The sequence below is a fragment of the Trachurus japonicus genome, chromosome 16 (genome assembly GCF_045865225.1).
Source record: "Trachurus japonicus isolate A0001 chromosome 16, Traja_1.0".
NCBI lineage: Eukaryota > Metazoa > Chordata > Actinopteri > Carangiformes > Carangidae > Trachurus > Trachurus japonicus.
The window spans coordinates 33,362,941-33,435,029 of NC_140922.1; the positions used below are offsets into that span (position 1 = coordinate 33,362,941).

At 39.7% G+C, this 72,089-nt stretch overlaps 2 protein-coding genes across 2 annotated transcripts; both read left to right on the top strand.

Annotated features, from left to right (window-relative positions):
• Positions 1-2,014: 2,014 nt before the first annotated feature.
• nagpa (N-acetylglucosamine-1-phosphodiester alpha-N-acetylglucosaminidase) lies at positions 2,015-30,289 on the top strand. Its single transcript, XM_085803098.1, has 12 exons — positions 2,015-2,166; positions 8,285-8,490; positions 9,560-9,827; positions 14,908-15,047; positions 17,329-17,437; positions 17,614-17,742; positions 20,242-20,444; positions 21,391-21,438; positions 24,074-24,202; positions 25,537-25,668; positions 26,803-26,884; positions 29,953-30,289. Exons 1-12 carry the CDS (start codon positions 2,075-2,077, stop codon positions 30,251-30,253), a joined length of 1,839 nt encoding a protein of 612 aa, XP_085659224.1. The 5' UTR covers positions 2,015-2,074; the 3' UTR covers positions 30,254-30,289.
• Positions 30,290-50,925: 20,636 nt separating this feature from the next.
• tp53inp1 (tumor protein p53 inducible nuclear protein 1) lies at positions 50,926-69,998 on the top strand. Its single transcript, XM_085803143.1, has 4 exons — positions 50,926-51,196; positions 56,444-56,832; positions 63,505-64,078; positions 64,831-69,998. The coding sequence occupies exons 2-4, from the start codon at positions 56,700-56,702 to the stop codon at positions 65,057-65,059; spliced, it is 936 nt and encodes a 311-aa protein (XP_085659269.1). The 5' UTR covers positions 50,926-51,196; positions 56,444-56,699; the 3' UTR covers positions 65,060-69,998.
• The last annotated feature ends 2,091 nt before the right edge of the window (positions 69,999-72,089 follow it).

Sequence of the window (72,089 nt, forward strand, 5' to 3'; positions counted from 1 at the left end):
TACATAAATAATAATAAATAAAAACAAATGCACACACATATACACATACTTATGTACTTAAAGCTCCAAGTATTATTCAAAATTAGCGTTGTTACTGTGAACAATTGACAAATACAAGTCATAACTAAAACAATAAAAGGGAAAAATAAAAGTAATAAAAAGGAACTAATAATAATAATAATAATAATAAACTACATACATAACCAAAAAAAAGAAAGAGAAACACAGACCACCTGCATTTTTTATACCCCCTTGATCCCACCCCACCCCACAGATCCTTCTCCAAATATCAAATATTTAATTTGCATAGAAACGAACCATCTTAGAATTTTCTAATAAATTTAATACTTTTTAAGGCCTTAAAGCAGAAGTAAGCGATCCGGTCGTTTTGGCTAATGCTGCGTTCCAGGCAGGCTTTTGAAACCGTAAATTACAGCTTCAAGTCACAAATTACGACTTTGTAGCGTTCCAGACAACCCACTCGTGTTTTTCCGACCTGTTTTACCTGTGAAAGTCACTATAACGGCCACTCGTAACTTCTGACCGGTGAACTAGATCGAACTGGTACGACTTCACAGGTCGGAAAAACACGAGTTGCCTTGAACGCACCATAACAGTCCTCGTCCCTACGTCGCCACTGCATCCCTTGGCTGCACACACAGCCCTGCATGCCGTTCTCTCTCCTCATTGGATAAAAACTGTAGGATACGAGAAAAGTTTTCTCCTCGGCTCAGAGCAGAGCAGAGTGACTGACAGACCCGTGTTTCAGTCCAAACACTCTATAGAAGTGATTGCTGTCTGAAGATATAACTATTTAAGACTTATATTAACACAAATATATGAATGAATTAATTTCAATGTTTCGCCTGTTATTAAACGCAAATCTTGAATAGGTCTCCGCTGTTTTCACATTTAAAAAGGTCTTTGTTGTCTTTGTACAGAGACAATATGAGATTTGCTTGTAGCCACAGCACTTAAAAAACCCACTGTAACCTATTTTCATAGGCACACCAGCCTCGCTTTCAATAAAACACACACTCGCGTTCCATAATTGCGATCAGTGAAATATATGAAAACAATAAAATACAATTTAAAAATGAGAGAAAAAAAATCCAAATTCTTCGACATATTTAAACTTAAAAAAAAGAAAGAAAAAGTAACGCAATAGTTACTTTCCCTGGTAACTAGTTACTATTATAGTGAAGTAGTGTTAGTAGTTACTAACTCAGTTACTTTTGGGGAGAAGTAATTAGTAACTATAACTAATTACTTTTTAAAAGTAACGTTCCCAACACTGGTAAAGAACAACTAAGAAAACACTGATTATGTACATGTATATGTTATATAGGCTACATTATGCCTATTGCTATCAAGCTGTTAGCTCTAAGAGTCATCTGCTGTATGTATACTGAGTTTAATACATGTAAAGTAGGCTACATGTACAGTGAATTAGGCTTTTATTCAGTCTTTCTGCTTTTATTTTTGTCATAATATTTCTATATTGAAAATTACCAAAGTGACATACACCGATGTGAGGAAAAAACGTATACAATCTAAAGCTATTACACTATTATTATTATTATTATTATTATTATTATTACACACGACTGTTTATTCACATTAATGTCAGCAACGGTATTCAACAACAGGTGAAGTTGTTGTCTGTGGGAGCAAAAGGTCAAAAGTTTGCAATGAGACAGTCATGTGATGCACAGTGTCAAGGTGCAACATTTCGGCAAAACACACGGGAAAATGTTGGTAAGATTTTCAAAATAAAAGTATAACAAAGATAGACTATATTGTAAGGAAATGCTTTAAATATTCTTATTACAGTTTTCATCCAAATGTTTACTTTTGTTCGTGATATATTGCTTAAAAATCCATAAATAGACCCTATACTTCTTTAAACATTGAGAAAATGCATTATAAGCCGCTTTTATTTTTTTGTAAAGCAACCGGAAGTCGTACGTGTCGCTGTGTGTTAGCTTGATGCTAACTTAGCCGAGCTGCTGGGTGATGTGGGAACCAGGGGGAGGAGAGGAGGGAAGTCCTGCGGGGTAGTTGTCCTCTTCTTATGGCAGCAGCAGTGTCGGTGAAATGTTCCGGTGTGTGGCTGCTGCTGTGGCTCAGCGTCCGCCTGTCCGAGACCCACAACAACACCCGCCGGTAAGACCCAGACCGCTGCTGGTTCCCGGTTCGAGTCCAGTTAGCCTGCTAATCTTAGCTTAGCTTTAGCCGACAGATAGCTGCTACTTGTTGTTGTTACGGCTGAGGGAAGCCTGTTTAATGTTGTTTCTTATGTTTATAACTTCCTACCAAGTTAGTCAAAGCAGAGCTTGACATGTTTCTGACAAAATATAATTAATATGGCATTATTATTTTTAGTTTATCTGGAATAAACTCATGCTAACTGAACTTTCCAGCTGTTGAGCAACAGCTCCCAACGACTGACCGTTTGCGAAATAAAGTCACTTCCTGTTTAACGGAAAGACCCCAAACACACACACACACAAAAACATTTAATCTTCTTAAAACTAAACATTAAAACAAGTGTAAATGACATTAATGTGAATTAGCTGTGACTGGTTTTATCACAGTTGTCATATGACTTCATTGTGACACAGTAGCTTGTCGCCATGGTGATTAACTGTAGATAATAACGGTTGATCAGTCAGTCAACTGTCATATCAGGTCGAAACCTGTGATCGATATTCGTGTTTTTTTAGTTTCGGTCTTCAAACCAAAGTGACAGTTCCTCTTTCTCTTTTTTTTTAAACGTGGAGCTGCTGCAGTTCACCGCTCTGGACACAAGATGGCGCCGCTGTGTCAAAACAACCACAGCTGCTCTGACGTCATTAAAATAAGATAAAGAGAGGTCATCAATAAATTTTCAGCATCACAGCGACAAAATGGAGAGAAAGAAACAGACAAAAGGCAGAAGTAAAATATTGATAATATGAAATAAAGTAATTAGAAACATAAAAATAGAAATAGGTACAAATGCTTTCAATAAATCAACAAATAAAGCAACAAATTAATGGATAGAAAAAAAGAATCTACTAACTAAGTTATATGTTTTTCTCCATGCTCTTTACTTAATTTATTTGTTTATTTGTACAGGGACAGCACACAGTTTCAGTGGCATCATGAAAACGTGTGGGCACCCCCTGGTTTAAAAATGTCTGTCAATGTGAACAGTTCAGCAAGTGGAAGATGAAATGATCTCCAAAAGACATAAAGTTAAACATGAAACACTCTTTTGCAATATTTTTAATCAGCCCAAACCTTTGCAGAGGGCCCTTTTCCTTTTCTGTCAGTTTGAAAATGTAAAAGATGAAAAAACAAAATATAATTTATAATTTAAACTAAATGTGTTATCTGTAACTTTATGCCTTTTGGAGATCATTTCACCTTCCACTTGCTGAACCGTTCACATTAAAGCAGAAGTAAGCGATCCAGTCGTTTTGGCTAATGCTGCGTTCCAGGCAGGCTTTTGAAACTGTAAATTAGCCTACAGCTTCACGTCACGTCTTACGACTTTGTAGCGTTCCAGGCAACCCACTCGTGTTTTTCCGACCTGTTTTACCTGTGAAAGTCACTATAACGGCCACACGTAACTTCTGACCCGTGAACTCGTACCAGATCGAACTGGTACGACTTCACAGGTCGGAAAAACACGAGTTACGGGTTGCCTTGAACGCACCATAACAGTCCTCGTCCCTACGTCACCACATTCACAGCGTCCCTTGGCTGCACACACAGCCCTGCATGCCGTTCTCTCTCCTCATTGGATAAAAACTGTAGGATACAAGGAAAGTTTTCTCCTCGGCTCAGAGCAGAGCAGAGTGACTGACAGACCCGTGTTTCAGTCCAAACACTCTATATAAGTGATTGCTGTCGGAAGATATAACTATTTAAGACTTATATTAACACAAATATATCGCTTACTTCTGCTTTAATGGATAGAAAAAAAGAATCTACTTACTAAGTTATTTGTTTTTCTCAATGCACCCCTGGTCCAAATGTCTGTTAATGTGAACACAGTGGAAGATGAAACGATCTCCAAAAGACATGAAGTTAAACATGAAACACTCGTTTTTTTTTCAATATTTTTAATCAATATCAGTGTATTATTTTAGTTTTTTACAGTTTTAGGGTGAAAAATGGAAACAAAGCAGCAGCCTGCAAAAGAATGGGAAACCCAGGAGACTTGAGCTCTCAGATAACTTTGACCAAGGTATCAGACAAGATGTTTACTATTTAGCCAAAACACTGTGATAGTTAACTATGCAGGCGGCCCAGACCTTTGCTTAGGGACCTTTTCCTTTTCTGCCATTTTGAACATGTAAAAGATGAAAAAACAAAATTATATATCGTTTAAAATGTAAACCGAATGTGTCATCTGTAACTTTATGTCTTTTGGAGATCATTTCATCTTCCACTTGCTGAACCGTTCACATTAACAGACATTTTGTCCAGGGGTGCCCAAACTTTTGCACGACACTGTAATTGCACCAGAGTTGGGCAAATAGCTAATTAGCGTCTGTTGTCCTTGGATATGTAAACAAAGAATAGATAAATACAAGTCTGTTAGCGTAAACAAAATATATTAAAAGTTCATTTATGGACATTAAACACACAAAGTATGAACATACACAACATAAAACAGCGCCATAAAAACATGCGCCAATATTGAAAGTAGATTAAAAAGATATATGTGAGGTAATGATTGGTGCAAATATGAGAATTTGACTGATTTAATTATGAATATATGACAAACAGAATACTTTTTGCTTTTCGAACGCATTATTCAACAATTTCTGACATTTAATGGACAAAAAACAATTAAGAAAACAGTGACAATGTTTGTTGCAGCCTTCAAATGTCACATTTAATGAGTTGAATTATCGGTTTTACATCAACATTTGCTAATTACATTGATGTTTTTTTCTCCTGCATCCTGTTTCTGTGTCCACTCTAACTCAGACAAAGTGTCTTAATACCATTAGAAATGCTATAAAAATAAAGTAAAATTGTTATTTTTTTATGTTTTTAATAAGAAAAAACATCTGCACATTAATCTCTCTTTATTTCTTTGGAGCTTGTCCAGAAACATGCAGCTGCTTATCTCCAGAACATTAAGCATCAACACATTTATTATCTAAAGTTCATCAGGAGGAAACGTTGCATTTATCTGCTTTTCTTTGGCCTGTGGAGCATCGATCAGAAAGCAGATATTTATTGATGTTACCTCCGTTTCTTGGAAGTTGTTGAGGTTTTGTTTTTCAGTATAAACACAAATTCTAAGAAAAGAAATCGGATGGAAAACAACAAGCTTTCCAAAAGAAAGTATTCTTTCTTTCTCATATATTATTTTCCGTCGATTGCTCAACAAGTCGTCAGATGGAAAACTACAGAGTGAGGTCACGTCCCACCACGTCTGTTACATGTAGTTTGACCTTTAAATGACACAATTAAGTCTAATTAGTTTGTTACGTCTCATTAAACGCAGCTCGTTTATGTTAAATACTTTCAGAAAACATTATTTTTGACATTTTAAAGGTGTCAAACACACAAAAACACACACACACACACACACACAGAGAAAGTCAGGGAGGAAAGTCAACACTAACACAATACAGAGAGGGGAAGCAGATAGAGCACACACACACACACACACGCACACACACATTCCTGCATGTGGTGATGAAACGAGTCGACACAGGACAGGATTTATTCCTCAACATATTTTTTCATCATGTTTTCCTCCATCGTGTGTGTGTATGTGTGTGTGTGTGTCATTGTGGGAATGTTTTTCCTCTTCACGGTCACTCAGCTGATAAGACGCCTGATTTACTTCAGGATATTTTGATACCAGCTCGACCACGTCAGAGCTTTTTTTAATGATTTTTCCAAAACAAAATGAACATCAGTGGGCAACGATGTGCATTTAAAATAAATAATAAATGAATAAATAAAAGCTTCCAGTGCAGGGTTATAGGTATTTATAACTGTTAGATTATTATTATAATATCCACTTCATGCAACTTCAGGAAAACATAAAACTTTATTGACAAAGTGTGTTGATGTTTTTAATCCAGCAGGTTTCTGACTCTCTGTGTTTAAAGGCTTTTATTTTGTAAACTATTACAGCAACTTGTGAAAAAAAACACAAAAAAACAAAGCCCTTCAAAATAAAAGCCAGTTCTTCTTTCTCATGCACCTGAAGGGGACAGACTCTGTGAATCAGAGTATTTCATTTATTTTAACCTGTTCTTTGTCTTTATTTCCCTTTTCTCTTTTTGTATTCATCAAATCATTTTGAGGAGCTGCGCCCTTTTTAAAATTAGACTGGACTGACTGGATTGAAAATGTTACAACAGACAAGAAATAATGATAAAAAAAAAAGAATAAAATGAAAAATACCAGACAGTTAAAAGCATTAAGACAGAAATGTCCATGATGTAAATAAAGTTTATTATTCTAAGGTTCAACCCTGTCAGTGGTGCTTTCTTTCTTTCTTTCTTTCTTTCTTTCTTTCTTTCTTTCTTTCTTTCTTTCTTTCTTTCTTTCTTTCTTTCTTTCTTTTGTGGCAGTTCTCCCTGGGGTCCACTACAAACCACTCACACAACACACAATGGACACAATAGTTCAAAGTTCTCAGATACATCACACAGGAAAACATTATGTAAGAAAATACAAGTGAACAGTATTTCATTATGAAATAGAAAAGAAAAGAAAATGGTGTTTCATATCATTCTCAAATCATTTGGCCAAACCCAAACCAATCACAGTTCATAAAATAGGCTATTACAGGATACTTTATAACAGCTTTTAAACGTTTTGTACTGGCTTGAATAATACAATTGCTTTAAAGGGTTAGTTCGGGTCTTTTGATATGAATCTATATGGCATCCCCATCACCAGTTACGTGCTGTGACAGTGACTTTCCCCGGACTGTGTCCCATGAGCGGAGTTCCGGTCTGGTTTCGGTGCTGACGAATGTAGTCCGGCTAGTTGGCTGGGGTCACGAAAATAAAGCGTTTTTCTTCTCAAAACAATATGCGTTCAAAAGAGTGATATATTTGCATCACAAAACCGTTGTCCACGAAAAAGTCTGACCTCGCAATCGCTTGGCGCTATTTTCTCTCCCTCCGTATCACTGCGCGCTGCCGCCTGTAGACGGCTGTGCGCGTTTCCATCAGCTGTTTCACTGAGTTTACTGCTCGGATAGTTCACATAAACATATCTGATTATGACACAAGTGATGAAGCCATCCCTTGGCCTCTAAGTCCGAGGCCATGGTTCTCGACCGGAAAAAGGTGGCTTGCACCCTCCAGGTCGGGGGAGAGTTCCTGCCTCAGGTGGAGGAGTTTAAGTATCTTGGGGTCTTGTTCACGAGTGAGGGGAGAACGGAGCGCGAGATCGACAGGCGGATCGGTGCGGCGGCCGCAGTAATGCGGTCATTGTATCGGTCCGTCGTGGTGAAGAAGGAGCTGAGCCGAAAGGCAAAGCTCTCGATTTACCGGTCGATCTACGTTCCCACCCTCACCTATGGTCATGAACTCTGGGTCATGACCGAAAGAACGGGATCCCGGATACAAGCGGCCGAAATGAGTTCCTCCGCAGGGTGGCGGGGCGCTCCCTTAGAGATAGGGTGAGGAGCTCTGTCACCCGGGAGGAGCTCGGAGTAGAGCCGCTGCTCCTCCACATCCAGAGGAGCCAGCTGAGGTGGCTCGGGCACCTGTATAGGATGCCCCCTGGACGCCTCCCTCGTGAGGTGTTCCGGGCATGTCCCACCGGGAGGAGGCCCCGGGGAAGACCCAGGACACGCTGGAGTGACTACGTCACTCGGCTGGCCTGGGAACGCCTTGGGGTCCCCCCGGAAGAGCTGGAGGAAGTGTCCGGGGAGAGGGAAGTCTGGGGATCCCTGCTCCGACTGCTGCCCCCGCGACCCGGACTCGGATAATACGGCAGACGATGGATGGATGGATGGATGGATGGATAATTACAAAGCCTCAGCTCATTTTTTTCAAAATGGCACTTATCTGCTTTTGCAAATGAACTCTTCATATATAACTGTTTTCTGTATGATAGTAGCAGTGAAAACCTTCCTTCTAATGCATGTCTTGTATGAAACTCATGCAAACACACTCATGCACATCCATATGTTATTATATATACTGTATATAAATAAATATAGTTTCACACAGTTGTTTGCAGTTGTTCTTTCTCTCTCTCAGTCTAATAAAAACTCATTTTCTCTCTGTCTCGTCTCTTGTAGAGTCTCTTCGGACGATGACGTCCTGCTGCCGTACGCGGGCGCCCACGGCCCCTCCCACTCTCACCGCCACGTCAGAGACTGTCAGCCGACGGTCCACGGTAACACCACGCACCAGAGCTGGCCGGCCAGCAACCACAGCGGACTTCCTGTGGCCGAGTCCACCGTGTTCGTGACGGACGTGTCGGGACCGAGCAAACATGTTTACGGTCAGTGACGCCTTAGAAACTGATTTATCAGGGGGTTGCAAAGAGACACAGTTTCTGGCAAATTTCAAAAATATTCAAAATTGGAAAGTTTCCATGGGAATTACAGGAATTTATGGGAATTAACTGGAAATTGGGGGAAATTATGAACGTTTGGTTTTGTCATAAGCAGATATCCATGCAACATAAAACAATAAAATACACAAAAAACATGACATTTCAACAGATTTGCAAGGAGAACGTTAAAACTTTAATTCTTCTATTGAACAATCGTAAAAATCTATCCGTTTATTGTTCATCACTTGTCTAATTGCCTTTGATCATTTTTGATCAATATTGTTTTTAATTGTTTGAAGTTGAATTTCCCCTTGGGGATAAATAAAGTTTTTTGAAATTGAAACCTCTTTTGTATGAAAGACACTATAGACACTATATTATTATTACAGAAAAGCAAAACAACTGTCTGGTGTTGAAAGAAGATGAAGTCCTGAAAAAAGGAGCAAAAGCACAGACTGGAAAAAATATCACAGTATTATTGCAGTTACAGCTCTAAACTATGTTATTTTGAAATGTCTGGGTTTTAAAAAAGCAACTTTTCCATTTATCTTTAAACAACATACATTATTAAAATGTGTTTTAAGTTAAAGTAAATAGGTAATTGAATGATTGAACTCTTAAATAAAATTAAAGGGACAACGAGGAGTTTCTCCGTCGGCAGAACGAAAAATTCCACGACAATAAAAAAGTCTCATATTAATGTGGATGAACTTGTTATCATAACCCACACTTGTTATGATAAATGTATTGTTTTGCGGCGAGTCATGAGAATAACGCCGCCGAATCTCCGTTTATGGTGGGAACTACGACGGTATGTGATCGTCTTCCAACCTCTGACTTTAATTCTTGATGAATGAAAACATGAGTCTGTCTTGCGCCGGTCAAAGAATTTCACGGTGCGGAGGCTCATAAATGTAGTGTGAAAACACTTCGCTTTAACAAAACTCCTCGTTGTCCCTTTAAAGTGAGTATGGAGGTGAGACATAAAGAACAGGATGTGGTGTTTAACCCCCAGGTCACATGACGACGGTCCACGACCCCCTGAGGACGGTGTCGGTGCTGGAGCCGGGCGGGCCGGGCGGCTGCGGGATGAAGCAGCGAGCCACGGTGGAGGAGACGGCCGCCGCCGCCGGCTGCCTCTACGCCCAGAACGCCGGCTTCTTCGACACGCACCACGGCGCCTGTCACGGCAACATCGTGAGCGACGGGCGGACGGTGCAGGACAGCGGCGGCGTGCAGAACGCACAGTTTGGGATCAGACGGGACGGCACGCTGGTGTTCGGGTGAGAGAGACAGAGACGGTTTAATAAAACATCATCAGGCAACAAAACTTCCTGTAATCCAGCGATAACGATACTTTATTAATCAATTTTATTAAAATACAGGTGGTAGAAGCAGATAATAAATGCAAGAAAAACATATAATCAAAAGAAGAATTAAATAGTAGAATAAATACTTAAGCAATATATCACAACATCTAAGGGCATCTAAGGGGGTTGTTGTCCCTCTGCTTCGCGTTGGGCCGAACAACGCCCCTTAGCCGTGGTATAATGAGCATATACCACGGACTGGAGTGATATATTGCTTTTATAAAACAGTTACCAATAATGACAATATGAAAGAGGGATACGCAATCAATTTCATGTAGTTTTATTCAACCAGAAATACATATTATCCAGTAAAATAGCCGCACTGGGAAAAAACTAGTCCCACCTCTCCAGACGTTAGCTCCAAGTAGCTCTGCATCTGGTCTTTTCCTCTGTCACTGCTCAGTCCCCTCTACCATTGTTAACCCTCTGGAGGTGAAAGTTCACCTTCAACATGTCAATTACACTACTTTAGTCCATTTTTTAACATCGTAAAAACATCAGCTGTCTTTTGCTACGGACTGCAACAATCCGTTGTCATGGATACGTGACAACAACTTCCATTCATACCAGTCATACGTGCCTGACGCGGAGTGATAGCCTACGCTGTGATAAGGCTTTAGAATAGTAGCCGTGGTATATGCTCATTATACCACGGTTAACAACCAATCAGATCGCCGGATTTCACCTTTCCGTTTTATAAATAGTTATATACAAATGTTAAAAACACCACAGTTGTAAAAAGTGATTAATACAGGAACCAGGAAGAAGCTGTGAGGGCTTTTATTTTGATAAGGCACCAGAGTTCTTCCACTCAGAGCAGCAGGATCTGGTTCGGTCTGAAGGAAAAAACACATATTAGGGCTGTCCCGATTATCATATTTTAATAATCGAAGCTTCGCGGGGCGATCGTAGCGGAAATAATGAAAGTAAATGGCAAACAAACACTGCATATCTCCAAAATCAGGCAGGTGCCAAGTAGCCTACTCATTTCAATGTAACAATTGCCGATGAGAACCGTGTCAAAAAGGAAAAAAGGGGGGGAAAAAAACAACAATCGATCACGGACTTCATGATTGATTACCATGGCAACGAACGAAGCTTCGAAGCTTTGTTTTTTTTGGTCAGCCGGCCCTAGATTTAAGTGAGTTGAGGTGACTTCCTGTTCACACTGGGCTCATGACGTAACGAACAGTAGAAGATAAAAACAACAACACACAGATGTACAGTTCAGTTCATCAGACAGACAGACAAGGGTGTAATTTCAAAGATCAAATCCATATTCTGCTCAGAAACATAATGAAAAAAGCCACAAGGCCAATTAACAATTTAAAATAGTTGGTTCATCAGATAAAAGGATAAAATGAGCTGATCTGAGAACTGATTATTTTTTCTCTCTGAATTAGATTTGCTCTTTACATTGTATTAATAACAACAAGGTGTGGTGCTACTGTATATTTATAGTGTCCTAAATCACAGATTGTGTCACTAGTTCATCTGCCTGGTCAGAAATATCTACACAGTGACAAGTTGTGATATGATAAATTAATAATAAACATTAGTTCTGTTAGAATAAACGTGTTAATCACCAGAACTGATTAACAACAAAATAAAAAGCATTCAAAATAAAGGCAGTAATTGACTGAAACACCTTTAACTACTGTAATGGATATGGGAACGTCATAATAAAGAGTTAAATTAACCTTGTCCTTTATCAGAGGTCCTTATATGGGCAGAGATCTTCACCCCCCTCCCCCAGAGTTTAACGCCCTTGTAGACAGATGAATATATAAATAGAGTTCAATCGATATTTATTAGTCAGAAGGACAGAGCTGGTTTTATTCCACTGTGAGGTCAACACTTCACAAACACACACACACACACACACACACACACACTCACACACGTTGTCTATAAACCATGAAAACATCACTTTAACCCTCTGAGGTCCTGACTTCTGCTATATCTTTTTTGTTTTTTTCTAATTCACCAACATCTTGTGTCCAACTGGTTAAATCACAGTTTTCTGAACTGTTTAAGTATACATTTTAATCTTCTTTACGGCTTTAAAAAGACATTTTGGCTCAAAAGCTGAAAAAAAAATGAGCCTGTTTTTGGAAATTCTCCAAATTCCCTGTAAAAACAAATGTTTATTGACACAGAAAGAAGTTTCTCAGAGTCCAAGATTCATAAAAACTGTGTAATATATGAGAGAAAGTGTAGATAAGTGTATAATAAATGCCTAATATCGTCTAAATATGAGATGAAAAGTGTAGAATCAGCAGATTTTTTTACCATATTTGTGTTTTGTGTTTAATCTCAGTTATTAATAGAAACCTGTTGGAGCTCAGAGGGTTAAATGTGTTTGTGTGTGTGATACCAGGAATTTACTTATTTACTCCATGATTCAACTTCTCTGTGACCGATGGGGTCAAACACCCGCGGAGAATCAATGTCTGATAAAGAAGTAAAGCAAACACGGTGACACACACACACACACACACACACACACACAGTGTTAAACATGTTGTCCTGAACCTGTCGCTCGCTCCAACAACAAACCTCCTCCTCCTCAGTTTAAAATTAGAAAACATTGCTTCACTCCCACAGAAACCAGACTTGTGGTTCTGGTCCTGGTCCCGGTCCAGGTCTCGTTAGACCCGACCCGTTCACACGTGGCCGCAGAGTCAAACAAAGCAGAGATGTGTTCAGACCGAGCACGTGAAGGTTTAAATATCAGGCCGATGGTTTGAGGATTTCATCATTTCAGACCAGTTATTAATGTCACAGTGTGAAGAAATGAGCTCAGAGTGCAGGAAAACACCCAGAGCACTAGAGACCGCACACACCAGCACAGACACACAATCTACTCAATACAACACATGGAAAACATGTTGGAAATCAGGGAAAGGTTTAAAAAAGGAACAAATGTTTAATTAAAAGTGAATTCTTAAATGTTTTCAACACATTAAACATGAGGCTTGTTCTGTAAAGGCACCTGGAGGACACCGTAGAAACATAAATTAAATATATACCTTATACTCTGTTGTGAGAACTGATCAAGACCCTGTGGAAGACATAATGATGATAATAATTATGTATAATAACAATAATAATACTTAATTTAAATGGGACTTTTCATAACAGTTAAGAGTTTTACAAGAAAAGTAAAAATAGATGTAAAGAATCCAGAGTGAGGATCATAAAGAGAGTGGAAAAGCAGAATAAAAATATCTCAAATCACATTATACAAAGCAATCTATCAGTAATAAAATATATAAAAACAATAATAAAGGATAAAACATTATATTAAAACAGGACATGAGCAAGAGAAAAATGTTTGAACCAACGTCCAGCTGCAGATCTGGGGCCGTATTCACAAAGAATCTTAAGGTTAAAAGTAGCTCCTAAGGGCCGAATTTAGGAGCAACTCCTAAAAAAAGTGGGCGTGTCAGTCTTAAATTTAGGACTCCTAGTTTTTTAAAATAAGAGTAATTCACAAAGTATTTTAGGCCTAAAAGTAGCTCCTAAGTCTGGGAGAGCTTAAAAGTCCTCGTGAGGACTCCTAACTCAGTAAGACCTATTCACAAAGAATCGGAAATGGCTGCAGCCAGGCAAATGTATGGAGGACTGCGAATTGCTGCAGAGGGGGGAGCTGGAGCACCTGCCCCTTTGCCCTTTGATGCCCAAAGTGCCTTTTTGTCGGTGTTTATTTTTTATTTTTTTGTCATCACCAACATTTTCGCTATAAAACGGGAGGAGTGACGGTGACGAACTGTCCAATATAGGCATCACAACGGTCGGACCGAGGTAACTGCGACTGCTGCGATGCAGTCGTGCTGATGTGAGCCAAAAATATTTTTAAAAGGTTGGTGGGTGCGCTAAACACATGTTAGTAGTAATAGCTCATGTGATAAGGCGAGCCCCAATAAACTAAACTTATTGTCAGTCTGGGTTCAAATCCTGCTATAGGCCACAAATGTGGGTAATGCATTTTCTTTTCTCATCATTATTATGATCACCATATAATATTAGGGCTGTCAACGAATGTAAAAATTAATATTAAAATGTGGGAAGAAAAAAACCAGCGGCTGCTTTGCGAGTGGGCGCACTGACCCTCATAGAGTTGCATTTGCACAGCGTCACACTGCAGAAAGTGAGACGCGACAAAAACTGTAGCAGGAAGATGCAGATGGCAGAGAGAAAGACAGAAAGTTCAGAGCCCAACCTGGCAGCAGAGAGAGTGGTTTGGACTCGAAGCAATCTGAAAAGCCCAGTCGGACCTGACGGCAAAAAAAAAAAAAAAAAAAAAGTGTAGCGGAGCGGCGGCGGCGAGGAGGAGGAGGGAGGGGAGGGGAGGGGGGGCGCCGCCGGCACTCAACAACCAATCACCGTGTTGAGCGCCTCGAATTCGTGCACGAGAATTGACGTAATCCATAGCAACGGGGCGTCACCAGGGGCGTCACTCTTAGTTTGCTCTTAGTGATTTATCCTTAGTAAGAGTAGGTCTCAGCGGCTTTGTGAATAGCTTTTAAGAAAAAACTCCTACGTAAAAACTTTTAGTGCGAGTTAGGAGCACTCCTAGCGGTAAGATAAAAGGCTTTGTGAATACGGCCCCAGAACTCTTGGTTTGGTAGAAGCTACAGAGTTCATCAAAACTATATTTTTATATATTGTATATATTTAAAATGTGTATATTATGAATTTGATGGTTGTATAATTATATTTCACTGCAATAGTAGTTTATATGGACTTTTTATTTGCATCCTCCTCGAGCTGTGTCTCTAATTTCACAAACATCTGTAGAAATAAAGATCAGAAACTCAGACAGACGTTGAGTTCAGGTGGAAATCAAGTAGATATTTGAAAATGTGAAAGAAATTCAACTAAATAAAGTTATAAATCTGCACAAAATGTGATTAATAATAAATATGAGGCAGAGAAATGGAGGTTCTGGTCCTGATTGTGCGTCCTGTCCCTCTGTCTGTCGGTCCAGGTATCTGTCCCAGGAGGAAGTCCTGGACCAGTCCAACCCGCTGGTCCAGCTGGTCAGCGGCGTGGTGTGGCTGCTGAGGAACGGAGAGGTTTACATCAACCAGAGTCTGGAGGCCGAGTGCGACAAGACCCAGGAGACCGGTACGTACATGTCCCAGCAGCTCCACAGCTCAGATACATGGACACAAGTCTGTCACCTCCACTCTCAAGTCTGTTTTCTTTTATATACACTACTCACAAAAAATTAGAGATATTTGGCTTTCGGGTGAAGTTTATGGACAATGTGAGAAGTTCAGGCTACAGTGATATTATATCATGAAAGTAGAGCATTTCAGTAGATGCATGCACTACTGGTTGTTTCCTCATCTCAAACTATTTATTGAAACAAAAGCCAACAACAGTGTGGGTAAAAATGACTGAAACATTGAACAGTTGGACATGTGCATTCAAAGGTTTAGAGAAGGTAGCTTCACCCTGAAATTTCACCTAAAAGCCCAATATCCATAACTTTTTGTGAGTAGTGTATATATCGGTATATATTTATTTTGAACATGTAAAACAAAATAAGGCCCAATTTCAGTTGTTTCTTCATCTGTAAATCAGTTGAAGAACCAAAACAACAAGAAACACAAAAGCAGAATCATACATATTTGAAAAGGAGTGAGAAGAATCTGTTCTTATTGAATCCCTCCCCCTTTCCACTAATTATAAATAGATGGATTCCTTGTCCCACTTCATTAATTACCCTTCAATCCATTGTTAGAAAAAGAGAGAAAATGAAAAAAGATGAAGTAAAGGCTTTCTTTTAAACTTGACTTGTATTCATGTAAAGCTACTTTACATCTGACATGAGGTTTCTCCATCTTTTTCCCTGTTTAAAGAGTTTTCTATGGAGTTTCTCCTCAGTGGATGTGTCTAAGGACAGAGGATGTTGTTATGATGCCATGTAAAGACCTTTGAGACAAACTGTTTGTAAAATACAGTACAAATACAATACAATACTGTGAATTCAGCCTCACCTGGTCCAGGATCAGCAGCAGCTGGATGTGGATCAGTGCAGCTGTAATTAAGTGGAACAGGATCTCAAAGTGCTTCGCCATGTTTGCATAACACAGAAACTTGTCTGTGACCCGACACCACACACACACACACACACACACGCACACACACACACACACACGCTGTGAAACAAACAGATTGAGGAGGAGTTTTCCCAGACGGAGGCTGCACTGTAACTGGACCTCCACTGTGTACGAACACACACACACACACACACACACACACACACACACACACACACACACACATCATGTTGTTTGTTTTGGAGCAGGTTTTTAATAAACACAGATAAATAAAGATTTATTCTCAGCACATTTCTGTTCATGCTACATTTAACATAATATTTCATTGAAAACTGGTGTAGTTATTGAGCAGCTCCATCACTGACCTTATGTATGATGTCATGGGTGTAGAGGCTGTTGGATTTAATTCATGCAAACGGTCACAACATCAATAGCTGGGTTTCCATCCAAGTCGTATCGAATTTAAAAGCGGATTTTGTGAAAATGTGCAAAAAGCAAATGCGAATTTATGACCGTTTCCATTCATTATTGTTTTGCGATTATTGGGAGAGGAGTGCACCGTGAGATTACGTCATAAGAGGGCGTGAATGTATCCAACAGTTGACACTCAGCTGACACTCAACATCATGGACAATTTACGTACTTTCAGGACTATAGACGCACCTGTATAAGCCGCACCAGCTACATTTTAAAAGAAAATACATATATAGGCCGCACTTGAATATAAGCTGCAGGTTTTCATGTTGTAACATGATATAGGCTATTTACACAGAAAGACAGTAGGGAACTGTGACAGTCTGCTCGCTTTTCCGCTGTTTTGGTTATGCTCCTCTCCTCCATGTGCATCTGTTTACATACGAAGCCGGTGAAAAATCAATAAGTTACATAACGATGTTACGGCGTGTTTGTGTAGTCTTAACCGTCATAAACAAAACATTATGGGTTACGGAGCGCGTTTGTGTCGCGGTGCAGAGACGAGAGCTGGGAGACCGGGGCGTTGTTCTCCATTTGTTTGAACGTGGCTGGGTGAAGTCCAGCAGCTTCACCCACAAACTCTGCCTCAATTCGCATAATCTGTTTCCATCACAAAAAGTCGCATTTCCTTTAATCGATACGCTGACAAATCCACCCCCTCAAAGCGTATAAACTTTTATGCGCATTTACTGCCTTTATTCGAATTTCTGGCGTTTCCATTCAAGTATTTATTCGCAATTTTTGAAAATGCGAATAAAAAAAGGTGGAAGGAAACGCAACTAATGTCTGTCGTGCTGAGGGACATTTGCCTGGACACACGTTAACACCTGTGTCTGTGTCTGTCTGTGTCTGTTTTCCCTCCTCAGGTGTTTTCCGTGAGTTCGTGGACGTGGTCTCGGCTCGGACGGCCGTCGGCCACGACGCCGAGGGGAAACTGATCCTGTTCCACATCGATGGACAAACAGGAGCCAGAGGGTCGGTGACTGCAATCTATAACATCTAAGATGGTTTTATGTTGTGTATGTTATGTGTATGAGTTTGTCTGTCTGTGGAGAAGAAGAAATGGAGAAGGAAGACATGATCACAAATGAATGAATGAATCTTTAATTTCGAACATGTAAGTTAATGTTGTTGTTTGTGTTGTTGTGCAGCATGAGTCTGTGGGATGTTGCCGACTTCCTGAAGCAGAACGGCGTCATCAACGCCATCAACCTGGATGGAGGCGGCTCTTCCACCTACGTGACTGACGGCTCCCTGGCCAGTTACCCGTCAGACCACTGGTGAGCCGCCGCCCACACACACACACACACACACACACACACACACACACACACTCTCTCTCACACTCACACACTCTCACACACACACAAACACACACACCTGAGGGTTGTAGCCAGTTTAGTGAGTTAGCGAGGTATGTTGAGTCTAAAGCCAGGCTCTCCTGTACTACAAAGGTGGCTCTTTTAACCCGGCTAGATCACCATGGTAACTGATGCTTAGCTCATAACCTGGCCCCGACCAGGTTATGTTCAGAGTTTCATCCTAAAACCGGCTATAAACGCGCCGCTGTTTCACTATTTAACTCATCTAGAGCTGGCGTCACCATTACTTTGAAAGTCCAGTGGAGCTGGATCAGAACGGAGCGTTTGATTGTTTGATTGATTGATTGATTGATTGATTGATTGATTGATTGATTGATTGATTGATTGATTGATTGATTGATATCTTTATTTCGATCATGTAAACGACAATGTAAAAAAAAAAGATAAAATAATGATATAATAAGGAAATAAGTGAACAGCAAAAATGTATACACAAAAAAAGTAACCTCTCATAAGCAACGCAGTTTACATGAGCGAAAAGGAGTAGGAAGAAGTATAAACTTATCTAATCCTACCCCTATAATTAATTATTTGTACGGAGAGAGAGATCGCACTGATCCGCTGCTGTTGACTTTCTCTCTGAGCGTCTCCGCCTGCAGACGTTCAGCTGAGGGGATACGCTGCTCAGCTGTTGAGCTGAGCGTCCGGAGCTCATTATATATTAGACTATAGCCTATATTTTACTTTTATATACAGTCAGTCACCACTGAAAGAAGTTGTCCGCTCGCAGCAGGACAGATAATCAGATGGATAATCGATAAAGTTAATAATTTCACTTAATGAGACCATGAATAAATTCATTGTTTCGCCTGTTATATGTCAGTGTTTCCCAAATCTTGAATAGGTCACCGCTGTTTTCACATTTAAAAAGGTTTTTTTTTTGTTGTCTTTGTACAGAGACAAATATGAGATTTGCTTGTAGCTACAGCACCTAAAAAAACCCACTGTAACCTATTTTCATACACACACTCCCAGCCTCGCTTTCAATAAAACACACACTCGCATTCTATAAATATATGAAAACAATATAAAACACAATCTATTGTTGCTCTAGTTTATTTAGTTTAAACAAATAAAGCTTCATATTTAAAAGTAGCGCAATGTTCAGCTGTTAGAAATGGAAAGCAGCTTCCTCTTGTCATATTTGCAGCAACACTGTTGCTTCAGGCTGCGATCGTGCTTTTTTGTATCGCTCATACTCTCTCCATTAAAGTGAAATTCCGGCGTAAGTGTAAACCATGGTCAAACACACCGTAACACCGAGTTAGACCCCCCCTCGAGAGATCAATTTGCCCGACCGCTACATTCACGAGATCCACCAACTTCAGCAAATACCGCAATATCGCCACACACGGCGCTCTCCGAATCCACTGTCTGACCGCAACAAAAACGCCACCATTTGCCCAAAATAATGCTCAGAACTGCACCAAATGTCATCAATAGTACACACAGGGTCCCAGCACGTAGTACGAGTTGTCAAACATCTGCTAGCTTTGCCTGTTTTCTTTAGCAAGGAGATGCAACTCAACTCACCTACTTCTCCTCCGGGAGCCGCTCGTTGGTGAGGAAGCCCTGACGAGTCGATCACCGAGTGCACCGGAGTTCCGCAGCTCAATCAACAATTACCTCATGGAAATACAATCAGAGTTTTTTTTTTTTTTTTATCTTGCATATCACTTTATAACTATTATTATCGAGTGCTGGCCACGATATAGGCGCAAATGAGCATTTTTAAGAGCTGCGGAACTCCGGTGCACTCGGTGATCGACTCGTCAGGGCTTCCTCACCAACGAGCGGCTCCCGGAGGAGAAGTAGGTGAGTTGAGTTGCATCTCCTTGCTAAAGAAAACAGGCAAAGCTAGCAGATGTTTGACAACTCGTACTACGTGCTGGGACCCTGTGTGTACTATTGATGACATTTGGTGCAGTTCTGAGCATTATTTTGGGCAAATGGTGGCGTTTTGGTTGCGGTCAGACAGTGGATCCGGACAGCGCCGTGTGTGGCGATATTGCGGTATTTGCTGAAGTTGGTGGATCTCGTGAATGTAGCGGTCGGGCAAATTGATCTCTCGAGGGGGGGTCTAACTCGGTGTTACGGTGTGTTTGACCATGGTTTACACTTACGCCGGAATTTCACTTTAAAACAATCTGCTGCTCTTGGCTGAAATCAGCCCGTGGTCGCTCCATTTCGTGCGGAAGTAGAATCATATGACGCCAAATGCCTCCTTTGATCATGAAGCTGAGAGCCGGACTTAACAAACCAAGTTGAACCAGCTTCGTAGCACCGTGTTAACTCAGACCGGGTTAACTCAGAGGTTTGTTGAGCTTCATCATGAACACAAAGCCTGGCTATGTTGAGCCACTGGATCAGCTGTTTGACCTCCTCTCTCCCTCCCAGTGTGCCAGACGGCCGGTGGCGCTGCGCCCGCCAGGTCTCCACCATCCTGTGCATCCACCGGCGCCGCTGCGAGCCGTCCGACTGCAGCGGACACGGGGACTGTGTGGACGGACGCTGCCGCTGCCAGCGGGGCTGGACGGGCGCCGGCTGTGACGCCCTGCTGTGTCTGTCGGCCTGCGGAGCCCACGGCGTCTGCACCCCCGGTACGAACCCGCTCCAGCCTCATCCTCATGAATATTAATGAGGGGGGGGTTAGAAAAACTGAACATTATGATACAGATTAATCACCCAAAACAATACAGATTAACTATAAGTGTCAATATTAGATAATAATTGAGCAGATCAAACAGACACTGATGCATCATGGGTAGGAGGTTTATTAGATAAAAGAATTCAGTCTAGTCTACTACGCCCTAAAAACCAATATACAGTGGGGACAATAATATGTATTTGACCCCCTGCTGATTTTGTAAGTTTGCTCGCCACACACACACACACACAAAGAAATAGACAGTCTATAGTTTTTATGGCAAGTTTATTTTAAAGGGATACTTCGCCCAAACTCGATAATTAATCACCGTGATTTATTAATTTTGGGTGAAGTATCCCTTTAACAGAGAAAGACAGAATATCAACAAAAAAATCCAGAAATGATATGATTATTATTATGAATTAATTTACATTTGATCAAGTGAAATAAAGGCAACAATCAGCGGGGGATCAAATACTGACTTTGGTAAATGAGAAAACAATGTAAAAGTGTAACAGTGACGACTAACAAGAGAGAAGAAAACTAAACAAAGAAACTCAAGAACCAATAAATATGTTATAGAAATGTTAATAAACAGCTCCAACAGTTAAAAACAACAACTAATACAGATGTAAAACAGGAGGAAAGTGATTTAATGTGAGTCCCAGTTTCAGTTCAGTTTGATTACTTTGTCTTATTGACTCAGTTTATCATCGTTTCTGATAAAATCATCAGGTCACATGACCACGTGTGGGAAATTCAGGATTCAGTCATTCAACATTTACTTTTTTTAATCTTTTCCTCCACAGACACAAGAAGATTAGTTCTCTGTGTTTTTTTTGGTTGTTTTATCGTTGTTGTTGAGTTGTTTGACAGTGTTTCATGTCTCTGTGCTGCAGCTGGATGTGTGTGTGACGCTGGATGGAGAGGCAAGAACTGCAGCCAAGGTAATAAATCACACATTATTAAATCACAAACTACACTATTACACTATTCAGGGTATCCGTGGGGTCTTGAAAAGTATTAAAAGGTGATAAATCAAATTTGTGAAAATTAAGACCCTTAAAAAGTATTAAAAAGTCTTTTCACAACTTTATAAAGTCTTAAATTTAGAATAAAATAAATAATAAAAGTTATTTTTTTCTGAATTAGCTGTCCAAGAGTTTGAGTCCTAAAAACATTGTAAAAGTGTGTTAATTTATTCATTTAATTAAAAAACAAAGATGAACCGGTACATTAAAAAAAACAAAAGAAGATTTTTTTGCCTATTTTGAATTCTGTTGTATCATGGTCCAGTCTTTATCACAAACTAAAACTGTTGCGTTAAAAGTATCACTGATGTAAATGGTTACAGCTTGAAGTGGCGGTGAGGTATTAAAAAATATTGAGAAGGTCTTGAAAAAGTCTTAAAAAGGTATTAGAATTAGCTTTAAGATTCCTGTATATACCCTGCTATTACATTATTATTATTATTACTATCAATTATTAACCAAATTGTCATCAGAATCAATATAAAAGTTATTATAATGGAAAAAAAACATTTTATTCTATATAACAGAGACACTTTACATGAGTTAACGTTGTCACAGAAACATGATAAAGATACTAAAAACCATAGGCGGCGCTAGGGCAGAAGGAATGGGGAAGCTACGGGACAAAAAAAAAAAAGAAAAAGAAAAAAAAGTCTTTACCCAGGCAGATATATAAGATGTATATAGTTTTGATGTTCATCAAACTGAGATGCAGCAGAATGATTCCTTTCATTCTCTACTTGTTTTTTTTTTTGTTGTTGTTTTTTTGCTTTTGTAGTGGCCCATAATTAACCTAATCAATGTTCTTACCCTAAGCAGCACGCCACGGGGCGTTTGTGTCATATTTTTCAACTATTTCTTCAGGTTTAAATCCTCTTAGTTGTCGCTCTCGATGTACAGAAGCAACAGAGTTGACAGTATCTGCTGTGCCATTGTCCTCATCCAGTTGCGCAACTCCTGTGAGAATGTGCGCTCACACAGGTGTCCAGAGGTAGGCCGGTGACTGGAGGAGGGAGGCAGCAGGTGTCCGGGCGGTCGGGGCTGCTGTCTGGACGTAACTTAGGCCAGTGACTGGAGGAGGGTGTGCGCAGGTGTTCGGGGGGGCGCGGCTGTCCGGAGGTAGACCGGTGACTCGCGGGCAGTGGCCGGTATCCGGGGGGGGGCAGCCGGTGTCATCATGGAGGCCAGTGGCAGGAGAGAAGGCGGCAGCCGGTCGTGGAAGCATCGTGGTCGGCTTCATTGCTGCTGCTTCATGGGACTCTCGGACTCGTCAATTTTGATATTCAAAAACCTTAATGTCCGTTTTACCGGGCTTTTTTCTTTTAATTTCGCTGGACTGTCAGTGACTACAGTAGCATAGCGAGGCAAAGGGGTAAGCTTCTACGCTGCGCGTTGTAGCTACGCCGTGTGTACTTAATGACGCAGGTAACCAGTCATATACCACTGAAATAAAAAATAAATAAACCATCGACATAGATAATACTTTAAAAATGTGTGTTTTAATGTATTTCCCACCTCTTTCTAAAATATAATTTAAAAACAACAACTGTGACAATCTAGGGGAAGCTAAGCTTCCCTTAGCCTATTGATAGCGCCGCCTATGCTAAAAACGTGCTGAAAATGTATAATATACAACAATGTTATATGTAATGTAAACATATACAGGCCTGATGAAACAAAAGCAAGTTAGTCATAGTTACTGATACAATTTTATGGAATAAAAATGAAACAAGAAGAAAAACTACCTACGCTTACAAAGAAAAATAAATGATACAGTACATATTCAGCAAATACATGTATTTAGTTGAGAAGGAAGAATAGAGCCGTGTTATACTACTTGCTGCCATTGGACTGTTAATAATAATAATTAATTGATTACAATGGCTGCCATCTTTTTTATTCCTTTAGTTATTTGCACTGTATTTTATTTAAACTTTCTACTTCCTCTATTCTGTTGCTTTTTAAATATTTTATTCTATGTTTTTGTATTTTTATGCCTCGACCAAAAGTTACATAAGAAATTGACTGTAATTACTAGTAAATAAATGTGACAGATGAACCTGAAAACGTGTGTCGACATCCGTTATTATAGAAAAACGTGTTTAGTGATTATATATTATTGTGTGTGTGAGAGGTCAGACAGTCAGAGTTCACTCTCAGGTCACAAACATCAACGTGTTATTTACACAGTGACTCTATCAGGTTATTGATTTGTCATCAGGCCAATAAAACACACGGAAACTCAGTTTCCCATAAACCCCCGACGACGCTGTGTCACCGCATCCAGAGTCCAAACTTCAACGTCGACCAGTTTCTTTTCATAAAAGGTCAAAAATCAAACAAACTGAGAATTAAAACTCAAGAATTATTCATTGTTTCTTCAAAATGGTTCAAAATAATCGATAACTTTATTGGTTTTACATGAATCGACTAAACATCTGTATGAGATTTTTTTTTTCCAAAGGTTTGTGACTCATATTTGACTCTATATTAAATATTGATTATTGATTATCAGCTGATTTGTGATGGTCGTGTTTCCTTAAATCACCAGGGTGTCCCCCCGGTTTCTATGGCGACGGCTGCAACCAGACCTGCGGCTGCGTCAACGGCGGCTCCTGCGACGCCGTCCACGGACTCTGCACCTGTCCGCCTGGTTTCCACGGCAACGGCTGTGAAGAAGGTAAAGGTGCATTATGATGTTACCTCACGGATCAGATCTGAGTGGGCGGGGCTTAAGATGATGTCATCATAGTGTTATTTAAATGTGTGTGTTTCTTTCTTTGTGTTTTTCTTCTTCTTCTCCCCCTCTTCTTCCTCTCTCCTCCTCCTTCTCCTCTTCCTCCTCCTCTGTCTTTTTCTTCTTTCTTCACTTCTCCCCCTTTTGTCTTTCTTATTCTCCCTCTTTCCATCCCTTTTCTCCTCTTCCTCCTCCTCCTCGTTCCTCCTCTTCCCCCCTCTCCTCCTCTCTCTCCTCCTCCTCCTCTCTTCATCCTCCTCTCTCCTCCTCCTCCTCTCCTCTCCCGCTTCTTCTTCTACTCCTCCTCCTCTCTCCCACTTCTCCTTCTTCTTCTCCTCTTCCTCTCTCCCCCTCCCCCTCTTCCTCTCTCCTCCTCCTCTTCCTCCTCCTCCTTCCCCCCTTCTTTTCTCCTACTCCTTTTCCTCTCTCTTCCTCCTCTCTCCTCTCTCCTCCTCCTCTTCCTCTCTCCTCCTCCTCTTCCTCCTCCTCCTCCTCTTCCTCTCTGTTCTTCTCTCCCCTTCTCCTCTTCCTCTCTCCTTCTCCTCTTCCTCTGTTCTTCCTCTCTCCTTCTCCTCTTCCTCTCTCCTCCTCCTCCTCCTCTCTCCTCCTCTTCCTCTCTCCTCCTCCTCTTCCTCCTCCTCCTCCTCCTCCTCTTCCTCTCTGTTCTTCTCTCCCCTTCTCCTCTCCTTCTCCTCTTCCTCTGTTCTTCCTCTCTCCTTCTCCTCCTCCTCCTCTTCCTCCTACTCTTCCTCCTCTTCCTCTCTCCTCCTTCTCCTCTTCATCCTCCTCCTCCTCCTGCTGTCTCTTTCTCCTCCTCTTCATCCTCCTCCTCCTCATTCTCCTCCTCCTCCTCCTCTCTCCTCCTCTTCCTCCTCTCTCCTCCTCTCTCCTCCTCCTCCTCCTCCTCTCTCCTCCTCTTCCTCCTCTCTCCTCCTCTCTCCTCCTCCTCCTCCTCCTCCTCCTCTCTCCTCCTCTTCCTCTCTCCTCCTCCTTCCTCTCTCTCCTCCTTCTCTTCCTCTCCTCCTCCTCCTCCTCCTCCTCTTCCCCCCTCCTCCTCCTCCTCCTCCTCCCCCTCTTCCTCCTCCTCTCTCCTCCTCTTCTCTCCTCCTTCTCTTCCTCCTCTCTGTTCTTCCTCTCTCCTCCTCCTCTTCCTCTTTCCTCCTCCTCCTCCTCCTCCTCTTCCTCTCTCCTCCTCCTCTTCCTCCTCTTCCTCCTCCTCCTCTCTCCTCCTCCTCTTCCTCCTCTCTCCCCCTCCTCCTCCTCCTCCTCCTCCTCAGTGTGTCCTCTGGGTTTCTTCGGTCCGTCCTGTGCTCAGCTGTGTCGCTGTGACGACCAGTGTCCGTGTGACCCGCGGACAGGAAGCTGCAACGCCACGTTGCCGCCGGAGACGCACGACACCATGAACAGAGGTACACACACACACACACACACACACACACACACACACACACACACACTTTTGTTTACACTCGTTGACAGTTATCAACCTGCAGCTTCCTCTTCCTCTTCTTCACTGTGTGTGTGTGTGTGTGTGTGTGTGTGTGTGTGTGTGTGTGTGTGTGTGTGTGTGTGTGTGTGTGTGTGTGTGTGTGTGTGTGTGTGTCTGTGTGTGTGTGTGTGTGTGTGTGTGATTTGCATGGAGCAGAAGTTAAAACAGTTGAGTGGTTGTTGTGTCTGGATGAACTGGGAGAACTGGAAACATCATCATCATCTCTCTCTGCTCTTTAAAGCTGCAACTGATGATTGATTATATATTGTTAAAGGGATAGTTCAACATTTTGTCAAACTGGCCCCATTGCCATAATAATCCCTATAGTCATAGCAGTAGGTTTGTTACCTTTAATTGTCGGTGCAAGCTGTTTTTAGAACGGTGGAGCAGAGCCGTGAGCTGCTCAGAGCTACACTACGGAGGCTCATTATGGGATTTTTTTTGGTTTCCCTCATCAAACTCATCAAATACACAATCCAACAACTCCACAACACTCTGGTGGACAAGTTGTGACCTGCACATTCACCACGCTATGAAATAATAACACAACGTTACCACACAGAGTTGTTTTAGAGGTAAATTCATGCAAAACTGCTGATGCGTGTTGCCTTCAGGGGCAGTTTTTCATCAACAGTCTCTGTATTTCCCTCTAAAACAACTCTGTGTGGTAACGTTGTGTTATTATCTCATAGCGTGGTGAATGTGCAGCTCACAACTTGTCCACCAGAGCGTTGTGGAGTTGTTGGATTGTGTATTTGATGAGTTTGATGAGGGAAACCAAAAAAAATCCCATAATGAGCCTCCGTAGCGTAGCTCTGAGCAGCTCACGGCTCTGCTCCACCGTTCTAAAAATAGCTTGCACCGACAATTAAAGATAATGACGAACCTACTGCTGTGACTATAGGGATTATGGCAATGGGCCAATTTGACAAAATGTTGAACTATCCCTTTGATTAATCGATCATTTGGGTGTTTGATGAAGTAAACGTTTCTCTTAAAGTGACAGTACGTCCTCCTCTCTCCTCCTCCTCTTCCTCCTCCTTCTCCTCCACAGCTGGACACTGCCTGGCCAAACAGATGTTGTTGTCGTGGAAACAGGAGGAGGAAGCCCACAGAGAGCGGCCTCATCTCTCAGAGTAAGAAGGGTTAAAGGGTCGAGTCACGTGACCCCACTCAGTGTCTCCATGAAGCTAATTAACACACACACACACTCACACACACACACACTCACACACACACACACACACACACACACACACACTCTGAAGGACGGGATGAATTCATTCGCCTCCTTCCCCCTTTTTTTTTTACCTTTCAAATGCAAGTTAGGGATTGTCGTCGGTTGCCGTGGTTACGCTGAAGGGGCTTTTGTGAAGAGCTGCTCCTGCCTGTCGCCGACGGTTACCCCTCGTCTGTTTTTTAACATTCATCCACCAAACGGCTCGGATGAGTGATGAGTGATGAGATCAACATAACTTTATTTATAAAGCAAATAAAACAAAACATGGTTAGAAAAAGGAGCAATAAGCTTCTGACGGAGACTTTAGAGGTTTTAAAAACAGTCGATTTAACTTGTTCTCAGAGAATTAAAAGAAAACGGAGAGAGAAAAATAATAAAAAGTTAAAGTCCATGTTCTTCTTCACTCCCTTTATACTTTTATTTATCTGCCAGGATCATTTTTAAATCTATCAGGTTTGATTTTTATCCAGGGAGAAAAGTGAAAAAAAATAAAACACCCTCTTTTAATTTTTTTCAAAATGATTATTATCTGTTATTGATGAAAACAGTTCGAGAAATGAAATACATTTTTGGGTGTGATTTTTTTTTTCTGCCTTTCAGGATCATTTTTTAATCGATCGAGATCAAGAGAAAAGTTTTTTTTTTTTAAATAAAACACCTTCTTTCAAGTTGTTCTTTTTCTTTTCTCTTCTTTTTCAAAATTAGTTTTATTATTATTTGTTATTAATGGAAACAGAACCAGTTAGAGAAGTGAAATTAATTCAGGGTGGGGTGGGGTTGTTATTATTATTTTCTTCCCAGAAACTTAGACAAACAAACTTTGATAAATGATCCTGGTAAATAAATAAATAATAAATATCTGTTGTTTTCTTTTGTTTTTTCAGGACTTTTTAAAAAACAGAAAGCTTCCAGGAGATTAATAATAACACATTTTATTTATTACGTAGTTTTACAATGGCTCAAAGACACTTGCATACATAAACTATAATCAGAACAATGTCAGGGTATCCGCGGGGTCTTGAAAAGTATTAAAAGGTGATAAATCAATTTTGGGAAAATTAAGACCCTTAAAAAGTACTAAAAAGTCTTTTCACGACTTTATAAAGTCTTAAATTTTGAAGGTATTTTTTCTGAATTAGCTGTCTAAGAGTTTGAGTCCTAAAAAACATTATAAAAGTGTGTGAATTTATTTGTTTTATTAAAAAACAAAGATGAACCGGTTCATAAAAAAGAAAAGAAGATTGTTGTTTTGGTTTTTTGAGAGTGGAGCAATGGTTTTTTCTTTTTTTTTTTATTATAAACTTTGCCTTGTATTTATTATCCCAGCCTATTTTGAATACTGTTGTATCATAGTGGTCTATAGTCTTTATCACAAACTAGAACTGTTAAGTTGAAAGTGTCACTGATGTAAATGGTTACAGCTTGAAGCGACGGTGAGGTGTTAAAAAATATTGAGAAGGTCTTGAAAAAGTCTTAAAAAGGTATTAAAATTAACTTCAAGATTCCTGCATATACCCTGAATGTACAATATCAAAAAAAGAGAGAGAAATAGAATGAAATGAAATAGATCAAACTCAAAGATAAAGGAAACAGAAATTAGACTTTCAAAAGGTGTGGTGGACAACAACAACACAACTGTCAGTGACTCAACACAACTTCCTCCTCTTGTAACGCACAACAGAGGTTTCAGGAAGAAGGAGAAGTGACGGTGATGAAGAGATGAGGAAGAAACTAAACAGTCAAACTGACTCTTCTGTGTCTCTGGTTAAAGAAAAACAACTAGTTCGTTATCAGGGAATTAATCACTAAGGGAAAAAGCAGCAGCTGTTTAATAACTGATGAGTTGTTTTAGTTGAGATTTAAACAAAATGTCACAACGTCCTCAGGTTTTTATGTGATTTTCATTTAGTTTTGTCTCATTTTTCTGTTTGTCCCGTTGTGTTTTTGTAAATTTATATAAAAATATAATTCATGTGTTACTCATGATGCATTCAGGTCACGTAGGAAAATGAGCTACTTTGCTTTTTTGATATTCAGATATTCTATGGTTTTAGTTTCTCTTCTAACCCTCCTCCTCCTCTTCTTCCCCCTCCTCCTCATTTTCCTCCTCTTCCTCTTCCTCCTCTTCTTCCTTCTCCTCGTCCTCTTCCTCCTCTTCCTTTTCTTCCTCCTCTTCTCTCCTTCTTTTCCTCCTCCTCTTCCTCATCTTCCTCCTGCTCCTCCTCTTCCTCCCCCTCCTCCTTTTCCTACTCCTCTTCTCTCCTTCTCTTTCTCTTCATCTTTTCTCCTCTTCCTCCTCCTTTCTCTTCCTCCTCCTCTTCCTCCTCTTCCTTCTCCTCCTCCTCATCTTCTCTTCCCTTCTTTCTCCTCTTCTCTCCTCCTTCTCCTCTTCTCTCCTCCTTCTCTTCTCTCCTCCTCCTCCTCCTCCTCTTCCTCTCTCCCCCTCCTCTTCCTCCTCTTCTCTCCTCCTCCTCCTCTCCTCTTTCTCCTCTTCCTCGTCCTCATCTTCCTTCTCTTCTCTCCTCCTCTTTCTCTTCTTCCTCCTCCTTCTCCTCTTCTCTCCTCCTCCTCCTCTTCTTCCTCCTCCTTCTCCTCTTCTCTCCCCCTCCTCTTCTCTCCTTCTCTTCCTCCTTCCTCCTCTTCTCTCCTCCTCCTCCTCTTCTCTCTCCTCCTCCTCCTCCTCCTCCTCTTCTCTCCTCCTCTTTTCTCCTCCTCTTCTCTCCTCCTCCTCTTCCTCCTCTTCTCTCCTCCTCCTTCTCCTCCCCCTCTTCTCTCCTCCTCCTCCTCCTCCTCCTCCTCCTCCTCCTCCTCTTTCTCCTCTTCCTCCTCTTCTCTCCTCCTCTTCCTCCTCTTCTCTCCTCCTCCTCCTCCTCCTCTTTCTCTTCCTCCTCCTCTTCTCTCCTCTTCCCCCTCCTCCTCTTTCTCCTCTTCCTCCTCCTCCTCCTCCTCCTCCTCCCTCTGCAGGAGAACGTGGCTGATCATCACCGTTACCATGGCGTCGCTGCTCTCCGTCAGCCTCCTCCTGCACCTCCTCCCCTCCTGTCGCGCCTCCGTCTCCTCCCGTTTCCCCGAGCGGAGCGACTACTCCTACGTTCCTCTGACCGACATCAACGGAGCAGCAGCAGCAGCAGCAGCAGCCGCCTCGAGGCCGAACGACACCGAGAGGAGGAAGAAGAAACCCCAGAGAGGAGGAGGAGACTTCAGCCTGGACGACTCGGACTCTCAGGACGACGTCTGGTCTCCGTCGCGCTCAGGAAGGTCGTAACCAATGACAACGAGGACGAGGAAGAGGGAGGACTCTTATTATTGCACGAAGCTTAAAGGGTTATAAAGGTTCACCCAAAATTGAAATTTCTCATCTCATTATCTCCTCCCCCTCATGTGGACTAAGGGCTAAAGGTGAATGGATACCAACTGTCTTCGTAAAACAAAAAGACACACCAAAAAACATCCAAACACCTCCATGCTGCTCGTATGTAATGTCCGTCTTGTATTGAAGCTCCGACATGAGAAATTGTCCTGAAAAAAATTAAATAAGTCTATGTTTTAAAGGGGTAGTTCAACATTTTTGGCAAATTGGCCCATTGCCATAACCCCTATAGTCATAGCAGTAGGTTTGTTACCTTTAATTGTCGGTGCAAGCTATTTTTAGAACGGCGGAGCAGAGCCGCGAGCTGCTCAGAGCTACGCTATGGAAGCTCATTATGGGATTTCTTGGTTTCCCTCATCAAACTCATCAAATACACAATCCAACAACTCCAAAAGGCTGTCATGTGTAGTTGTGAGCTGCACATTCACCACGCTATGAGATAATAACACAACGTTACCAGACAGAGTTGTTTTAGAGGGAAATACAGAGACTGATGATGAAAAACTGTCCCTGAAGGCAACGATCATCAGTGGTTTTACATGAATTTCCCTCTACAACAACTCTGTCTGGTAACGTTGTGTTATTATCTCATAGCGTGGTGAATGTGCAGCTCACAACTACACACGACAGCCTTTTGGAGTTGTTGGATTGTGTATTTGATGAGTTTGATGAGGGAAACCAAGAAATCCCATGAGCCTCCGTAGCGTAGCCCTGAACAGCTTGCCGCTCCGCTCCTCCGTTCTAAAAATAGCTTGCACCGACAATTAAAGGTAACGAACCTACTGCTATGACTATAGGGATTATGGCAATGGGCCAATTTGCCAAAATGTTGAACTATCCCTTTAAGCTTGTTTGTGGCGGAAGCTCCCAGTGTCTCAGTTCACTGCTCTTCCTGTGTCAGTCACCGGCGGAACAATTTGAGGGACATTACATACGAGCAGCATGGAGGTATTTGGATGTTTTTTGGTGTGTCTTTTTGTTACGAAGACAGTTGGTATCCATTTGCAACCGTTATATGGACAAATACTGCTGCGTGGACCCCCCCCCCCGTAACTCAGAGAAGCCACGGAGGACTCTGAAACTTCTCCCAGCCCTTATTAGTCCACATGAGGGGGAGTAGATAATGAGTAATGAAATTTGAATTTTGGGTGAACTATCCCTTTAATTTAATCTCTTTGCACCGAGGAGAGACGACGTCCTGATGAACAAACAGGAAGCCGTCGTCTGCAGCTGGACAGATGTTCGTTCGCTCGCTCAGGTTTTGATCAGCACCTGTCCATCATCACCACGGCAACCAGATATCAATCAAACTAATCATGATTCCTACGGAAGCCTGGAGCGGACAAAAGTCGTGAGTTTACCAAAAAATAAATAAATAAATACCGGAAACAACAGATACAGATGAACATGGGACCTAAAAATCACTGATTGTAAAAAAAGTCAAAGTGTTTACAGCTGCTCGTCGTGTTCCAGATGTTTATCGCCCTGACGACACAAAACTCAGTTCGTTATCACCAGATAAAGTAACAATACTCGACTCTGAAGTCCTGAATTTGAAATATCACTCAAGAAAAAGTGCAGAAACATTTGTTTTAATCTGTAACGAACACATTTTAAAGGGATAGTTCAACATTTTGGCAAATTGGCCCATTGCCATTATAATCCCTATAGTCATAGCAGTAGGTCCGTTACCTTTAATTGTCGGTGCAAGCTATTTTTAGAACGGTGGAGCAGAGCCGTGAGCTGCTCAGAGCTACGCTACGGAGGCTCATTATGGGATTTCTTGGTTTCCCTCATCAAACTCATCAAATACACAATCCAACAACTCCACAACGCTCTGGTGGACAAGTTGTGACCTGCACATTCACCACGCTATGAGATAATAACACAACGTTACCACACAGAGTTGTTTTAGAGGGAAATTCATGCAAAACCACTGATGCACGTTCCCACCGGGGGGAGTTTTTCTGCAAGCAGTCTCTGCATTTGCCTAAGAATATAGGGATTATGGCAATGGGTCAATTTGCCAAAAATGTTGAACTATCCCTTTAACCTTCTAGCTCATCAGTGTGAATCAGTTACTGAAGCTTTTTATACTGAAACTGATGAGTATCGATATGTTAACGACTCGTTCTAGTCAGTTTAGGTCATTTAATTGTCGAATAAAAGCTTTTGTTAAGTATTTAAAGACTGTTAATTATCACGTTTAATGACGATGTGGCGTGTGATTGGTCGGTGATGAAGAGCTCCGCCTCCTCGGACTGAAACCAGTGAGGCAGGAAGCAGCTTTGTGACAAAAAAGACACACAAACTGAACACAAACTTTGACGATTTGTCGGGAAAACACACAAAGATTTCTCTTCTTCCTGCACTGACTCTGTCTCACGTCTCGCTTCACTCGGCCGTTACGACGCTTCAAACTCAAGTTTTTACCACTGAAATCTGCAGGTTTGTAACTTCACACGGTGGCGTTTTAGTCTGAAAGACAAACAAACTTTGTATCTGTTTTTTGTAAGATGTCATCAAAGGGTTAACGGGTTCTTTCACCTGTTTTAAACACAAAATAAAAGGAAAAAACATGAATCTGTGGCTGATTTTGTGTCTCGACTCAGTGACTGTGATACTGAAACTGACCGAAATAGAGCAGAGCAGAGAGTAAAACTTTATTTATCCCCGAGAGATAACAACTGCCACACTCCCAGATTCATTCAAATGAGCACAACCCAACACAGAATAAAGACGGCACAGGGACATACCATAAAATAAGTTAAAATTTATTAAAATGCAGATGTAAAGTTTAAAATGAAATAAAATTAATCGTAAAATCACGCATGTGTGAAGAAGGCAAGACGAGTGTTGTTTTTTACAGACAAGGAGCTGAAAATGATGTTATATTTGTCACAGAAACACAATAAAAACTTTAAATTGTTAGTTTAGTGTTTTTATTAGTGCTGTTAAGCGATGAAAATTAGACTTTGGAGACTGACTCACTGCTGGAGACTCACTCTAGTGGTCGGGAGAGGAACTGCAGCTGCTGCTTTCAGCCCTGGAGGGGTTTTTATTATTTATTTATTTAATCAAACTTTATTATCATATTTGAGACATTATTATACAAACATGACATTATACAAACATTAATCAACACTGAAGTACAGGGAGTGCATAATACATATAGCAGAGCTTGACAAAAATAAATAAATGAAATAAAAATACAATGTATCCGGATGCGTAATGATTATTATGATCCAAATAAATACATGGAAGAAAAAAAAGAAACAATCAAACAAAAAACAGTAGAGATTTTATCTAGTAATATGGATAAGACTGGATGTCTTCGAAGCTTTCTTGTTTTTACATATTTTACAGACAGAGTCATAAAAAGATTTAATGAAGTTCCACATAAAATAAAGTTTCATTTGGCATCGCCTGGAGAAATCTGGCTTTGTGTATGTGGAATTTACCCAACAGACACAGCACTTTTATTAGGGTCCGGGCAGCTAAGCTGCCGGGACACTATTGTATTCCTAGGAATTCTTCTTCTTTCTTTCTTTCTTTCTTTCTTTCTTCTTCCAAGGAAGTCATACTTCCCATGGGCGAAAACTCACCAAACTTCACAGAAACATCCGACCCCATGCCAGATTCACTCAACTCCAAGGACATGTGCCCCCCCCTCCTAGGGGGGGCACAATAAGCGTTTAAATTTAAAAACTTTAAAAATTCCTACCAAACCAACGGTAGATGCTACAGTTTTGAAACTTCACCACGATGTAGCCTCAATACTGCTGAAACTTTTGTCCACTTAAACTCATTACAAATTATGAAGTCCATCACTCTGTTTTTTTCAATAACTGTAAAACTTTTAAAATGTATCTCCTCCCACAATTTTTGCTCAATTGTCACCAAACTTGCTACAGAGCATCTCCAGACCGTCCTCCACAAAACTTGTTTCTCGGATTTTTGATTAAGCAAAAATTGAGCCTACAGTGCATGAAAACGTTTGACTGTAAACAGTACTGTAAACATATACCATCAAATTCTTGCTAAATACATTTTCAAACTTCCTGAAAAAAAATGACAATATTCTGGAGTCATGGTTGATGAAGTTTGGCAAATATCAGAATTTTAATTCAAAAACTGAATTTTTGAGAATATTTTGAATTCTGCTCTCATGGGAACAACTGCAGCCAATGTGAGTGTGGAATTTATAAACATCATATTTTCTCTTATGAAGCAAAACACTTATCATTAAAAACAAATCACCAACATTTCCATGCTGTCAATATGCAATTTATGTATTATCAGATTTTTGTCTAGATGACTGAATTTCTGACTTTTGACCATTTCATCACAACAGCTGCCCGGGCACTGGCTCACCTGAGTGGATAAATGAAGCTACACAGCAGGTCTCACTACCAGCTAATTAGCTCAGTGAGTTAAGAGCTGGTTCTTGGTGTCAGAGATTGTGAGTTCGAGACCCAGCAAGGGTGATGATGATAATGACAGATCAAATGTCAGATGTCCTCAAGCTATTTTGCTGTCTAAATGCAATTTATGTATTAACAGATTTTTGTTTAGATAACAGAAATCTGCGTTCACAACAGCTGCCCGGACACTGACTCCCTGAGTCTATTTGAGAAGACACACAGCAGGTCTCACTTCCAGATAATTAGCTCACTGAGTTAAGCGCTGGTTCTTGGTGTCAGAGGTTGTGAGTTCGAGACCCAGCCAGGGTGATGATGATGATGATGATGACAGATCAAACTGTCAAATGTCCTCAACATGAAACACAAGACAATTGTCCTAATGGTGGCATCACAGCAAGCTTCTAAGTTTAAAAATCCAAATAGCTTGGACTGGACCATGTGCGAAGGCTCCTAACATCTTAGACTCATAGTAGATGTTTGACAAATACATATCATTATTTTACCTCAAAAACTGATTTTTCTTTTTCTGCCTACACGACAGTGAATGGCTTACTCAATTTGTGAAGCCACTGTTGAACTGCCTCTTGTCAATTAGCTCAGTGCGATAGACAATGGTCTTTGGTTCCCGAGGTTGTGGGTTCAATCCTCAACTGGTGCAAATTGAACATTATAGGGTCAACTGTCTTGTCTTCCTATTCTCCTGTTTGTTGCTCAGAATTGCCTAAATTTGCCCAAAAGTAGCCCGGACCCGACCCATCGCTGCGCAGCAGCTATAATTACATTATTAACTTCCTTATTGTTACATTCAACATCATACTTTCAGTAATAGTGATCCAAACTTTATGAGATTCCCAAATCAATAAAGACATTTGAGTCCACAAATCAGTTGAATAGGGACATCCATAAAGCAAATGAGAGAAGGACTCAATCTCTTTTTTGCACAAGGAGCATAAAGGGGACACAACATCAGAAAGTCTAAATCTGTTAATGAATTCATTACAATGATAATATCTATGTAAGACTTTAATATGTATTTCTTTAACTTTATTGGGGACAAAAAATCTATTATATTCAGACCAGACATTGTCACGTCACTCTCCAACGATGAAATGAGTTTGGATACTGACTATAAACAGACGTAAAAACTGATCTAATATGAGCATCGTTACATGAACGTTTCCACCAAGCCACAGAGCAGGAATCATTCCTGAGAAAGGTGTATACAGAACAGACGCTCTGATAATGATAGTTAAATTATAACCCTGGAGGTTGATACTTGTTCAAAAACACTTCCTGTTTCCGGGTCAGGTCACCTCACCTTTACACTGCAAAAACTAGAATATTTGTCTTTTTTCTTGTCAAAATGTCTCATTTCTAGTCAAAACTAATCTCTTTCCACTTAAAATAAGACTCATCACCTAAAAATTAACTTGTTTTTAGATCATTTTCACTTCTTTCAAACAATTTTTCACTTGAAATAAGTAGAAAAATCTGCCAGTGAAAGCAAGTTTCCTGTGCTTGTAATGAAGAAGGAAGAAAAACTTGCTCCACTAGCAGATTTTTCTACTTATTTCAAGTGAAAATATGCTTGAAAGAAGTGAAAAAGTGTCTAAAAACAAGGTAATTTTTAATGTGATGTGTCTTATTTTAAGTATAATTAGATTTGTTTTGACTTGAAATGACATTTTGACTAGAAATAAGACAAACATTCTTGGTAAGATTTGGAGTTTTTGTAGTGTAGAGGTTTTTGTCTTGGTTGACACTGTCTTCATGTCTGTGGTCCGGTGGTTAAGATCTGAAACTCGTCCAATGAGGAGCCAGACTTTGTAGGTTTCTCAATCTTTTTGCACAATTAGCCATTACAGTTGATGAAACAAAACATTTTTTTAAACATAATCCTATGAGGAAGTGTTTTTCAGCTGCAGGGAATGATTTTTTTTCCCCCCCTGAAAAGTCAACACAGTGTTGAATCAAACAGGAAGTGCATTAAGGCGACACACCTGTCAGGGAACCAGCCAAACAAGTGACAGATAGCTACTACATGTATACAACAGTATTCCTGCAGACTGACTGACTGACAGCATGTAAACACACTACACACACACACACACTCAGAGTGACAGCTCTGCCCTGCAGCTCTGACATACCTACTGCAGTTTCAGTTTGTGGTGTGACAGAGGAGCGGCAGGAATGTGAGCGTCGCTGCTGTGAAGAATCGGGTCAGTCGGTGTGAAAGAAAACCTGTCAGACGTTGCATCAGCCGCTGCCGCTCCTCATCAGCTGATCTGAGGGAAAACAGGCCCAACAGTAGGCTACACTGCAAAAACTCAAAATCTTACCAAGAATATTTGTCTTATTTCTAGTCAAAATGTCATTTCTAGTCAAAACAAATCTCATTCTACTTAAAATAAGACTCATCACATTGAAAAGCAGCTTGTTTTTAGACACTTTTTTACTTCTTTCAAGCATATTTTCACTTGAAATAAGTAGAAAAATCTGCTAGTGGAGTAAGTTTTTCTTCCTTATTACAAGGACAAAAACTTGCTTTCACTGGCAGATTTTTCTACTTATTTCAAGTGAAAATTAGTTTGAAACAAGTGAAAACTGTCTAAAAACAAGTAAATTTTTAGGTGATGAGTCTTATTTCAAGTGGAAAGAGATTAGTTTTGACTAGAAATAAGACATTTTGACAAGAAATAAGACAAATATTCTTGGAAAGATTTTGAGTTTTTGCAGTGTACACACACACACACACTGTTTCATTGACTGTGAGCTGATTCACTCTGCTGCTGCTGCTGCTGCTGCTGCTGCTGTGACTCGTTTCACAAAGAAAATGCAATTAAACAAATCTGTGCACAGAGATAAACACTGGCTATCTGACCTCAGAGTGACCTCAGCATTTAGTAAACATGACATCATGACTTTAAACTGCTCTTCTACCGAGAAATGACTTCAATGTTTTTGTTAATTTAGCTGTTTTTTTCAGTTCACTCATTGTTTTGAAGTTTTGCTATTGCTAGATAGCTAACATTAGCATTATCAGTTTTACAATCGGCAAGAATTTCAGCCATTGTTAGCTACTATTATCACATGACTTAAAGGGCTATAACTCTTAAATAAACCAAAAGAAAGAAATATTCTTGGTTTAAAACGGGCTATTTGTACGTTTTTGTTACTGCTACATGGCTAACGTTAGCATTTACAGTTGCTGTTACTGAACAATCTTGGCAAGAATTTCAGCCATTGTTAGTTAAAGCAGATATCAGTGGAATGTTTTTGTTAATATAAGTCCTAAATAGTCCTATTTTCCGTCAGCAATCACTTACATGAAGTATTTCAGCCTAAACACGAGTCTCTCCGTCACTCTGCTCTGCTGTAACCCGAGGAGAAAATTTTCCTTGTGGGATACAAGTGTTATCCAATGAGGGGAGAGAACGGCATGAAGGGCTGTGTGTGCAGCCAAGGGATGCGCGTGAATGTGGTGACGTAGCACGAGGACCAATTGATGCCTGACAAGGGCGGGGGCTGCTAACTCATGGTGCGTTCAAGGAAACTCGTACTTTGTGTTTTTCCTTCCTGTGAAGTCATACCAGTTCGATCTGGTACGAGTTCACGGGTCGGAAGTTACGAGTGGCCGTTATAGGGAACTTTCACAGACAACAGGACGGTAAAAACACGAGCTACGGGTTACCTGGAACGCTACCAAGTCGTAGTTGTGACTTGAAGCTGTAACTTACGGTTTCAAAAGCCTGCCTTGAACACAGCATTAGCCGAAACGGCCGTGCCGCTGTTACCTGCTTTAACTACTTTGTCACATGACTTAAGGTCTATAACTCTTAAATTAAGCAAAGAAAGGAATATTCTTGGTTTAAAATTGGCTATTTGTAAGTTTTTGTTGCTGCTACATGGCTAACGTTAGCATTAACTGTTGATTTCACAATCCTGGCAAGAACTTTAGCTGCTGACTGTGCCAGAGCGAGTTAATCATTACTATTAGTGTTATTATTACACTACTTGACCTACATGATAAGATCAAATTCTCATAATTGTACGTTTTGGACGCTATAGTGACTCGGTATCGGAAAGTATGGGACCATTGTTATCGCTAGTTATTAGGCAAATAGTAATGTGGTGTTTAAAGGAGCTAGCTGGAAGTTTTGCTAGCTAATGTTAGCATCAAAAGCTGTTTTATTAATTAACAGGCAAAAAAAAAACTTCATCTGTTGTGGCTTTTACAATGAACCAGGCCTTCTTCTTTACGCTGACTCGGTATCGGAAAACAATGAGACAGCAGCTACAACTGTGCTAAAGCTAGCTAGTTAGCATGCTAATTTCTTTTTCTAGTTGCAATGGTTATTTATTTTATAGGATAGTTGTATAATGGAATTAATCTAGTATTTATTGTCTTTAATTATAACTGGGGGCTGAGGGAAGGTGTTCAGCATATTGCATTTCATTTCATTAGCAAATTGTAGGCCTACTAGGCTACTTTAAATATGAAAATTAATTAATTGAATTGGAGTTTGATGTAACAGCTGCTACTGTGCCATTAGTCTTAGTAGCTCCTGTAAGTGTAAATGAACCCAAATGATCAATAAATGTTCTTTGCTTCACTCTGAATAATTGACACGACCTCTGTGACACTGTTGTTGTGTTGTTTTCAGAGTCAGTGGGTCAAAGCGTTTATCTGACAGCAGCTCTGCAGAGGTGCAGCAGCCTGTTCAATAACAGCTATAACCTTGTTTGTATTGACCTTCTGTCAGTCTGTCTGTGGAGGGAAACATCTTGACTTCACTACCACCTTCTCCTTGTTTCTCTGCAGATTTGTGTGAAGTGAACTCACGTCTGAGTCTGACACACACAGGTTCATTAAGAGGGTTTTTTCTTTTCTTTTTTTAGTCAGTAATGTCACCTCAACATGAATGAATGAACGTCCTGTTTGTTCTTCAGTGTTATCTCAGCTCTGACTCTTCAGTTTCTCTCTGCATGCTCTTGGTTTTTAAAGGGATAGTAGCATTTTTTTTTTTAAAGTGTGGTTGTATGATCTACAAATAGCCCCTAAGTACTTTAATTGCAGTAGAAGACTCTCTGCACTCCTCCCGTTAGCAACGCCAGCCCATAATAGCCCTGCCCAGAGATTTACAACATACATTGTTCTCCTAAAAGAGGTTTTACCTGAAAAAGAAAATACACAGTTCCATTGTTCGCTATAATATAATTTTTTCAGGTAAAACCTCTTTTAGGCTGTGAAAATAGGCCATTTGTTTGGGTCCATTCACAACACTGTATGTTGTAAATCTCTGGGCAGGGCTATTATGGGCTGGCGTTGCTAACGGGAGGAGTGCAGAGAGTCTTCTACTGCAGTTAAAGTACTTAGGGGCTATTTGGAGATCATACAACCCCACTTAAAAAAAAAATGCTACTATCCCTTTAAAGACTGAAACTCACCTTGTTTTTGTTTTTTTACTGTTCAGTGTTTCAAGAAATTGAATCTGTTGTTTTGTTTTTATTCTCCTCCTCATCACTTGTCTTTTCCTCTGTGGATGTTATAACCCACTCATCAGCTGTGAATAAAACTGTTCTGGACATATTTTTCTTTTCTTTTTTTTTTATAGATGCAGTCAGATGAAAACCTGTCGATGGAAAAACATGTGAGGGAAAATGAACCCTCCGACCTGCACTCTGACTTCCTGACGAACAGTTTGCAGCTGAGACGAGTCGACGACGGTCCAGCAGAAGTTTTCCTTCCCTGAAGATCCACCACGATGTGTTTGTGTTTGTTTACCAGTCGATGCAGCACCTGAACGCATCGTCAGACGTTTCTCTGAGTGTTTTGCTGGAAGTTTCCTCCCTCTTCTTCTTTACCACTTCTCTCTGTCTCTCTTTTCCAGCGCCTGACGGTCGTTTCCTGTCCAGATTTAAGTGTTTTTCTCTCTCTCTCTCTTCTGAAACAGAGGAGGAGTGAAGAATAAAACCAGGTCAGTCACGTCTTTAAAAAAACATCTGAGGCTGAAACTTGATCATTTCATCGATGCTGGATCTGAGATTTTAGCCTGATTTACACTTAAAAAAAACACCTTTTTTCACACATTATCAAAGTAGATTTTGATTTATTCTTATTATTATAATAAATGGACATTTAAACTGAACTTCAGTCAACATATATTGTTTCCTCTTTGCATCAATCAAAGTGTTAAATCACATTTAACCTCTGAAACTCCTTAAGATAACATCACATAACACATATCTGTCTTCACATTCTGGGAAACTGGTCTCAAGCCACTGATTATAATATCAATATATACTTACCATACAATATACACTCATAATATTAATGTATATTTTTTTGTTTGACCTATTTTTTGTAACGCACACACACAGCAGGAATACATAGAAAATACAGGCCAATATATAGCTATAGCATAATTACAATGGGAATTTACACATGTTTACACAATTTTTACACGTGTGAATTTATTTTGTTTTAACTTTGTCAACGTGTTTAATCTAATAAGACAAAGTTTTTAGTCTGTTCACGTCACTTCAGTCAAGTCTCAGACTTTTGAACCGACTGACTGTTTATACTATCAACATATATTTATGTAACATATGAGACAATAAACAAATACAGACTGTCATTTTTTTATGAATACATATAGTGGGTAACACTTTATAATAAGTAGCCTACACACAATTAAGCATTAATAAATACTGAATTCTTCATTCATAATGCATGAATACTCATTAGTATGTAGTTTATAAATATAGTTAGTGCTTATCAATGAGTAAAACATGTTTAACTGTGTTTCTAAACTACATACTAATGAGTATTCATGTGTTATCAATGATGAATTCAGTATTTAATGCTTAACTAATGCTTAATAGTGTGAACTTATTCTAAAATGTTACCGTTAACTGTCTAACTTTTAATACAATTGGATGATTTTTCCTTTTTTTATTTTATCCCTCAGTCATGTGAGGACAGAAGCTTTTTACTGCTGCAACACTCGGCTGCAGGGTGCGATCCAGATGTGACAGCTGTTGGATGGTGTAACAATGAGCCGTGGAGGAGAAACACAGAGGTGACAGTGAACTCATCATCATCTTCATCATCATCATCATCATCATCATCATCATCATCATCATCATCATCATCATCATCATCATCACAGTTCAACTGTCTCTGTTTCCATGTGATGGAGGGAAGAAGAATAAAAAAAAAACACTGAAAGAGCAGAAACGGTGACATCGTCCTGCTGGGTTGCATCAGCTGGAGGAAGAGGAGGAGGAGGAGGAGGAAGAGGAGGAGGAGGAGGAGGAGGAGGAGGAGGAGGAGGAGGGAGGAAGAGGAGGAGTCCAGTGGAGGAGCGGCCTCAGAAAGAGAGTTAATAATAGAGGTGAAGTCATGAAACACAGAAGAGGAGGAAAAGTGGAGGAAGAGAGAGAAAGAGAAACAGTGATGATGAATAAACATGGACGAAGAGGTCAAAGTCATTTAACCCTTTAAACACTCTAAACATGAACATTTACAACAAATAAATGCAATAAATATGCACATTATTGATTATTGTTTTTTCTATGGCATTTATATACGTAACTTCTGGTGATTCAAACCTTTACTTTAAAGGGTTAGTTCAACATTTTGGCAAATTGGCCCATTGCCATAATCCCTATAGTCATAGCAGCAGTAGGTCTGTTACCTTTAATTGTCGGTGCAAGCTATTTTTAGAACGGCGGCGCAGAGCCGTGAGCTGCTCAGAGCTACGCTACGGAGGCTCATTATGGGATTTCTTGGTTTCCCTCATCATCAAACTCATCAAATACACAATCCAACAACTCCACAACGCTCTGGTGGACAAGTTGTGAGCTGCACATTCACCACGCTATGAGATAATAACACAACGTTACCACACAGAGTTGTTTTAGAGGGAAATTCATGCAAAACTGCTGATGCGCGTTGCCTTCAGGGACAGTTTTTCATCAACAGTCTCTGTATTTCCCTCTAAAACAACTCTGTCTGGTAACGTTGTGTTATTATCTCATAACATGGTGAATGTGCAGGTCACAACTTGTCCACCAGAGCGTTGTGGAGTTGTTGGATTGTGTATTTGATGAGTTTGATGATGAGGGAAACCAAGAAATCCCATAATGAGCCTCCGTTGATAGCGTAGCTCTGAGCAGCTCACGGCTCTGCTCCGCCGTTCTAAAAACAGCTTGCACCGACAATTAAAGGTAACAAACCTACTGCTATGACTATAGGGATTATGACAATGGGCCAACTTGACAAAATGTTGAACTAGTCCTTTAAACCTCAGTGAATATTAATTACTCATTCACGATTATTGGAGGCCTTGTTCTGTATTGATCCTGATTGTTTCAGTCTGAAGGTTTTTACTTTAACATTTACACACCAGTGTTAGTAACTGATCACACATACATGTTTATATGTCATGTATATGTTTAATATTATATAATAATAATAATAATAATAATAATAATAATAATAATAATAATAATAATAATAATAATAATAATAATAATAATAATAATAATGATAATAATAATATATAATTGAGATGTTTATTTTTCAGCCTGTTTCATGTTGTAACGAGGAGACGAGACGGTTTTAGTTTGAACTGTGTCAGAGTGTTTTTATCTCCTCCAGGCTCAGAGAGGACGAAGGTCAACACACACACACACACACACACACACACACACACACACACACACACACAGGTCAGTGTGTTAACGGGGCCTGGCCCACATTCCTCTCTCTCTCTCTCTCTGCATGTTTACGACACGTTAACCCCCAGGTTTGACATGACCTGTCGCCGTGGCAACAGCCAACAGCTGGACGAGGAGGAGATGGTGTGTTTACAGCTCTGTGACGTTAGAGTTTAAGCTCCACCCACAGATGTCAGATATACGTACGTACATACATTATATAATAACATATTATAGCTACTGTATTACTGTATATTAGATGTATATGTAAAAGCTATTATTCTTTTTTATGCTCCAACATGTTTAAAATTAACATAAACCAAAAAATAAATGCACATTTTCATTTTTTAAATTTACAATACATTATATAATATTTAAAAAATATATATAATTTGTAATAAAAATCATCATAATAATGATAATTACAGACGACGTGTTGCCAAATTCATGTCTTTAAATTAATTTGTTTAATTAAGGTTTGAGTCCTCGGGGCCACCGTAGTTTCTAATCGTCCAATGACGACATTTTATCTTTGATTTTTTAAGAATATTTTACAAATCTACGACGGAGTATTAGGGCCACATTGAGAGAAAAAATAAACACAGACTTCGAGAATAAAGTCTTAAATTTACGAGAATAAAGTCGTACATTTCATACGACAATAAAGTCATAACATTACGAGAATAAAGTCGTAAATTTACAAGAATTTACAACTTTATTCTCAAGGTTTGTGATTTTTTTATCTGTCAATGTGGCCCTAATACTCCATCGTACAAATCAAACTTTAAACTTTATCTAACTTTAAATAAACTGACAACACAGACAATCTTAGTTACACTTCATGGAAACTCTTCACCTTCACTTCAGGTGTGATTCTTCTCAACAACTACATTGAAAAACACTGATAATTCCCACTGTTGTTGAACACACCGTTCCCTCCATCACCCTTTTTTAAAACCAAACCTCCATAATGTTACTCAATAAGTTTCCGTGGCGACAACAACAGGAGGTGGTTGACCCCTGCGGGGCCAGAGAACAGAGTTGAGCAACGGGACAGTGAACGTCACATCAGCAGCAGCAGCAGAGTTACTGTTATGTAAAGAGGAGGGAAGTGAAGGCAACGCTTTGTTGTGACGTGAGACAGTGACCAGACGTTAGAGCAGGAAACAGGACACGGTGTCCAACACACACTCACACACACACACACACACACACACACACACACACACACACACACACACACACACACACACACACACACACACACACACACACACACACACACACACACACACACACACACACTCACACACTCACACACACTGGTTGAACAGTTACAAGATCCCCAGACTCCCAGGGGCCTCAGCAGCCTCTAACGTATCACATGTAGCCTACGTCTCTATACTATTACCACATATAAACATCCTCTGGGTCAAGGTATGAGTTTATAACATACAATTACATAAAAAACTTAAAGTTTGTTTATGCACATATATAAAGTTTATATAGAAAGTTGCATTTACAGGTATAAATGAAGTAAATATCATTACCATATATGGTTGCAACATCATAAAGATTAATCATACAGATATTATATTAATAATCTACATGTCTGTCTGTCTGTCTGTCTGTCTGTCTATCTATCTATCTATCTATCTATCTATCTATCTATCTATCTATCTATCTATCTATCTATCTATCTATCTATCTATCTATACTCTATCTATCTATCTATCTATCTATCTATCTATCTATCTATCTATCTATCTATCTATCTATCTATCTATCTATCTATCTATCTATCTATACTCTATCTATCTATCTATCTATCTATCTATACTCTATCTATCTATCTATCTATCTATCTATCTATCTATACTCTATCTATCTATCTATCTATCTATCTATCTATCTATCTATCTATCTATCTATCTATCTATCTATCTATCTATCTATCTATCTATCCCTATGTTGCAGTGATATATATAGTTTTGTAAACTGTACAGTGTTTATTACTGACATGAGTACAGCAGGCCTTTACGTAAACTCAGACTTTACCGTAATGCTTTTACAAAACGTGTTGTTAATGATCAATAAAGTGTAAAGTCTGCCAGTGTGCAGTGTTTTTCCATAAATATATATACTATACAGTGTAGCCTATAGAAAAAAAAACACAAAAATTGGGATCGTTCTATCTATCTATCTATCTATCTATCTATCTATCTATCTATCTATCTATCTATCTATCTATCTATCTATCTATCTATCTATCTATCTATCTATCTATCTATCTATCTATACTCTATCTATCTATCTATCTATCTATCTATACTCTATCTATCTATCTATCTATCTATCTATCTATCTATCTATCTATCTATCTATCTATCTATCTATCTATCTATCTATCTATACTCTATCTATCTATCTATCTATCTATCTATACTCTATCTATCTATCTATCTATCTATCTATCTATCTATACTCTATCTATCTATCTATCTATCTATCTATCTATCTATCTATCTATCTATCTATCTATCTATCTATCTATCTATCTATCTATCTATCTATCTATCTATCTATCTATCCCTATGTTGCAGTGATATATATAGTTTTGTAAACTGTACAGTGTTTATTACTGACATGAGTACAGCAGGCCTTTACGTAAACTCAGACTTTACCGTAATGCTTTTACAAAACGTGTTGTTAATGATCAATAAAGTGTAAAGTCTGCCAGTGTGCAGTGTTTTTCCATAAATATATATACTATACAGTGTAGCCTATAGAAAAAAAAACACAAAAAGTGGGAAGAGGATCAAGATTTATTTTTGAGCAACGCGTTCTGCATGTGGCTTCTTCAGGCTCGTGCTGAGACCAGGAAGTCATGGGATTTTTACTGTAAAAAGGAAACGTTACTCAATCAATCAATTTACATATAGGTTTGGGATTCTCCCTCTGGCAATAGAAGTAGGTCGGTTTAACTCAGCACCTGAGGATGAAAGACTATGCATATTTTGTGTTTCATTGTCCGTTATATAACGAAGCCAGGCAGTTTTTGTTTCAGAAAATGCAAAATGTGAAACCTGAGTTGTTTTGGGCTGATGATGATGATGAGGTAAAGTTGGAATGGTTCTTCAGAAAAGAAGTCTTTACTAGAGCTACTTTCATAAAAAAGTGCCTGGTCAAAAAGAAAAAGTGAATTATTTATGTGAATTCCATGTGGTTTCTGTTTTTGTTTGGTTTTGTCTGTGCTCTGATGATTTTGTTTGGTGTCTAAATATGATGATAATGTGTCTTGTATAAGCCCTTATAGGCTGAGCGTCTTAACTGGTGCACGACACGTAAATAAATATAAATTCAAATTCATTCAAATTCATATAGGTAATTGAATAAGGTGAAAAAAATATTTAACAATCAGACATCAGTGGCTATAGGGAGTAGCATTATACCATATAGAAATGGATAAAACACATATTTAAATGCATTCAGCAGCTTTAAGACAGACTCAAGTACAGCTGCATCTTCAGTGGTTCAACAATACAACAACAATGTGTGTGTGTGTGTGTGTGTGTGTGTGTGTGTGTGTGTGTGTGTGTGTGTGTGTGTGTGTGTGTGTGTGTGTGTGTGTGTGTGTGTGTGTGTGTGTGTGTGTGTGTGTGTGTGTGTGTGTGTTTGTTGTCGCCTTCAGACGTTACACAACAGAGTTCAATGTAAAACTTCACCACAATAAAAGTGAACCTGTGATCTGTTGTTGTGGTTGTTTTATGACTGAACTGTACAGACTGTAACGCTGCTGCTCTGGCCTGATTATTATTGGATGTTTCAACATACACAACACACCTTTCACTGAGGGGACGTGTAATGATCAATAAGTTTCTGAACATTTGCTGGGAACTATTTATTCATTAACATGTGGTGAGTCACAGGTGTGTGTGTCTGTGTGTTCGTGGTGTGACACAGTAACACACTGACTTAGACTTGTGTGTTTTTGAACTGTAGCTTTAACCACACACACAAACACACACAGTTGTGGTTTGAAGCTGTGAAATACTGACTGTCATCAAACGCACCCTTTAAATAAACATTAAATAAAGTGTTTAATTAAATATTTAATCCCTGTTAATGAATGAATTCATGTTCCTGGGTTAAACATTAACACTAAATATGAAACATGACATATTTCCTGTGGCCACATCTGTCAACAGCTGCATGAGGTGATGTAACACAGGAAGCGTGTGTGTGTGTGTGTGTGTGTGTGTGTGTGTGTGTGTGTGTGTGTGTGTGTTATCGGTGTTGTGAGGTGAGAACAGCTGACCTCTGACCTCGTCCTGTGGGAATGGAAACGTCCAGGTAACATGTTGTTCTGCTGCTCCATCCGTGGGTTTTTCCACTCGATTCATGACAAACACTCGTTCACTACACAACTTCCTACACACAACATGTAATTAATATATAATATATTTACCTTATAGACATCCTCTATATGAAGATATATGTTTATATCCACAGTCAAATATGCATTGTGTAGATATATTAAACAAATAGCTGCTGTATGTTGGTTTTTTAATGTGGTATAAGATGCTGTGACCATATAAGGTCATAATGTTTATATAATCAATATTCAGGTTTATTATAAAGTATAAAAACTACATGTTTTTCATGGTAAATTCAAAAAATATCTGTCTGACACTCTGATAATATGAACATGAGACTTTTGACCCAACTGTTTATAATATCAACATATATTGACAGGCTTATCCCACACGGAAAGAACCTATAGGTTTTAATATAAGTCTGAATATATGTGACATATATAAAATTGTCCGTTTTCATATATACGCATATATGCTATATACAGTATATGGTGCATATATGCACAGATAAACTGCATATAGGTTTCATATATGCGCATAATCCTCATGGAACCTGTTTATCTGTGTGCACCATATATGTTAGCATATATATGAAAATGGCCAATTTTATATATGTCACATATATTAAAACCTATAGGTTATTTCCGTGTGGGATGTAACATATGTCTATGTTTCTATAAGCACAAAATACATAAACACAAACACATATAACATAAAAATCCATCATGAAACCTGTTAGGAATTGGAACAATTTCACAAATTGAAATATATATCCATGCAAATCTGCATGTTTACGTCTGTGTTTGTTTATATTGTCACATATGTTACATAAATGCATACCCATGTCAGTGTATGTTGATATTATAACCAGAATGTAAATATTTTGTTGATATACATCAATATTAAAAAGAAAAACATAACGTTTATAAACATGTAGACTCTTTAGATGTTTGATTTATTAATAAACTTGTAAATTTACATGAGTTTTAATCTAATATATTTAAAATTATGCTCTCAATGTCTTACACCACTGGAAAATCATCATATTTTCTCTGACAAACATTATTATACTGTTCTTTACATATCCAGAGGATGTTTATATATGAGGAAGGTCATATGTATGTTACATTTCTGAAGTCGGCTCAAACCGGTTTCATCAGCCGGTGACCTCCCGTGACCTCCAGTGACCTCCAGTGACCTCCAGCTCCTCCAGCTCCTCCTCCTCCGTCTCCAGATGTGAACTCAGATGTGACCTCAGATCAGTGACATGTGGTCGAACCTGTCGTAGCGTCTGGAGTCGGATTCATAAACCGGTCTGGACAGGAATCTGCACCGCGACAGAGATAATAAGCCCCGCCCCCTCTCTCTCGTCCTCTCAGGTACAGAGTCGACCCACCTGGGGAGAAAACGTCTCTTTTGTCTCTGACCTCCACTGTGAACTCATCTTCAGTCTGAAGAGGTCAAAGGTCAAAGGTCAAAGGTCACGGATGAAGAGTGAAACCCTGAACTCCTCCACATCAAACTGATTCATCCAGATATCTGCTTGTAGCTCCGCCCCCTTCGGCCCACAGGTGACCTCACTCACCTGAGGTCAAGATGCAGCTTTTTATTATGAATTTATTACCTATAGCTCCTTAAATGTGACGTTATTTTCATTTTCTCTGTTTCTTTTCATTGTAAACTGAATATTCTGGGATGTGGGCTCTTATTTGAAGGCAGTCTCAATGATTATTTGTCTGATTTTTATAAATTGAACAACACAGACACTTCTGACCAACAAGCTGTGCTTTTATTTTGAAATGAATTGAAGGTGTAATATCAGATACAGTTCAAAAGTGTAAATGTAAAACATGCACATACACTGAAAGTCTACGTATCATATTATATAAAATAAAAACATGTATGTAGAAAATGAATTACTTCCTGTACAAACATGTTTGTGAATGTTTATCATGTTTTCTAAAGCAAAGTAACACAGAATATTTACAATAAAGAATAATGCTGTATATTATTTACAGATTCTATATTTATCTGTGTGTTTATGTATTTATGTGTGTATATTACATATTCATAAGCCCATCAATACAGTAGCTACTGTATATGTTGACATTATAACAGTACATAAGGATGTGTTTATATAGAAGAAACTTTATTGTCATTGTACAACGAGAACGCAATTTTCTTTAGCAGCAATCTAGTATCTGGCATAAAAATAGAGATCAAATATAATAAATAATAAAATAAAAATAGAATAAAAATGTATAGGAATAGCAAGAATAAATGTGTTGTGCATAATTTAAAAAACATATGACAGATTTCTTTTTAAAAACATGTATAAGCTAATAGACGTTTTGCATATTAATGTTTTTTTAATGAAAAGGTGCATTTATATAGAATAAAACCATTACCATATATGGAAGTAGCATCTTATACTATCAAATAAATATCATCATGTATATTTTTAATAAATCTACATATTCATATTGATACAGTGTCACATGTCAGCTCAGGTTTTCATGTTTTATCTCACTAGAAAAAGTTTTACTTTGATTTAATGTGACTGAAATTTCTGAGAACTTGTTTATAAAAATCTAAACTTTAATGTGATGTGTGTGTTTTATTGTTTCCTCCAGATGTTACACAACTGTTTTTAACATGTTTCATTCTGACTCCTAGAAAACAGGAAGTCCTGTGTGTGTGTTTCTGTGTGAGATGTGTGTGTGTGTGTGTGTGTGTGTGTGTGTGTGTGTGTGTGTGTGTGTGTGTGTGTGTGTGTGTGTTTCTGCTCCTGTTGTTGCTGCAGATCTTTGCCCAGTCATGTCCTTTAACGGCGCAACAGTGGTAAAAGAGAGGAGGGAGGGAGGGAGGATAGAGGAGGATTGGGGGCGTGGCCTGAGCCAGAAAGGGGGCGTGGCCCTGAGCCGTCACGTGGGTTAGTGACAGCCCCCCTCCTCTTCCTGATTGGCTGCTGCCCCGCGGCTACGTCACCTTGATCAGCTGTTGGAGCTCCACAACAACAACAAAAGAGGAGCAGTCGGAGCAGAGGAGGAAACGGAGGAAGCTGTGAACCCCGGCCTCCATGTACAGACCCTGAACGCAACACTTCTCTTTTTTATATATAGATATATAGATATAGGCTATATACATCGGGTTTGTTTGTTTTTTATTATTTCTTCCGGGAAGAAACGTATTATTATTATAATTTTGTATTATTTTCTACGTAACGTAGCCTACCGTGTAACTACCTCAGCTGACGGATTGTTTGGATTCAGCTTCGTTTACATCTTCATCTTCTTCATAGATTTTCCTCGCAGGTGAGTTCTTTCTTTGTTGTCCTCTCGGTGACGTTCACGGCTCCTGTAAAACTCAGCTTCACCTTCACACTCTGTGTTTTATAAAGAGATAAAAAAGAGTTTATTTCACATCATCAAACCGACAGGACGATGCTGCTTTTCTTTCTTTCTTTCTCCTCGGCTGCAGCTTTGTTCACTTCACTCGGACTCGATCGGGACATTTTGCAGCTTTTTAAACCCAAACTTCACCCCCTAAACCTGGATTATTATTAGTTTATTGCTATTATAATGATGACACACTCCCTATATGTGTGTATGTGTGTGTATTTGTGGAGATAATTTGCTGATTATTTCCAGGGGAGAAGAGAAGAAGTTGAGCAGGGCGGCTCTGCGGTGCAGCCCTGCCGGGTGTAGGATTACAGCCTCCTCCCCTTCTCTTCTCCCCCTCTTTGTATAACCAACACACACACACACACACATACACACACACACTTATATGCACATACACACACACTTGCATATGCACACACGCACACACTCGGACACTTTGGCTTTTTTGTTGTTGTCGTTGTCCCCGCTCCTAAAGCACATTAGAGCAGATTAGTTGGCTGCAGCTTCACCATCATGACAAAGAGCTGACAACAACTTTGATCATCGATTATTATTATTAACTGGATAGAAAACATCGATTAAAACCAGTTTGTTGTGTTTGTTGAACCAGGATGTTAGTGTCACATCCATGGACCTCAAAGTATCGATAAGCAGCGATAATCGATAGGTTTTCTAACCTATAGACTCAATATTTTGATTTTTTTTTTCTCTCTCTTTCTCTGCAGTAGCTAGTAATAATGTTCATTTACAACCTCCAGAGTGGTGGTGTTTGTTTTATCCTCCCTCACATCCCTGATTAGGAGTCTAATCCTGCAGCCTGCGAGCACATTTGGAGGTTTTTTTATTTATTTATTATGATAATTATATTTATTTCACATCTTTTTGTCTCTAAAACCGTATCTATCTATCTATCTATCTATCTATCTATCTATCTATCTATCTATCTATCTATCTATCTATCTATCTATCTATCTATCTATCTATCTATCTATCTATCTATCTATCTATCTATCTATCTATCTATCTTCTCCCTCGGTTGAATAAATGATGAGTGTATGATGTAACAGATGCGTTCACTTGCATTTCAGCCCTGAGTGAGTGAGTCATGACCCGTCGGACCAGATTATTAATCCGGTCTGATCATCTCTTTGTGTGTGTTTTTGCTGATTATTATTGATGACCATGCTGAGGGTGAGGCTTTGTTTCATATCTGAAGCGTCGCTGAGGAGGAACAGGTGGAGCAGATTATAGCTCCGATAAAAACCAAACCAGCACCTCCTCCTCCTCCTCCTCCTCCTCCTCTTCTGTTTTCAGTCACAGCTGCTGCTCCGTGTTTACAGAGGCGGAGTTTGGCTTCTTTTTGTTCCGCACGAAACGAAACGAGCGCTCCTCTCTTTCTCTTTCTCCCTCTCTCGCTTTATTTCTTTATTTCTTTCTCCCTCGCTTCCTATTCTTACAGTAACCGTGTAATGAATATGACAACAGAGAAATCCGAGCCGCGGCGACGGGCGTTGAACGCACCGCAACGGGCGAGAGCCGTTGGCGTTCGATTCGATTTGAAACGACGGCGCGTTCAAGTGCAGCGACAAAAAACACGGACAACTGGGAATTCCCAGGTTTACGGCCGCTGGTGAGACGTTCAAGGCGGTTTCAGGGTTCAGAGAGGAAAAAAACAACTTCCATGTGCGCCCCCTAGTGGTGACAACAGAAACTGTACAGATAAACTAGAAATTAATTCACTATATCAAGAGTAAAACACTAAATTAGCATCAACTATGACTCTGAAACCCTAAAGAACAACTGACAGTGAACATGTAGGGTGTGAAACAGGGTATTTTACTTATTATTCATTAATATTATCGGATTTATAAAGTTAAAAACACCCGGTGAGGCTGATTGTTATGTTGTTGTGCTGCTCTTCATACTTGATATGTGCAAAATAACTGACATTATTGATAATAATCAGTTAATAATATAACTTATCAGTTATTTTAATCAATATTTAAAATGACAAATGACTAAAACCTACATATCAGTAGGTTTTCGGTCAAAGTTGAATCCTTTAACCCCTAAAAGTCCTTAAGTAGCACAAAATGCTCTATTTAATACATATTATAGGATGTTGTAGTCCTTTGAATGATCTTTATTATCAATTCATTTACACATTATTCTTTTTGTGTAGTTTTCTATCTATCCAGCAAATAATACAAAAAAAAGTTGTGTAACTTATAGGCTATTACAACCAGCTTAGAATAACATGTATTTTATGACACTTAATGAGTGAATCTGTATCTGGAATTTAACGGTTATTTTTAAAGAGACCATTAAAATTAACAGTTAAAATTCTGCAGACAGGTGCGGTGGTGTTTTTAGCCCCGGCCTGTGTCTGCAGGCTGTTTATGGGTCTGATCAGAGCCTGACAGTCGAAGCTCAGGGTTGAAATCAGGAAACAAATCTGCTGCTGCAGCTTCACTAAATGAGAGCATCGGCCTTTTAATACACGACCTGGTTTAGAGCTGTATGTGGGGGAAAGGGTGGGGGGAGGGGGGGTCTTTAATACAGTGACATTGTGCCAAATGATGCACCCACACACACACACACACACACACACACACACACACACACACACCCTCCCCTTTTATACAGCAGCTGCAGACGGACAGTGACACAGATCTCTGCTTATTCTGTCTATTGAGGCGTCTCCAGTGTGAGAGACTGAAGAGACTCCGCCTCTCTGTTTACCCCTGAATGCAACACACACATACTTGACATATATAGATGAGGGTGTGTGTGTGTGTGTGTGTGTGTGTGTGTCGGGGTCAGATCAATAAGTGAAGACCATGCAGCTGCAGCTCGACTCCATCAGACCAAACAGGAAATGAATCCTGTCTCAGTGTCGAGGCGGCGATTGACTTACAGCCTCATACAGTGTGTGTGTGTGTGTGTGTGTTTGTGTATGTGTGTTGTGTGTGTGTGTGTGTGTGTGTGTGTAAACATTAAACAGCAGCTGATTGGACGGTGAACAACCTGCTGCACTGTTTTTATAAACAGGAGCTGCAGCCGATCAATAAATGTCTCGTTATCAGTTAATTAATTAACTTTGCTCATAAAACAGTAAAACTGATTTTCCTTTTGTTAGAATTATGTTTTAATTAGTTTGTTTGTTACGTATTCGTTCCCTTTTTCTCTTTTAGCATACGGACAAAACAAAAGGCAAAAATGCAAAAGCTAAACGTGCATTTTGACCGTTAAAATCCTCAACTCAGATTTGATCAAACCAAACATTTCCTGAAGGGATCAATAAAAGTCTGTCAGAGCCAAATGCACAATGCAAACGATGCACTTGTATATATATAAAATGTAGTAGAACAGAAGGTATGTTCAGTTTAAAAGGTTAAAGGTTAATTCAATCAATTTAAAGGAGCAAACAAACAAATAGAAACCTGATCAGATTGATCAATAATAAACCCAACGAGCCTGTGGTTCCTAATAAAACACCACATGAGAGAAACAAAACAGTTAGGAGACGATTTATGAGACTTAACAAGAAAAATAAGTTTCATATTTATATTTTTATTCCTCCTTCACTGGAGCAGGAACAGTATTTGCAGCGTCTCTGTCTCCGTCAGGACGACGAGGACGACGAGGACGTAACTGGATCAGTTCTTGGCTCGGTCGTCTCTCAGATTCTGGATCTATTTTAGAAAAGAAAAGTCCCTGCGGTCGGACGGACGGAGACTCGTCTGCAGGCGGCTTTAATTAGTGTTTAATGTCAGAACAGCTGATTAAAGGTGAAGAGATGATGCAGCTGGTGGAGAACAAACACAGAGCTACAAGCTGAACGCTCCCTCGCTACTAGTACTGAGATTTACCAGGTGACACGAACACACCGTCACAGTAACAGCTGGAGGTGGAAATCCAAACTATTTTAAAGAGTCTTTACCATGGATCTATGATAATATAATACATCCATGGTCTTTACAAGGGTTTTTTAGTTTGTGGTGCTGCCCCCTGCTGGTGGAAACTTAAACACTGCAGACACTAAGAATAAAAAAGTAGATTTTCTTCATCTAGAATCAGAATTGTCTAAACTCTTTAAAAACTTCTCTATTTTTAATCAGCTGTGATCTTGAAACAATAAAAACACTAGGACCAGTTCAAAGTCAACTTTATTGTCAATACTACAACATACAGGACATACAGAGGATGGAAATTATGTTTCTCTCAGACCCTCGGTGCAGACAATAAACATTTAATACAGTGTATACATCTAAAATACAAATTTAGAATATATAAATAGGGGCATATAAAACTAAACTAGAATGAAAAAGAGTTAAAAGTTAGTTTTTTATTTGAATTTTTAAAAACAAAGTTCAGACAAAAACAAATCTGTCCATTTTTGATTCTTGTGCACTGAAAGAATTTGATTCAATGATGTAAAAGAAACTGTTCATATTGTGCAGATGCCATTTTGGATCATTAATCCCCCCCTTGAACCTCTGATCTTGAAACAATAAAAACACTAGTAGGACCAGTTCAAAGTCAGCTTTATTGTCAATATTACAACATGTACAGGACATATTTATAGAGGATGGAAATTATGTTTCTTTCAGACCCTCGGTGCAGGTCACATTTAAGACAGTCTATACATCTAAAATACAAATCTAGAATATACTGTGGGCTATATATGAATAAATAAATAGGGGCATATAAAACTAAACTAGAAAGAAAAAGAGTTTAAAGTTTTTTAAAAGTTTTTTTATTTGAATTTTTATACAAATCTGCACTAGGACCAGTTCAAAGTCAGCTTTATTGTCAATACTACAACATGTACAGGACGTATTATAGAGGATGGAAATGATGTTTCTCTCAGACCCTCGGTGCAGACAATAAACATTTAAGACAGTCTATACATTTAAAATACAAATCTAGAATATATATAAATGAATAAATAAATGAATAAATAGGGGCATATTAAACTAAACTAGAAAGAAAAAGAGTTTAAAAAGAGGTTCAGACAAAAACAAATCTGTTCATTTTTAACTCTTGTGCACTGAAAGAATTTGATTAAATGATGTAAAAGAAACTGTTTAGATGTGCAGACGCCATTTTGGATCATTAATGACCCCTTCCTCCCTCTCTCTCTCTTTCTTTCAGGGTTTCTTCTCCTTCTTTCTCTCCGTCTGACCTGGACGCTGAGCGATGTCCGGCGCTCTGACCCTCAGATGATCCACGACCGTATTGATGCACTTTACCGCCTCTCCTTCGTCCCGCCGCCACCGCCGCAGCTGATGACCAAAGCGCCCGCCACGCCTCCTCTTCCTCTTCCTCTTCCTCTTCCTCTTCCTCCTTCTCCTCCTCTTCCTCCTCTCCCTTCTCCTCCTCACCGTCGCCACCACTCATCCAGAGAGAGATGTTCCAGAGGTTCGCCAGCGCTCTGTTCGGGGACGACGTGGACGAGCTGAGCCGATGCGGTCGCCCCGGAGACCGGAAGGAGGAGGAGGAGGAGGAGGACGACGAAGACTGGATCCTCGTCAACTACCTGGGTGAGTCGAACACACCTGAGACGTTTCTTCTGGTTTCATTTTTGGAGAGACACAGATATACAGAACTGTTAAAGGGATATTTCCCCCTAAAATTGAAGTTTCAGAGTCCTCCGTGGCTTCTCTGAGTTACAGGGGGTCTCGGCGTAGCAGTGCATGTCCATATGACGGTTGCAAATGGATACCAACTGTCTTCGTAACAAAAAGACACACCAAAAAACATCCAAATACCTCCATGCTGCTCGTATGTAATGTCCGTCTTGTATTGAAGCCCCGAAATGCGATATTGTCCCGAAAAAAATTAAATAAGTCTATATTTCAAGCTTGTTTTGTAGCGGAAGAGGAGCTTCTGCTAAAAACAAGCTTGAAATAAGTCTATATTTATATAATAATTATAATAAGTCTATATAATAAGTCTAAGTCCGCTACAAACAAGCTTGAAATATAGACTTATTAAATTTTTCTCGGAACAATTTCTCATGTCGGGGCTTCAATACAAGACGGACATTACATACGAGCAGCATGGAGGTATTTGGATGTTTTTTGGTGTGTCTTTTTGTTACGAAGACAGTTGGTATCCATTTGCAACCGTCATATGGACATGCACTGCTACGCCGAGACCCCCTGTAACTCAGAGAAGCCACGGAGGACTCTGAAACTTCTCCCAGCCCTTAGTCCACATGAGGGGGAGGAGATTTCAATTTTGGGTGAACTATCCCTTTAATTTAGGGGCTGATGGTGCGTTCACTGACCACAATGCAGAGGAAAAAAGACAAAAATGCAAAAGCTAAACGTGCATTTTAACCGTTAAAACCCTCGGCTCAATGGAAAACAAGGAAAAAAAGAAAAAGAAAGAGCACACAGCTCCGTTCACACAGTGTCAGACGCCATAAAAAGATTAAACATTAAACCATTGAAAAGCTGCAGCGCCCATTAAAATGTCAAATAAGTCGTAAATAGCAATAAAACTAAACAAACAAACCAAAACCCTGAGATAAAATCATCTAATAACGATCAATAAACAGTTTTAAATCAATACAGCCTCTAGATAGATCCTGTGCAAATTTACATTGTTATTTTACAGCTTATTGTTATTACAACGGCTGGAATATAAACTGTTTATATAAATGAATGACTTTTTATTATTGTGTCATGCATACTTCTCTATGCCCAGGCTGCATGGCCTTATATACACACTGAATTAAACAACCACTCCAACTTCTGCTCATCAGAGCAACAAAATATTTCAGGGTTTTGTCCACAGATTTCATGAAATAATAATAGCTACCTCTCTCAAATCATCATCATACTTTGTACAATATAAAAGGAAACGAGACTCACTTTCTACTTCATCTAACTCAAACATTTCACAAACTCTATTCTCTGTTCAGAGCAGAGGAGCTGAGTGCAGCATCAGTGCCACAAAAACACGTCTGATATTTGTGTTTTTATGAGTGAAAAATGAAAGAAAAGCTTCTTTTTTTTCACAAACTCCGGCTTCAACTGGGTTTGTTTTTGCAGCCGGGAAAAATTCACTTCCGACTCTGTATTTAGAATTAAAAAAGAGAGAGAGAGCTACAAGCGAAAGCTACCAACACTAAACTAGTAACTACTAAAATACAAAAACCTGAACAACCTAACGATCTGAAACTGCTAACTAACCTACTACATAATATAAACTCACTAAACTTTCCACAAAACAATCTGTGCTCTCAGTTCAAGTCATATATTCAATCCAACCCACTGTCCGCGCTCTGCAGAGTCGACTGAAAAGTCTTTATGAGATATAAAATGAGCAATCACAGCATGCAACGATGTCCACAAATAAACATGAAGTGAATGGGTAGAAATTAAGATGGAGGGTTGGCAAAAAAGATGTAAGTAGGCCTAACAGTACAAGAATGCAAAAAGAAAAAGAGGAACAGTTGACAAAATAATCTCCATGTAGAGATAGACACGTTTATACAGTCTATGGTTTTAACCCATGAAGGGAAGTCGCTGATGCAGAAAAAAAGTATTTTGGGGGTTTAGTGACTCTTTAAATTTGCTAGTTTTAGGAAAATAAGAGAAAAAGTGACTTTCTGATTAAAAACAAAGTTGCAACAGGTTGAAAACTGTTGTTAAAGCTCAAGAACCGGTTTAGATCCGCACATTATCTCATTTGTAAAAGCATTTCTTCAAAAAAATGGGAGGAGTTGCATCGTTTTTTGTATTAGATTGTGTTTTTCTTTTCTTTTTTCAATGAATGAAACAAATTAATAAACGTAACTGAACTAGATTTGAGTTATTTTTTGGTGCACTGCAAAAACTCAAAATCTTTCCAAGAATATTTGTCTTATTTCTTGTCAAAATGTCTCATTTCTAGTCAAAACTAATCTCTTTCCACTTAAAATAAGACTCATCACCTAAACATTAACTTGTTTTTAGATCATTTTCACTTGTTTCAAACTAATTTTCACTTGAAATAAGTAGAAAAATCTGCCAGTGAAAGCAAGTTTTTTTGTGCTTGTAATAAGAAAGAAAAACTTGCTCCACTATCAGATTATTTAAAGTGAAAATCTGCTTGAAAGAAGTCAAAAGTGTCTAAAAACAAGCTACTTTTTAAGTAGAATGAAACTTGTTTTGACTAGAAATTACATTTTTGACTAGAAATGAGACAAATATTCCTGGTAAGATTTTGAGTTTTTGCAGTGTGCAGAGTGAAGTTCAAGTTAAAGTTAAAGTCTTGGAGCTGTTTCACTTTTAACTGCAGCTCAAACTGGAGCCAAGTTTCCAGACGACCCCCTCCCTCCAAAATAAACCCCTTCACCCCCCCTCCTCCCCTCTCTGACCCGTCATAACAGAGCCGCCGGCCGACCGGTCCGGTAACACTGTTCACACAGAAACACGACCCAGCTGGACCCGGTCCTGGTCTCAGGCTCCAGCTGATCCCACTCGTCCGTCCGTCCTGACCCGGGTTCAGATTCCACGGCTGTGTGAATACTTCAGGCTGTAGGAGGGGGGAGGGAGGGAAGGGGAGGAGGGGTGAGGCAGTTTATGGAAGTCAACCTGTAAACAGGTCAAACAAAAGCAGCCTGAGGTGTAAAAATAGAGGAGGAGGTTCTGGACTTGTATGGACACACCTGGACTCGGGCTCTGACTCCGGGTCGGGTTTCTCTCCCAGGTGGAGAATAAACTTAGAAACCGCTCATCAGGTCTCGTTAAAGTCCTGAGAGAAAAAAAGACTCAACATGTAATCACTGTTTGGTTCCACTGGATAAAGTCCTAAGAGAAATAAAGACTGAGAGAGAGTAAACCGTCCTTTCAAAATAAAACAAAAGTGGAGAAACAGAAAGAAAAGGAGTTCTTTCTACTATTATCTGGTATTTTAAAGATTAAATGATCATTTTATTGATTAAAAAACATAAACTTTAATTCATATAATCACTGTTTGGTTCCCACTGATAAACTATAAATGGTTTCCAGATGATTTCTGGTAAGAGAGTAAATACGGCCTTTCAAAATAAAAGCCTGTCGAATCATCAAGGCAGCAGAAACCTAACAACAGAAAGAAAAGGAGTTCCTTCTACAATATTTTGATAATTTAAAGATGAAATGTTCATTTTATTGATTAGAAAACACAATTATATGAAACATGAATTCATATAATCACTGTTTGGTTCCACTGGATAAAGTCCTAAGAGAAAAAAAGACTGAGAGAGAGAAAGAGAGTAAACCGTCCTTTCAAAATAAAACAAAAATCTCAAAAGAGCTATTGTAGTAATTGATCATTTTATTGATTAAAAAACATAATTATATTAAATATTAATTCATATAATCACAGTTTGGTTTCCACAAATAGTTTGCAGATGATTTCTGTTAAGAAAGAGTAAACAGGGCCTTTCAAAATAAAACAATAAAACATCATCAGGCGCTTTTATTTTGGAGACGCTCCCTCTGTCTGTGTGTATGTGTTGAAAAGGACTGAACTTTAGTTAAACTGATGTAAAATAATTAAAAAAGCAACAAAGTCAATTAATTTCCTGTTTTTTTAGCTGAAGTTATTGATCAGTTGATAGATTTAGAGGAGAAACAGAAAGAAAAGTAGTAGGCTACTTTCCACAATGGGTTGGGGGTTAGTCTCGTTAAAGTCCTGAGAAAAAAAAGACTCAACATTTCCTTTCAAAATAAAAGCCTGTTGGATCATCAAAGCAGCAGAGACAAGTTCTCCTTCTTGATTCAAGTTCAAGTTCAGTGCTTTTTTTGGAGGAATTTGAACTTTAATCCAGTTTTTCTTTTCTTTCCTCCTGTGACCCGTTGGTTCCTGAACATCAGACCCTTTTATTTTGAAGACGTTTCCTCTGTTTTTGTTTTTGTGTAGAAAAGAAACTTCAGTTTCTGAGGTGTTGAGTTATCACAGCGTCACATCGACAGGAGGATTAAAGCTCCTGGAGATCACACACACACACACACACACAGAAAGAGAGAAAGAGCAGCTGTGTGTGTGTGCACATGCCATCGTGCACGTAGCTCAGTGTAAACAGAGCTGGATGCATGTTGGTGATCTGCAGAGCTCTGCAGGAGGAGGAGAAAGAGAAAGATGAGGAGGTAGAAGGGGGAGGAGGAGAGGAAAGAGAAAGAAAAAGAGGAGAGGGGGAGCAGGAGAGGGAAGAAGGGGAGGACGGGAAAGAGAAGGAGGAGAAAGACAAGGAAGAGGAGAAGCAGGAGGGAGAGGGAGGAGTTGGAGAGAGAGAAAGAGGAAGAAGGGGAGGAGGTAGAAGGGGTAGGAGGAAGAGAGAAGGAAAAGGAAGAGAGGGGGAGCAGGAGAAGGAGGAGTAGGAAGAGGAGAAAGAAGGAGCAGAAGAAACAGGAGACAGAAGGAGGTGGTGGAGAAAGAAAGAGGAGGAGGAGGTGGAGAGAGAAAGAGGAAGAGAAAGAGGAGGAGGTGGAGAAGGAAAGAGGAGGAGGAAGAGAAAGAGGAGGAGAAGCAGGAGGCAGAGGGAAGAGGAGGTGGAGAAAGAAAGAGAAGGAGGAGGAGGTGTAGGACAGTGAGAGGATCAGTGATCAGCTGATCCCTGACTCAGCAGCTTCTGCAGCTCCTCACGCCTGTTGTCAGTAAACAAGGACTGGTTCATGTGTGTGTGTGAGGAAACACACTGAGCTGCACACACACACACACACACACACACACACACACACACACACACACACACACACACACACACACACACACACACTGAACAGTGAGGTATCAGAAACAGAAACAGAGCTGGAATCAAACCGACGTCTCTGAGGAGTTTATTTTTAACCTCAGATCGTGTTGCGTCTCCTCCTTTAACTTCCTGTGTCTCTGTGACTCATCAACATGCACACATACACACACACACACACACACACACGCACACACACACACAAACGCACACACACACACAGAAAGAGGAACATGATTGTTGACATGAGATGAAGCTGCAGACGTCACAGCTCCACCTGCTGGTCACTGTCAGGTGTTACAGCTTCACCAGACACCTGACAATCGATCAATATCAATATCAGTTATTATGATGTTGATCATCAGAAAACAGAGAAAATTGCTTGAGCTAACAAATAAAAACAGAGAAGGATTTAGTTTAAAATGATTTTAAAAAGCAGCAAAGTCAATTAATTTCCTGTTGTTTTAGCTGGATTTAGTGGAGAAACAGAAAGAAAAGGAGTTCTTTCTACTATTATCTGGTATTTTAAAGATTAAATTATCATTTTATTGATTAAAAAACAGTAGACACAAGTCTTGTGTATTGGCGTATTATTCCACGTTTTGATAGGTCATATAGTTTTTGATCAATCTCTGATCAATGACCATGATCATATTTGGAGAAATGTTGAGATTATAATGGGTGTGTATTGCACAGAGTGCTCGTGTCAGAGTGGGTGACATCATCGGTTAGAGTGGGAGAAGTTGTCTGAAATTGTCTGAAACTTTTCTCTTTCCACACTCCTTCTGGACACAATTTACACTCTACACACATGATTTTTTCCAAATTTATAGACAATCTTGTTCTGTCTCTCACCATGTGCTCAAAATATCAGAGAGACTTACACAATTTGAATTATCAGCCTCAGAGTGCGGCCACGTCTGTCTCTGCTCCTCATTGACTCCAATACAAAGATTTTCTGAGAGAAGCAGAACGGACCTCTGTTTTAAAATCGCACGTTTATGCAAAATATTTACTGTAGATACACCAAAATCACACCAAATCGTTCAGAAAGTCCTTACAGTGATGATGGTCTGTGTTTTGTTCTGATAGGAGTTACCGTTTTGTCACAGTAAGCCCAAATGCGAGACCAGTGCAGAGGCAGAAAATCGCTCTTTTTCTCCACGTTTCTGTCTGCCTCAGCCTGGGGTCCCCTATCGTCATTGGCAACCACCTCAAGTTGCCGTGGTAACCTCTGAGCCTCAGGCCAGAGCCACTGTAGTTCATCTACTGTCTGATCAGCTCTGTCTTGACTTTAAGGATCGTGGGTTTGATTCCCATGTTGACAGAGATGGTAGCCCGGCAGTAGCCCCCCGTGGTCCTAACAAAATGTCCCAGAGGAAATCTTCTAGTTATTATTTTGTTAAACTTTGACTTTTTTCCGTGTTTTCAACACACATTTTCGACCTCATATTAAATCTGTTGTTTTTGTTGTTTTTTTGTGCAGCGGACGCCTGCTCCTCTCAGTGTGGTGACGGCCTCTCAGGAGCCGCTGCTAGGCAACAACAGCAGGAGGAGGAGGAGGAGGAGGAGGACCTGGTGATGGTCCCCTCCCCGGTGGTGAGCCCCCCCGTCCGTTACGCCTCCTGCACCTCCCTCAACTCCACGGCCGACACCGACGCCGGCGCCGAAGAGGAGGAGGAGGAGGAAGACGATGATGATGATGAAGAGGAGGAGGAGGGTGAAGAGGAAGAGGAGGAGGCGGAGGGGGGGTTCCTCCGCCTGGACGCCTCCTCCCTGGAGGAGTCGTGGTTCGTGACCCCGCCGCCGTGCTTCACGGGGCGGCGCCAGCCCGTCGTCATGGAGACGAGCCCCCTGGAGAACCTGCTGATCGAGCATCCCAGCATGTCGGTGTACGCCCACCACAGCCCCCCCCGCCTCGCCCTGCACCCCCTCCCACGCTCCCTCGACCACGACTTCCTGTCCGCCAACATGGCCGCCAACATGGCCGCCGCCGCCGCCCCGACCGCCTCGGGCAGGAAGGAGAAGGCCAGACGCAAGATGGACGTCAGCCGCCACAGGTACAGAGCTCCAACTTCACAACTTCCTGTTTGGACAAGGCAACAGCTTTATATAAAAACACAACATTTAACAGTAAGAAATGGACAAGTTGTGAGCTGCACATTCACCACGCTATGAGATAATAACACAACGTTACCACACAGAGTTGTTTTAGAGGGAAATTCATGCAAAACCGCTGATGTGCGTTGCCTTCAGGGACAGTTTTTCATCAAACAGTCTCTGTATTTCCCTCTAAAACAACTCTGTCTGGTAACGTTGTGTTATTATCTCATAGCGTGGTGAATGTGCAGCTCACAACTTGTCCACCAGAGCGTTGTGGAGTTGTTGGATTGTGTATTTGATGAGTTTGATGAGGGAAACCAACAAATAATGAGCCTCTGTAGCGTAGCTCTGAGCAGCTCACGGCTCTGCTCCACCGTTCTAAAAACAGCTTGCACCGACAATTAAAGGTAACAAACCTACTGCTATGACTATAGGGATTATGTCAATGGGCCAATTTGCCAATATGTTGAACTACCCCTTTAAATTGGGGCAGAATAATGTCACCTTTGTCCTTTTTCTTCTCAAAATGATCCAAGATTTTAGATTTTCACTTTTAGATTTAACTATTTAACAAACGCGATATCCGTGTTTAAAAACAAAACAAACTTCCTGTATCTGGCCCTTCAAATTAAAAGCCTTCATACACAGTTCAGACTTCCTGTTTGCGCCCAGCTCACCTGTGTGTGTGTGTGTGTGTCTCCCCCTGCAGACAGGAGGCGTCCGTCGTCGTCCAGCGCCGCTCCACCCTCCACTCCGCCTGCTACGCGGCGGCGGCGCTCTCCACCCGGGCGGCGGCGCTCCGTGGCGGCGCCCAGCGCTCCCTGCAGCCGCCGCTGTCCCGCAACGCGCTGCGCCGCCTCAACCTGCTGCGGCCGCCCAAGCCCGGCGCCACGCACACACACCTGCACCAGCCCAGCCACAGACACCTGAACTTCTGAGGCCGCCGTGACATCATCGTCATCATCATCATCGCCCTCATCATCATCATCATCATCATCGCCGTCAACGACCTCGTTCCTCTGAGCAGTACGGGAATCGAAATCGAACACACGTCTGTTTTTCTTCTCACCAGCAAATAAAACCTCATCATCATCTTCATCATCATCATCAGCGTGGCTCACCCGAGCTCCTTCTCAAACCTGATTGGACGGTGAAATAGGGAAAAAAAATGGCCGCCTCGCCTGCGGCCTGTTGATCACATGTCTCCTCCTCCTCCACTGCAAAAACTCAAAAATCTTACAGAGAATAAATTTTGTCTTATTTCTAGTCAAAAATGTAATTTCTAGTCAAAACAAATCTCATTATACTTAAAATAAGACTCATCACATAAAAAGTAGCTTGTTTTTAGTCACTTTTTTTTACTTTTTTCAAGCAGATTTTCTCTTGAATTAAGTAGAAAAAGTTTTTCTTTCTTATTACAAGCTCAAAAAACTGCTTCCACTGGCAGATTTTTCTACTTATTTCAAATAAAAATGTGTTAGAAACAAGTGAAAATTATCTAAAAACAAGTTAATTTTTTAGGTGATGAGTCTTATTTTAAGTGGAAAGAGATTCGTTTTGACTAGAAATGAGACATTTTGACGAGAAATAAGACAAGTATTCTTGGAAAGATTTTGAGTTTTTGAAGTGTCCTCCTCCTCTTCATCTTCATCCTCCTTTACAAGAAGAAGGGATGTGAAAAGAAAAGGTCACCATGTCTCCTCTTCCTCCTCCTCCTCTTTCCTCCTATTGGACCAGTGTGTGTCCAATCACAGTAAGAGGACGACGTGTTGTCACGGCGACAGCATCCTCCTCCTCCTCCTCTTTCTTATTCTTCTCTCTCTTTCTTGTTTCTTCTCCTTCTTCTCGTTCTTTATGGACGTCGTGTGTAGAATCAATGCTGTAGGTCACTTTACTCAGCGGCAGGTTCACCGGCCGGGTGGGACGAGCTCACTGTGATGTCATCGTGATGTCATCGTGAGGTCATCGCAGGGCGCCGCGGTGCAAAAAGAAACGGTTCAAGATCCCGAGCGGCTCAGCAGCGTCGCATCTCGCCGCCTTTTACAGTAATCAGAGTAAATACGAGTGAGCTGCTGCTGAGGGAAGTCGCCCCGAGGGTTGCCAGGTCTGTGGCGACTGGCAACGTGAGTTTAAAACTAAACTTTAAAGGAAAAATCCCCTAAAAAACATCAAGTAATCTGATTGTTTTCTGTCTGAACTTCAGTCCAGATGTTACACAACTCAACAAAACAGCTGTAAAACAACATTTAACAAGTAAAAATCTGAGAGAAATTACATTATGCCGTCATAATGTAGCGTTACCTCAGCTCATAGACGACATATTAATGGGTGGAACCACCAGCTGCATCTTGGGAAATGTAGTATCCAGTGTTTTTAGAGTTTAAAACCAAACAATCAACATCTTAAATTAGTAAATATACAAATTTAAGTTTGTGTTTGTGTCGCTTCTCTCAACATCCACAGTTTCCCCCTTTAAAAACATAATGACGCTTTATTTTGAAAAGTTCTCTCTGATTTTATTGCAGCAGATTTTTAATAAGAAAAAGGTTAAAAAATCCCTTTTCAGCTCCATTTGTGTCTAAATTTCAGACGTTAAGAAAATGCTGCGTTCAGGTTCCTCTGCGAAACTGAAAACTGAGACACAGAACAGAGAGTTTTATATGAGTCGACAAAATAAGAGTCACTTCCTGCAGCTGTTTGACTTTTTGACTCTTTTCCCTCCTCTTCAGTTTGTTCCATTTAAAGAAACTCGCCTCAAAAATCAGCACAAATACAAAATATTTCACCTTTTTCAAGGGATTTTTCTTTTAATTTAACACGATGTTTCCACTCTGCTCGTCCCGCGGCGCCTGAACCTGCCTCTGACTTTGTAATTCAGTACTTTTCACAATATTTTTTTTTTTTTTTTGGAAAAAGAAAAGTGAAAAAAAATTATAAAAGTAAAAATTTTACTGGGTTAAATATCACTAAAAACTAAAAAACCTTGCCTTGTTTTAACGGTAGCTTTGAGATGAATAGAAATGTAAAAAAAGAAAAAATGTATTTAAACAAAAAAAAAACTTCCAAAATATTTTTTTGAAAAGAAAAAAACAAAATTTTACATATCAGTATGAAGTTGGTATATATGCGTTTTCTCTACTTGCTTAGGTATGTTCGGTTCTGTTAGCGTGTTGCATGGTTGTAGAGTCGTGTCAATGTCGCGATGGTTGGAAAAAAAGAAAATGGAAAAAGATTATTGTTCTTTTTTTTGTAATTTTGAATATTATTATTATTATAATTATTATTATTTTGTTGTTAATCTGCAGTCTCACTTCTCAGGGTCACAACCAATCACCTTTACACTTTAGGAAAGATGCAGATTTACTTGACGGCTGACGATTTTCTTTTATTTTTTGGGGTTGTGTGTTTATATGTGTGTGTGTGTGTGTTCGTGCTCTCGGACTTTTCCAGCTCGTTCCCTCGTGAACACGTTTGTGAGAAAATAATTGACTTTATTTTAGTTTTTTTTTTTAGTGTCTCTAGAGAGAAAAAAAAGAAACTGATCCTGGTCCCGGGACTGTGAAAAAGAAACTGTTTTGACGCTCGTTGTTGGAAATCCACCATGATGGAGAGAAACTAACTAACTGTTTGGTCTTTTTCTGCGTTGTTCATATAAATCTACATTATTGTTTGTTGTTGTATCTTATTATTTTTTTGCTCAGACTTGTTTTTGTTTTTTTTTTAGAAATGTACGTACTGCTCCTTTAACTCTTCTGTTAACTTAGTTACATTTTGTTAAACTGTTTGAATATTTAAACCAAAAAAAGTAGCAGTGACCTTTAACCTTTCACTAGTTTATGATACTGATCTTTTGAGGCGGGAAGTGAGTGAGTGGAGCAACGGGTTTGTCGAGTCGAGTCGTCGCACTGCAGTGACTGACCGGGGCCGAAAAGTACGGGAGCCCGGAGGAGCCAAGAAAGGAAAAAAAAAAAAAAACAGAATAAATGTCAGGAAGGAAAAAAAACTAAACAAATTCAGGACTTTAAATTGTAAAACACTTTGACGTTGTCCCAATTCTCCCCCTTAAAACTTCCACTTGGTTTTGAGTGCCCTCAACCGTAAGTCATGGTTATCATAGATTAGCCGGGCTAACGGTTAGCTACCTGTTTAACTTTAATAACTCAGTGACTCAATAAACGCTCCATGAAAAAATATTTTCTCCAGCGGATATCTGAGTTCCAACATGACTGAGCTAACTGGAGTAGTTTCATGTCGTGTCCCACAACGGGAGGGTTTTAACAGCTGACGTCCTGATGCTACCACCGTTAGCTTTGCTGCCGCCGTTAGCTTAGCTGCCGCTGTTAGCTGTCCCTGTAATGTTTCTTCAAGCATTTCAGATGTGTCTAAACGGCGATCGAGCGTGACAACGGGTAATTTCATTTTCCACTTCGTTTTAAGCCCGCATCGGACCTCACTACATTTTGAGGGCTGATTTTAAGGGCAAGATCGCACTTCCCCTTGCTCCCTAGAGTAATGGGACACCCTGCCCCTACACGTGAACGCGCAAAATGTAGGGTTAGGGCAAATATTTAGGGCTAGGGGGAGAATTGGGACAGGGCCTTTGCCGTATTGAATCATTTTGACGTCGAAAAAAAGTGTCTCTTCCTGACCTTTAACCTGTGTTTTCTCGATATATTTGTCCTTTAATTGATCTTGATGATCAAACTCAAACTTCAAGAGGATCAAAAAACGCTGAAGGCTCCTGTTGTTGCCGTGGTTACAGGTTGTTCGAGGTCATTTTAATTCGCAGTGCGGCGACTGAATCTCTGGTTAAAAACCCCCGACGGTAGCATTAATGAGAAAGCACTAACCTGAGGTTTTGTTATTATTATTATGGTTTGGCTGTAAATACTCTGTTCTTATCTTTCTGGTGTATTTAAACTTCTCCTTTATTATTTTTATTTCTCTCTCTCTCTCTTTCAAATGTTTCTCTTCATCTTTCTCGATCATGGACGACATTGTTTTTGTGTTTCTTCTACTACGATGAGTTTTTTTTTTGTTTGAAAAAAGAAACCAACTTAAAGACAGAAGGGATCCGAGGGGACGTTTCATCTCTTTCTTCTCGTCTCTCCATCGACAAACTAACTAACAGGGATTTGTTAATGTTTTTTTTTTTTTGTTCAATGCCTTGAAATTTGTGGATCACGTGCCTTCCAGGTTGAAATGTTGTAATGACAATGCATCAATGAAGAACTTGAACTCTTTCTTTATTTTATTTTAGTTTTTTTGTTTCTTTCTTTTTGACGTCCAAATGTGGACGGAGTAAAACAAAAACACACGAACAGACATCAGAAAACAAACTATGCACCACTCGGACGAGCTCGTTGCCGTTGGCGCTCGATGCCATCGCCGCCGCCAACGCTGCTGCCGCCCGCCCGCCCATCCAGCCCGTGTACAGATTTTTTCTAATGACTCAACAAAAACCAGACAGAATGATGTAGCAAAAACTTTTATTATTTCTCCCGTTGTTTTATTTGACAAAAAAAAAGTGTGAAGAATGTTTTGTGGCATTTTTTATTTTTCACCAAGTGTTAGACTTGTTTTTTTGCTTTTATTTTGTGTAGTTTACTGGAATAATACAGCACTTTGCCAAAAAGATAAAAAAAGGTGTAGGAATTATAGGGTTAACTTTTTATTTATCGACATCGACAGTAACTGGTCTCCTTTTCTTTGTGTTTGTTTGTTTTTTTTGATGTACGAATGATCAACTCTCTCCGTTCTGATGTCAGAAACAAAAAAATATTGCTGATTAAAAAGTGGGGTCATCTGTTTTCAGACTGTTATAGTTAATACATGTGATCTCTCATTAGCCTATAATAAATGTTTTCATACACAACTGCTGCTGCCTCTGACTCTGATTGATCACTAACACTCATACACACTGTTATTATTATTATCTGAAATTAGATAGATAGATAGATAGATAGATAGATAAATACTTTATTAATCCCGAAGGAAATTCATCTGTCAGCCGCTCCAAACATTCCAAAAAATAAAAAGCACTCAGCTAAAGTAGACAGATGTAGCAATAATAAAAGAATAAAATAAAAAAATATATAAAATATAAAATATACCTATACATATATACACACATACAAACTATCACCTATATATATATGCATACATATATATGTATTGTACACATATACACACACACTCTCATATAGGAGAAATACAGTTCATAAAAAGTCAATTAGTGTAGGTGTTGTGCCTGTCCCTCCATCCTCCTCCCCCCCCCTGCTGTTGTACAGTCTGACTGCCCTGGGCACAAAGGACTTCTTCAGTCTGTCTGTGGAACAGGTCAGTGACAGCAATCTGCCACTAAACCTGCTCCTTTGAGAGGTGATGGCAGAGTGCAGAGGGTGGCTGGTGTTGTCCATGATCGCCATCAGTTTTTCCACTTTTGAACAAGATTTCATTGTTTTAACATATAAAACAACTGTAATACAACAACGCTCTAACAAACAAGTATTAAACATTAATATAGGTGCAAATTAAAAAGAAAGTTAATTAAAATGAAGTATATTGCACATATGCTGAGATAATTCAACAACACAGTTCAACTATGGTCCAATAACAGTAGTGGATGATCAATACATTTATCTGAGTTAAATCACCAGACATTTCAGTGCAGTGGGACAGACAGACAGACAGACAGACAGACAGACAGACAGACAGACAGACAGATAGATAGATGGGACACTTAACTGATCACATCTATTCACATTTGACTTACACAACTTAAAAATAAGTAAATAAACAGACAGATGTGACACCAACTTGGCAAAAAAAGTCATGCTAAAAAGTGCCAACGCTAAATATCTACATTATATTTTGTAGTAAGACCATTGTTGTGCATTGTTAGAAAATCCCTCACAGTTAAACCTGTTTATTCTGACGTTTATGTTTGTTTGTTTGTGTCTGTGTAGAACTATCACGACTTGTACAAGTCATTTTAATTAACTACTTTTTCTTGTGCCACTTTTCATGGCATGTTTAATGTCAAAGCTAACAGTAGAAAGCAGATCCTCATGTTAAAATAAGTAAGCGCGTTTATTTAAAGTGTTTTGAGGCTGTAAAAATATTAAAGATATATCAGTGTTAGTCAGTTATTCTGACAGAGATTGTCTAGAAGTAATTTTACTCTGCAGTATAATAACTACTGTTTATTGTGCTACTTTTAATGTCGAAGCTAATAGTAGTAAACATCTAAAATAATTGATAATTGACTGATTATTTATATGACAAGTTACTTTAAATACACACTAAACGTCTTAAATTGTTGGTGATTATTTAAAGTGTTTTGAGACTGTAAAGATGTCAGTGTTAGTCAGTTATTTTGAAAGAGACTGTTTGTGCCTGTGTACTAACGGTACTTGTACAAGTAATTTTACTATGCAGTATAATAACTACTGTTTCTTGTGCTACTTTTAATGTCAAAGCCAACAGTAGAAAACAATTCCTCTGGTAAACACATGTTAAAATAAGTAAACAACCAATTATCTATATAATAAGTTACTTTAAATACACACTAACCGTGTTAAATCGATGTATTAACGGTTATATAAGTGTTTTTACCCTTTATAAATATTAAATATTAAAGATATCAGTGTTAAAAACAGAGGGAAACCTTCACAGCAGCTGCTCTCCTCCAACTTTGACAGCGGACCCACTACACGTGCTCCTTCTGTTTACATTTTGCCGGCGCTGAGCACGCGGCCGCAGCTGCTCGCCCTCTCATTGGCCCGGCGCTGTGACGTCACGCAGAATCCTCCCAGGGGGCGGAGCGCGCACACGGAAGCCCCGTTCCCGAGTACCGCGAAAAACTAGCGAAAATCTCCGTCGAGCGGCGAAATTTCGACCGGTTTTCACGCTCGGGGGACGTCACAGCGTCACGGGAGCCGTTAAAGTCCAACCGGAACCAACGGA

Coding starts and splice junctions, on each gene's coding strand:
- nagpa (XM_085803098.1), top strand. CDS start 2,075: ATGGCAGCAGCAGTGTCGGTGAAATGTTCCGGTGTGTGGCTGCTGCTG. Junction 17,743..20,241: donor AGTTACCCGTCAGACCACTG/GTGAGCCGCCGC, acceptor TCTCCCTCCCAG/TGTGCCAGACGGCCGGTGGC. Junction 20,445..21,390: donor CCACGGCGTCTGCACCCCCG/GTACGAACCCGC, acceptor TCTGTGCTGCAG/CTGGATGTGTGTGTGACGCT.
- tp53inp1 (XM_085803143.1), top strand. CDS start 56,700: ATGTTCCAGAGGTTCGCCAGCGCTCTGTTCGGGGACGACGTGGACGAG. Junction 56,833..63,504: donor GATCCTCGTCAACTACCTGG/GTGAGTCGAACA, acceptor TTTTTTGTGCAG/CGGACGCCTGCTCCTCTCAG. Junction 64,079..64,830: donor ATGGACGTCAGCCGCCACAG/GTACAGAGCTCC, acceptor CTCCCCCTGCAG/ACAGGAGGCGTCCGTCGTCG.